Source organism: Phodopus roborovskii, unplaced genomic scaffold (assembly GCF_943737965.1).
Source record: "Phodopus roborovskii unplaced genomic scaffold, PHOROB, whole genome shotgun sequence".
In the NCBI taxonomy this organism is placed as follows: domain Eukaryota; kingdom Metazoa; phylum Chordata; class Mammalia; order Rodentia; family Cricetidae; genus Phodopus; species Phodopus roborovskii.
The window spans coordinates 2,470,855-2,542,943 of NW_026126619.1; the positions used below are offsets into that span (position 1 = coordinate 2,470,855).

At 38.0% G+C, this 72,089-nt stretch overlaps 1 pseudogene; it reads left to right on the plus strand.

Annotated features, from left to right (window-relative positions):
• The first annotated feature begins 37,346 nt into the window (after positions 1 to 37,346).
• LOC127237981 (nexilin-like) lies at positions 37,347 to 38,753 on the plus strand (annotated as a pseudogene).
• The last annotated feature ends 33,336 nt before the right edge of the window (positions 38,754 to 72,089 follow it).

The following is a 72,089-nucleotide window of genomic DNA, read 5'->3' on the forward strand; positions in this document are numbered from 1 at the left end:
TCCTGTGTCTTTGCTGTTCTACTCCTCCGGACAATGACAACTAATCGAGGTGGCCTCCCTACCTCAAGGATCTCTGTGAGGCTCTGAAAGCTGGTGATGATGTTCTGATGTTCTAGAAACTTCTATCTGGTCAGTTACATTAACACTGACAAACGTGGGTTAGAATCTTACCTGGGGTCATTGTCATGCATAAGTTTTAGAATTTTGGGATTTTTGTTTGTTTGTTTTACTTTAACAGCTATCTTAAACCTCTTCCCTCTCCTAACTTGGAAATCTGTTACAAATAAAAGCAGTTGAGAAGAAAGAGGCAATCATATTCATTATGCTTAGATAGAAAAAAAAAATCACTTGGGAAAGCTTGAGGTTGAAACTCATTCAAATGTGTTTGAATTTGTTTCTAGATTCTATAGATTTTCATGTTATAATAGTTTCTTTCTCTACAATTCTGATAAATTACAAGTTGGAACAGCAATGTCCTTGGCCTTTTGCTCAATACAGACACCACTTAAGAACATGACCAGCATCATTGGCTTGTTTCCATATGCTTAGCTTGCCCCAGGATCTGTAAGTATGTTGATTTCTGACTCTGATACTGTACAGAATCAACTCAGACAACAGGCTCATAGCTTAGAAGGTCCACAACCTGATATTTCAGTCAGATTCTCCACTGACAATCACTGATTCTATCTACAATTTCTTCCAGAAAAGAAGAACTCAGTTCTTCAGATACGTATACAGAAGTTGTTTGGGATATATGTTCTGATATCTCCAGGTTGCTTTCAATAGCATTTCCCTCTAGGAAGAAATCATTTATTTTATTTTATTTTATTTTAATTGAGCCAAGTTTTACAATGTAGCATTGGCTGACCAAGTACTACTTGTTATGCAGACTAGGATGTCCTTGAATTAATTCATAAAAAACTGCCCAGCTCTGTTTTCACAAGTGCTGAGAATAAAGGTATATGCCATCATGCCAGGCTGAAATATTAATATTAAAAGGAAATCTTGTCTCCCACATGCTGTTTTTTTCCCCCAATCAATTCCCCCCCCCCCAGGTACTGCACTCCTAAGACATTCCCCTAGCCCTTGAGATTGAAGTTGCTAATGGGAGTTTATGACTGCTCCTTCTGGATTTTTTCCCCTGATATTTAGCTTTTGGTTTTACATAGTGATTTGTATCTACTGTGTAAGCTGAGAATTAAGGGATGACAAAGCTTCTGAGATACCACTGAGGCCAATAGAGAGTCTATACAGCACACAAATATAACCGTTTCATGTGTTCCCATCATTTCTGCTGTGTGCTATCTCCTTATTCTAGTAACTTGCTAACTGAGCCTTACTTGCTTTTGTAGGACTCCAGGGCTATATTCTACAAAGCTATCACTGTACCTTGGTCAGTGCAAGTAGCAGTAGAACTTGAGAGAAATCTGTTCAGATGGTCCCTGGGAGATTATCTCAACACAGATAATATTGTGATATTTCACTAAGTGAGTATCACTCTGTAATCTGGTGGGGAGAGTACCACGCCTTGCCATTTTTTCAACAAGAGTTTCCTGTCTCGCAGAGTGCGTAAAGAGCCAGCTCCATAGTACTAACATGACACGTCTGAAAACAGAGACCAACTTCAACAAGCATGAGCCAGCTGCAGCACATCTATCCACGTCACTCATGGTTCCTCAGTTCTGTATTTCAGAGCATCATAGCCAAATTCAAACTAAATAGAGGTGACTTGTAGATTGAGATCTTGGAATCAAACCAAATAGAATGTCTGTGCAAGTAAGCTTCCTTTTTCAAACAGACCATGTTAATCGCCACCCCTATTTCCACTGAATGTCTAACTTGAACCCTATAGCAACAGTTTCAATCACAGATCCCAATAATGTCATCTGGCCAATAACAAGGAATCCTGTACTAACCCATACTGAAAGATACCAAGTCTGAGCAGTTTTATAAAGAACATGGGATATTCACTACAGTTATGGAGGTTGAATGGCTCTCATGTGGTTATGGTTATGGCTTCCTTGCTGATAATGCCCCATGCTGGAGTAAAATGCACCCGAGGGGATACAGAGAACATACCTTTGTGCCTCTGAGCTCCCTATTCCTATAAAGTCACTGTATTCTATTATAGGAGGTAAACTAACCTCTCCTACATCACCCACCCCCCCAAAGGCCCTATCTGCAATCACTATAATTGAGTTACATGTCACCCTCTTAACATCTTACAGAAAATATTAAAATTGGACAATGTGAACTGAGATACAGACTGAGATACACTCAGTCTGTATCTAACACAGAGTAGCTTCTGAAAAGTAACAGGACAAAAATAAAGGCTAGAATTTGATCGTATTTTAGAATGAATATCTGAAAAACAAGTTCATTCTATTCTACTTCCTTGTTTCTTACTGATAGCATAAATACAGATCACATCACTGAGCTATCAGAAGTTCTGATAGAAAGAAGGGTATAGAATGTCAATGTTTTGGCTACCATTTGTAATGAAATAATCTAGCATGTGCTCACACATCTGAGCTTCATAATCAGTAGCCTAATTGAGGTATACTGACCCTCTCCCGAACACAGTTGAGTACTGAGTTTCTCTTGGATGTTATCTGAATTAAAAGCAAATCAACAAGAAGAGACCTTGTGAGCTGGCAATTTAATAGGTTTAGTGGAACTTTAAGTCAACTAATTATACAAATGCAAGCCATCTGGTAAAACAAAAAATGTAGTATGGAAAAAAAAAATGTTTAAGATCTTAACTTCCCAGAGTCACAGATCTGTGTTTCAATCCCCACCTCTGTTCAAATCAGCTGTCTTACATTGAGCAAATTAGGGAACATCTGTTGGCAGAGGCTGCTAGCTAGCTAATCATCTCAATTACTTTGACTTCTTCAAGGGTCCTGACTAGACTATGTCTCTCAGGCCTTCTTGCAGTTAATTGTAGTCATCTGACCTGCTCTTGCCAAAACACGAACAGAAAAGGAGTAAGCGCCACTTGAGGACTGAGGCTTTGTAGGCAGGCATTCCTTCTCAACTCAGCCTGCAGTTAAAGCAAGTAAAGTGGCGAGGAAAAATAGATGAGCAACTAATTGGGAGACAGCAACTTCAGAATGCCCTTTGAGAACAGCGCTGGTGAACTGTAGGGTCCTCTTTGTTAACCATACTTTAGTCCACCTTACTGGACACACTTCTATTTCCTTAAATGCAAGTGCAGAAATGCTACCCACATTGTATAGGGTATTTTTGTTGTTGTTTTTGGATGAATGGAAGAAATAAAACCTCTCCAAGAGTAGTTTAAGTTAACTGGAGGAATTTTCCCGAATGAAGATCAGTTCACGATGATCATTTGAGAACAGAAACAGGAAAGCCATCTGAAATATTAGCAACATGGTTTTTAAATCTCTATAACAATATCTGGCAACTTTCACTTTTATAGATTTCCATTCTTCTCTTCCCTTTCTATGTTCACGATACTTCACCATTCTGTGTTTGCTGTGTCCCAGTGTTCCAGAAATTAAGATCTCATTGTAATTTCAAATTGAAAATAAAAATCATTGAGTTACTCCCTTTCCCTTCAGCCACAAGTTCATTATTGTTCTGCTTAAGCCAGAGCAATGACATCACATAGCATTGGGAGTTATTGCCCAAGGTTGATAGGGAGGGAGGGAGGCTCTGAGAGCAAGTGACTTGGGTTGAAAAGATTTCTCAAAACAAGCTAAGCAAACTAAGGCTGTATGGTTTACTTTAAGGTAAAAAGAAAAGGCAGTTGGGATTGGAGCAGGGATGGGAGATGGTAACTGAGGAGGACAATTACTAATAATCATTTATAAACACATATGAGACTGCATACAATAATATTCAATTTAAATTAAATGCTCAGATCTTTTGCAAAGTGAATTCCACACTTATACTAGAATCGCATGCCACCTTTGCACTATATTGTCACTAGTCATCATTTTTCTAGCATCATCACAGGTCACCAGAAATCTTAACAGATTAAAAGCAGTTTCTTAGCTCCCCATTTTGTCTGGGACAATATGGTTTAGCTGATTGCCTCTGTCCCAGGTCACCAGGAAGGTTGATCAAGTTTGCAGACAGGATCATTCTCTAAAATCAAATTCAGTCCTAAGAGAGCCAATCAGTCCCTTGTATTCGTCTCTTTTTCTTCACAGCTTTCACCTCCTAGAAACATCTCATTGGCCCCTGCTGGGTTGTACTGAGGGGTCTCGAAAGGGGCAGCAAGTTCCCCTCATACTCAGAATCAGCCTTAGCAGCACCTTTCCTTTACCACATCTATTCTACTTGGGATTTCTATTGCTGGGAGAAAACACAAGCTGGGGATGAGTTTATTTTGATCTCATCCTGCTGAGTAACAGTCCATCATATGAAGGGATGTCAGAGCAGGACCTCCAGACAGTCACCCAGATGTAGAAATTCATTGCTATTTACTGGCTTGCTCCAGGGTGATTGCTTAGACTACTTTCTTACATTACCCAATACTACCACCACCTCCAGCAGACTGAGCTCCCCCAGGCAGAGCAGGTTCTACGCAGTATTATATATATATATATATATATATATATATATATATATATATATATATATAGTGTGTGTGTGTGTGTGTGTGTGTGTGTGTATTTCATGTTTTTTTAAAGTCATTAGTTTGAAAGAAAGCCAAGGAGGGGTTCATGGAAGCTGTAGCAGGGGATAAAGGAAGAAATGATGTACTTATAATCTCAAAAAAATGAAAATTTTAATTTTATTTTCTAAAATGACCTGCTTTCATGGCTCCTGTGATCAGGTGGGCTCACCATTGTAATCCAGGAATGTCTACCTGCTTAGAGCTTTCGAACTTTGACCTCATCCTTATCTCTGGTTCACAGGAAGGCATCAAATTACTCTCATTTCACCCTGTTTCAGCTACCCATCCTCCAAAACAACTATGATACTGGAGGCTTTCCTTTTGGTTCATGTTGAGGTATTTTCTTGAATATTATTTTTGTCCTTAATGGGCATTCTTCTCCCATGAGACAAACATTTTAGATTGCACCTCCAAATGAAATTAAGTATTTCTATCCATGCCTTATTGCACACTGTATAACATCTTCCAAGAATGAATAACAATTAAATCAGAGATATCAATTAGACAATTGTCATATTTACTAAGTAGAGAAAAGTAATCAAATAATATTTCTTGTTAGTGAGGAGGGTATATCAAACCTGGCAGGTCACGCTAAGCTTTCACTAATGCACTGGCTGGATTAAACAAGCAAAGTATGAGTAGTTATGGGTTAAAAATTACAAAAGCTGACAATAGTTAGCATGTTTTCCTCATTTTATAATGGCCTCTGCTGAAGAAATGTAACTAACTTCCAATCAGTTGACACTCTTCGTAATATATGATGAGTTCATGATGAGTTGCTCATCTTCTTTCCAATACCTGAGTCTGCTTATGCTTGTCCCCTTATTTATTTATCTCTAAAATAAAGAGGAGGATTCTACAAAAGGTCAAATCAAAATGTATTAGCAAGACACTCATGCCTTTCACAGTTTTAGGACACTGGAAGCCCTTTCTCCTGCAGCAATATTCCATTACTTCTTCAAGTAGAGTAGCTCATTATCTACTCCCAAACAACTTCACCTTTCTTTTGAAATTGTTTAAAAGGCAGCTCTGCTTTATATATTATTCTGAATGTAACTCGATGGTTGATTTCTTTAAGAAACACATTTAAGTTTGGAAGTTATATTGCACCCCCCTTTCTATCTTTTATTGACTCTGATTATCAGAGGACACTTGTAAAGATTCAACTTTTGTGAGGACAGAAGCCGTAAGACCCCTTCACTGCTATGTGACTTTGAAGACTGGGTGTCATGGTTGCACGCAGCAAGCATGCTCTCCTCCCCAGTGCCTGCACCAGTGTAACACAGGAGAGGAAATAATGGAATGTCACGAAAGGGCAAGGGCTTTGATCCCCTCCAACGGTTTCTGTAGTGGCAAGGGTCACCTAATTCTAAAGAAAGAAAGAAAGGTGAACAGCTCAAGTGTGTATGTAAAACCCAGACTTTGTACACCATCTGGCAATCGCTTTGCAGAAAAGATGATTTTCTTTTGCTATTCTCTTTCTACGTAAGAAAAAATTCTGTGGAAACTTTAAAACCTTTAAACACCCTGGGAGCATCATGTTCTCATTTTCTTCTATCTTCTCGTACATGTCCCTTTTATTTTTCGCATATTTGCACATGCCTTACATAGACTATAGAGAAACCGAGGTTCTATCATCACATTATGATTTAATAAAAAAAATAATTGCATTACTTCTAAACGCCATGCTCTCGTTCCCTGTGTTTGTGCTTGGCGCACTCTTAAACTACCATCTGCAGTCACCTAGTTCCTTTCACGTGTTAATGCATGCGTAGTTCTCATGCCCTATCACACGATCCCTCTGCCCTCAAGCAGACTCTCAGTATGAATCCTTTTGTGGGTTACCTTGTTGAAATAACTGTGGATGTCATGAACACCAAATAGATGCATTTAAAGGTAGGTAAAACTCAGAAAAACCCATCTCATCACTTCGCTAATGGGTGATCTTCAATCACCTGTGCATTATATTCCAGGCAAATCTCTTCACTAAAGCTTACAAATGCCTTCTTCAATTATGGTATTCTCTGCTTCGCTGGGAAATTACCCACTCTTACGAACAAGGGTTTCCTCTGCTTCTTTCAGTAATACTCTCGTCTAATTGCTTATCACTCTCATATTTAATAAGTCACAACAAAAAAAGACATTTTGGTTTCTATTGCAAGTCTTTTTGGTTTCATCTAAAAGTTATAAAATTAATGACGATTTTATAAATTAAAAATGTTTCTCGATATACATGATTCACACTTATGTTTGCATGCATATACATATGTAGCTAATGAAGACCACCACTCAGAAAACATAGCATAAGTCAGTACTAACAGATATATAAAGGGAGGTCTTTTTAACCAAACATACACATACAAACCATAATAAACCTTTAATAACAATACATTTGATAGTAGTTTATACTATAGCATTAAATTTCCATGTCTGCAACATTAAGTCAAAAAGAACAAAGTTAAAACTATAAGCCTGTATTTTTTAAAACATTATTTTAAAAAACAGTACTTCATAATACTCAGCATTCATAGTTTTTTTTTCCATTTCAGGCATACATTAACTGGTTCTCCATTTAGGATTTTGGATAGGCATGTCCTCTTTCTCATGACTAGGGTACAGCAGAAAGTGACATGTTTAGAGACAGAGCTTTTTATTTGAAGATAAAATCATGAGGTCCCTCTGTTTCAATGCAGGCTTATGTGATCTATATATCTTTATGCATGCATTATTTGACATTGTTGAATTTATGTAATTTTGAGGCAAGCCTAGGGAAATCAGCTTTTTTAAAAAATGTCATGTAAGATGCAAGATGTGTGGAGAAAAGTAATCAATTATGAGGATAGAAAAAGACCTAATAAAAATACCAAAATTTTAAATTTTGGCATAAGGTTAAGAAATGAAATATATTCTCGAAGCCTATTACCTATAAGCTCTGGGGTCACGGTAAAACATTCATATGAGAAGAAAGTACCCATTGGTGCTTAAAATAAGTTTGGATGCATAATCTTTCCAAGTGACAACCTTGGATTTTCTAAGACAATAAGATTATAAACTCATTTCACATATAAGCTAGAATAACTATCCTTTGGTCTTGACTGACATCGATTATCTTCATAATTAAATGACTTTATCAACTGCTATCAAAAATTAGTAGTCCAAGACTGTTCAGGATGAAAGTATGAGAAGTGCCTAGAATTCCAAATTTTAGTTGATAAAAGAGCTGAGTTAAGATGATTTCCATAGCCAACCCCAGGACATCAAACTCCAACAGCATATGATGAGGAAATGTTTTTTAAGCAGTAGCAGAAGTCAAAATAGACTATACTATTTTCAGAGAAAAAAATTAATTTCTGGCCAAGCTAATTCAACAAGTCTTCTAATGCAATTACCATGTGGTACAAAACTAGGTTTATTTGTGAAGAAACCTAAAACACATTTATTATCAATATATAATTAAAAACAGTATGTTCATAAATGGTTCCTTACCTCAGCTAAGGGTGTACACATCTAAACAAAATGGAAGCGAACTGATGGAGAGAGGTATAATGAGAAGAGTAAAAGAAATTTTAGAGAAATAGCCTAAATGACATTGATCCATAGAGCATGGATTCACCTTCTGTAGCTGGGCCTGAGATTAAGACATGAATGTGGCTGTCCTTGGAGACACGAGTGACACTTTGGGAAATGGCACAGGGAAACTCATGATCTCCAAATGAGGAAAACTCTACTAAAATAGGAGGTAGAGGCAGAAACTATTCTAGCTCCTTCTCTCGCAAACAATGGAGCACAGAAAAATAAAGGTGTTAATTTCTCCTCTAACATTTGACATTGCATTTCGATTCATTTCTGTAGGGCGCAGTGAGGACAGCAAGTCTGATTCAATCCTTCCTCTCACCTCACTCCAGTCCCTACTAAAGAGCTAACGCTTCACATCACAATCATTTCTTCTCAAACATCTCTTTAAAGTATAGTGGTTATTAAAAAAAAGTCATTTCAAATATGTTCTGTGGAAATGTTGCTTAGAATATGAATCTCAATACTTTTGACACTGTATGACTAAAAAGAGTCATTCAGAATCCAAGAAAGTCGCTTTGGGTCTGAAAGTCCTAGCAACTCCATTCAAAGTCACCCAAAAACTTCCCACAGTTCTTCAGAAGGTGACAATTGTTACTACACAATGGCACACTTTGCTTCCTCAATCACATTCTCTCTCTCATTTAAGATTATATTGTCTCTCCCAATTTGAGTGACATTGTCTTCCAACTATAAAAAGCCCACGTTAAAAAATAAGTAAAAACCCTATTACTAATTTGCTACTTTTGTTACTATAGTTGGACAATAAATTCAAAAACATATTCTGAACATGTTTCTTCTGATGGTAAAACATTTATTTACATATTCCCTATTTATGATCTTATTTTTTAATTATTTTACAAATATCACTCTTAGTTATGAGATTCTAGTATCACACATGGTCCCCTGGAGAAGGGGAAAGGGACAAGATCGGGAGAGGAAATTGGGAGCATGGAGGGAGGGGAGAAGGAGTTAGTAGGAAGAGGAGGGGAGAGGTAGCCATGAGGGAGCAGAAAGATTGAGTCAGGGGAAGAATAGAAGAAGGCAAGAAAAGAGATAGCATAATAGAGCCATTATAGGCTTTAAGGAAATCTGGCACTAGGGAAATGCCCAGAGATCTACATGGATGACCCCAACTAACAATGTAAGCAATGGTGGAGAGGCTACCTTAAAATGCCCTTACCTGAATAAGATCGATGACTACATTATATGCCATCCTAGAACGTTTATTCAGTAGCTGATGGAAGCAAAAGCAGACACTCACAGCTAGACACTGAGCCGAACTCTTGGAATCCAGTTGCAGACAGGGAGGAGTGATGAGCAAAGGAGTCAAGACCAGGCTAAAGAAACCCATAGAAACGGCTGACCTGAACAAGGGGGAGCTCATGGGGCCCAGTCGGAGAGCTGAGAAACCAGCATAGGACCAACACATATTCCCTGAATGTGGTGTTAGTTGGGAGGACTGGGTAGTCTATGGGGCCTTTGGTAGTAGATCAGTATTTATCCTTAGTATACGAATGGATTTTTGGGGGCACATTCCACATAGAGGGATACTCCCTCAGCTTAGACACATGGGGGAGGGCCTACACCCTGCTACAAATGATATGACAGTTCCCCCATGGAAGGCCTCACCCTCCCTGGGGAGGAGAAAGGTAATGGGTTGGGGGTTGATGGGGGGAACAGGGGAAGACAGGAGGGTCGGGAATTGGGATTGATATGTAAAACAAGCTTTTTCAAATTTAAATAACTCTGTGTGTGTGTGTGTGTATTATTTCAAGTATCAAATCATATTACCTTGATGCTGTTGCCACAGACCAACTACAAAAATTTAATAACAACGCTGGCTGTCGATTATTAAGTTTTAGCTATGCAACATTTTAAAGCCAGAATTTCATAATTAAGAATCTTATGTAAATGCAATCCAGCAGCCCTAGAAGCAATTTCAGAACACAAATTAATAACTGTGAGTAATTTGCATGTTTCTTCTGTTTCATTGCCATACATAGTGTTGGGTAAAGAGACAATTTTGGAGTTATGGTGGTCTCATCATTTCCAGTATAACAACTGACAGACCAACGCCTCTGGAAACTTCCATGGTTCGTGAAGTTTTAAATTACAAATTACAAATTTTCACATCATCCATCTTCCACTTTATAGCTGTTGGAACAAAAATCTATTTCTAAACAATTAGCTCAGAGCGTGCTCTTCCCTTGCTGTTTGATTCTGTCAGTATCGTTCTTGAACATAATCCGAAGACTCTAAACCAATTCCTTGGCCACTTCTCAAATGAGTTCTAAATATTTGCTCTTTCTTCCTGAACCAATTATGCAATGGCAAATACTCCAATTGCCCATTAATCACAAAAGCTGCATAGTTTGTTGCTTGTTTGTTTTTCTCTGCCTGGTGGTATTTTTTTTTGGTGAATGCTAGAGGAAAGAAATGCCATCAAATAGCCAACTAGCTCTTGTAATTGTCAACATAGTCAAAGTCAAAGCCTGTGAACTAAAAGGCATTCCTCAATATACGGCTCAATGGTTTATAATCTATGGCCTGAAAGGGTCTGTATAAAATATAGACTTATACTCAGATATAGGGATGTATAGATTATTGTTCTCAGATTATGTTCTCACACGTCCTTTGTACCTACAATGCCTATTGCCATGACTCAGTTCTATTTTCTCAAACATATTTCTTTTCTGGTTCTCTTTTGACCAGTTATTTCTCCACACCATCTTTCCCTGCTATGTCTATCTTGTGCGGTAATGAGTGTGAGTGAGTGTGTTTATGTGAGTGTGTGTGTGTGTGTGTGTGTGTGTGTGTGTGTGTTAGAAATCAAACCTAAGGCCTCAAGCATACTAGGTATTACAGCTACAGTTTGTGTTGCCTATGTTGACAATTACAAGAATGCTTCTCATGCTTTACCTTGGATTCTGGACCCTTACACAATTTTCCATATATTTAATGCATTATCTTACACACATCTTTACAAAGTGCCCAACTGAAGTTTGTGAACTGTTTAATCCCAATCTTTCTGGAACAACAACTTGAATGCCATGCATTCAAAATGCTTAAATTACCACATCATGTGTGTAATCATACATTTTCTGTCCTGCTCACCATTACATTCATGCACTTAGCAAATGAATTTGCCTCAAAACTATATATTTACAGCCTCTACTCTGTCAAGACTTTTTGCAGGGTTAGTAGAACACCACACTGATATTTTTCCTATTATGCCTTCTTGCATCAAAATGTTATTACAGCACAGGAAACTAAGTACACATCAGGCCAGGTTAGAGCTCTTTGTAAAATCTTTTAATATGCTCCCATTCTTCGGTTCCAATATCCAAAAGCATCTACAGTAAGTCTTTGCAAAGAGTGACTCTTGGTTCTGTCTCAAGTCTTCTGATTCTCTTATTTACTATCGGTAGCCTCTTTCTATTCTGTAATTACCTAGTTTTTCTACTGATTTAGAGTTACAAAACATTTTCTTTCTACCTGACATGCTGACCTCCAGGTTCTGTCACATTTCTTAAGTTTTATTTCAAATGTCATGTCCTCATGTAGCTTCATTTAACCACCTTGTCAATATTCCTGATTCAATAGTGAGCCTCTTCCTAAAAAATATCAATCACAGGTGGCAAGATGGTCTAACCAGTTGTCACCTGACAAACCTGAAGTTAGTTCCTGGAATCTGCTTAGAAGATCCAGGGAACTTACTCTGCAATTGTCCTCTGGCCTCCTCATGGCTGTCATGCCATGCATGTTTACACACACACACACACACACACACACACACACACAAATACCTAAGTGATAAATATTTTAAAAATAACATTCAGGCATACCTTTCAGATTTGTATCTTCTTTCTATTTGGTAAAGGAAAGCCCATGTAAACCTTCATGCAACTAAGGATGTTATATACCTCACAGATTTGAGAAAAGTATACATTAAAATGAGTGACTAATTGACCTGATTCTGTAACTAGTTTATAAATCTTCAATAGGTATTAACTTTTCATTTCTTTGCTAAGCAGGTATATCTGTGTGGTTTTAATATGCCATTGCAAAATCAGCAATAAAATAACCTGATGCCTAGCAAACATTAGATGTGTACTGTGTAATTTAGTGAGAAATTATCTTAGAATGGACTTAATAGCTCTTTCTAAAACTGGTTTTCTTTTCCTGTTGACTAAGGAAAATAATTCATTGCCCTAACCTTCAATTGCAATCATTCATCAGTTGTACATCAGTTATGTATAATAAAACATAACTTCTAATACAACTATATTCTTTTAAGACTTCACTCTTAACAAATATAAAGCACTTCAACTGTGAATCATCAACTCTATTTGTCAATTTTTTTCTTGACTCTACTTCATTCTTCACTCTCTACTTCATTCCTTTCATAGTTATATATTCTATTAAGTCTTCAGTTATTTTCCATTTCATCAGAATCTCTCTCTATTAGACCATGTTTGATCTTTGAGAAACACCATTACCAGTTCCAAAATTCCTCTGAAAAACTCATCAGTTTCATGTTACTGTTAGTGGTGCTGTTGAAATTGTGACACTTTCTCTTGACCCCTGAATGCTTGGGCTTTGCCAAGCAATGTTTCAGGCTTGGGATCACAGGACTTTTTACTCTTTGTTTTCCTCCATGTTTACTTTGAAGGATGTCATTGAGCATCTCATATTCCAAGACAGGTCTCAGGGTTCCCAGCCTTCAAAAGGGACTGAATTCTTAGTGTTATTTCTATTGGATGACCCTTCCCCTTCTGGGCTGCTTGGAGACATTGTCTGCACTGACCCCATGTCATATCCTAAAATGCCTACAGGAAGCCTCCCAATGACTCATTGGCTCTCAGAATACATCAGCACAAAAGTCAATTCCAATAGTTAGTGTCCGTATTTAATAATGTGTTGTAGGAGTAGATGGTGCCTGCCATGTGATGGTGATGATGATGTATACACCTCTCTAAAGTTACATTAAACTAAATCCAAAATTTCATCTCTGAATAGGAACACTGAAGACAAAGAGCTATAGATGCAGACAAAGATCTGCAGATGGATATCCAAAATATAAGGATGTGCTAGAAATAAAAAGGTATTATGTACCACTTAAAAAATGAAAGTTCTACTTACACAGCAGTGTGTATACATAAACTGAATTCTAAACTGTGCTAATTTCATAGATTTTGTTTTTTACATGAAGAGGTATTCGTATTGTATGTCCAGCTGTACTGTTTGAATATTTTAACATGAGCTTATATTTGCATTTTTAATAAAAATCTATGCGAAAACATGAAACAGAAGCAGCAGAGGTGGTTAACATTCTTTCCTGTAAAATCCTTCAAAGTGAAATAGATTTTCTATAGAAGAGGGTGTGAGTTTTAAAATCATTAATAATCATATCTGTTATCCCTGAACACAGGAGTCTGAGTTAAGAGTTAAGAGGCTCGAGGCTCACAGACTTTTAGCAGCCCTAACCTATATAGTTTCTATCTCAAAATTAGATGAACAAATGCAAGAATAACTATTTACTATTCTCTGCTTGCAAATTAATGGATGTATCATATAATTTGTAAATGTTTATGACAGAAATTGAAATGAGGAATAAAAAACATAATTGCATTATTTTTTATTTTTACTAACATGTATTAATTACAAAAAATAGCTTGAGATCCATGCCACAAGCCACGAGTTGGAGCCCACCCCTAACACAGCCTGGAGGGCTAGGAACCAGAGGCTGGATAGTCTAGAGACTGAGGATAGAAACAAAGAAAAAAAAAAAAAAGCAAAGACATGATTACTAATGATACTCTGCTATACTCATAGACCAGGGCCCAGCGTCAGAGAGGCTTCATCCCGCAACTGATAGGAGTAGCACAGAAACCCACAGTCCAACATGAGGTGGATCTCTGTGAATCCTGCTGAAGATGGAGATGAAAGAATTTAGGACCCTGAGAGAGGGGTCAAGGACACCACAAGAAAACACACTGACTCAACTAACCTGGGCTCATAGGGGCTCACAGAAACTGAACTGATAATCAGGGAGCACACAAGGAGCTGATTTAGGTCCTCTACATACATGTTATGGCTCTGTAGTTTGTTCATCTTGTGGGACTCCTAACAGTGGGAGTGAGGGCTGACTCTGACTTTGTTGCCTGCTTTTGGGACCCTTTCCCCACTACTGGGTGGCACCATCCAGCCTTAATATGAAGTGATGCCTTGTCCTTTTGCAACTTGATAGGCCATGTTTGGTTGATATCCCTGGGAGGCCTGCCCTTTTCTGGAAGGAAATGGAGGAGTGAATTTGGGATAGAGGGGAGGTAGGGGCAGGGAATAAGAAGAGAGGAAAGAGGGATGTAATACATGAAAATGACAGATATGAAATCTACAAAAGAAACATAGCTTTCATTCATCTTCATATATGTATTTAATATATTTTGACAATATTCTATCCCTACAAGTCTCTATTATTTCTGTTTCCTCTCCCAATGATCTTCTTTCTAATAGTACCTAGACTTTCATGGGTAATCTTTCCACCCCACACAAGAGTCCACAAATAAAAGCAAGCATTTGGTGTTTTGTCTTTATCTATATTCCTCTAGGTGACATAAGTTATTTTTTCCTTTATGACTGAATGAAACTCCACTGGGCATAACTGACATTCTGTTTATCCATTCATCCATGATGAGCTGCTACGATGGTTCTATAATCTAGTTAGCTATTGCTAAGAATTCCCCAATAAACTTAAATACGTAAGTATCCCTCTTATATGCAGACCTATGAACATACACTCAGAACATTGTAGCTAAATCAAATGGAAGGGCTTTACTGATTTCCAAGCACCCAGAATAATTTACGTTCCCCTTAACAGTAACACCTTATTCTCATTAGCATTTATTAATAATTTTCTTTAATTTTCTTGATTCTAGCCATTCTGGGATAAAATAACATCTTAACTTAGTTTTTGATTTATATTTCCCTGCTGGCTTTATGGTTGGATTCTATTTTCATGTATCAGTTGGAATTCTTCATTTGAAATACATATGCTGATGCCTATTAATGATAATTTATTCTTTTATTGCTTGATTTTTTTTTTTTTATTTCTTCCTACATGCAGGATATAAGGCCTCTATTACATGATTGGCTAGTAAAGACTTTGCCATCTTGAGGTCTTTTGACTCTATTGTTTAATTTTGCAGAAAAATTTAAATTAATAAATTCTCACTTTTCAACCATTGCCAATACCCTGCCTGAGCTATTCAGGAGTCCTGCTCAGAAAGTTATTAACTATACCTACAAATATTTCCATATATTTACTCTATTAATTTTATCTTGTCCTATCTTATATTGTCTTTGATTTATTATGTGTTGGTTTTGATACAGGGTGAGAGCTATCCTTTACTTGGATGCTAAGATAAAAGCCATCTCACCATATGCTCCTGCCAGTACAGTTTTCTGAATAGTGACACACAGCCAAATAGCTATGCATACATCGAACACTTGGTAACCAAGATCCAAAATAAATATTTCCTCCCCAAATCATTTATGTCAGCTCTTTCGGTTAACAGGCAACAAAGGTAACTAATTCAAGCAACCACTTTTCGGTAACAGCTTTCATCTTATACAGAACAAATACGGATGAACTACAATTCATTTCTAAATCCAGACTATTTTGTGACTCTCTTTACTAAAGTAAATAATATCTATTACATTCACTTCGGCAAACACATTAATCTAAGAAATTGAAGCCAAGCATGCGGTCACTAGCCTGTAAACCCCTCAGTTTCTAGCCATACTCAGGAGAATCGGGTTACAAGCCAGCCTGGGTTACCTAGGGAGTTCAAAGTTAGCTGCACATATGTAGAAAGAATGAATATGTGTCTATAAGAAATCAAAACATGTCTTGAAATCTTAACGTAATAACTAAAAAAAAAGACTTCTAAAAAAAAGAAAAATAGAAATCACCACGAAGAAGATGTTCCTCATTTCTTAATAGTAAAGTCCTACCTGCCTGGTTATTAGACCCTGAAAGGAAATTAGATTGAACACATTTTTTTTCAGTGATTTTAAACTATCACTCAGAATATTTTAGTGCTTTGCCATATGTACACATACATTATAGTCAGTACATATGTATATACAAAAACAAATACATATATTTAAGACAAAAATAGAGACACCTAAGAGGATGAGATAAATGTGTACCACACCAAAAGAGAATGCAAGAATAGTATAGTTTACATAAAAATTACTTAATATAATTTCAATCCTTGGCTTAAAAATAAAGAAAATATGATGAGATATTCCCCAGAAGTATGTAAGTGGAGCTCTCATTCCTTTGAAAGGTATAACTCTGAATGCCTAAAGTCATTTTTCAATTAAAAAAAAAAAATCAGTAACAAAATCAGTTATGTATTTCAAATACATTTTACAAAGTATTTCAATAACTAATATTTGCCAAACTCTATCCATTCTAAGCTACTGATTTTAAAATGTGCTGTCCTTTACAATTTTGAAAGGATTTTATCACATCAGCAAATACTACCAAGTCTAACAAAGATATTTTATGTGAAATAAAATAGTGTTCACATAAATACCACTTGGGCTTCTACTATAACTGTGGCACAAGCATTGAGTGTGAATTTATTTTTCTTATAGATTATGTATGTTTTCTTTTTCTTGAACTGTCTGCTCTGGTATATGGGGGATTTGAACAATTCCTGCTACAATGGTAATAGAGTCAGGGCAAAAATTTCTAAGCCTGAACTGAATCTAAAAGCAAGAAAAATATCAAAATGTATGCAAAAATATACAGAAAGGTTATTGATCTTGTTAAAGCAAAATAGAAAACATACCAGAAAATTGCCTTAAGAAAGGAAGCCTGTGTTTGTCTAACATACCCATAGAGTATGTAACAATCGTATCAGCTGCCTTCAAATCTTAACGTAAATCTTGAATTTATAGAGGAGAGTCAGGCCAAGAAAAAAGTATTGTCCTGTTTCCAATGACAGCAACACAGAACAGTGCCCTCATCTAACCCAGAGAACAGGAACAAGTACAAAATTGACAACTGCAATTTTTTAAGAAAGGAAAGACAGAAAATCAAGCCAGTTCTGCGCACAAGTTTCCACATGGGGAAATGGAGAATTGAAGCAATTATCTGGATAATTAAAGCTCAAAAATGTAAACCTTTCTGCTCCATTATTTATGTACTTCAGGCTAAAATTTACTTGGAATTTTCACTTTGTGTGACTGCGTTGCCTTATTTCATAAACTAGCATTTATCCACGGGGGTGGGGGGGAAGAGAGTCGTATGGTTTTACCAGATTTCCCCGAGGTTGAGAGCAATTAAGAAAAACAACCACATAGCAACAGATCCATCTTAAACTGTAAACTTTCCTGACGTTCCATAGGCAGCGAGGCTTTATCCTATGCCTAAGGGAAAGCCATCAACAAAATCATATTTCATTTAGAAAACTGTTCTCTTTCCATTGGATGGGAAACTTGCTGCCGAAATGAAAGATGGGATGGCCACAATATAGATGTCAGAGTGAGAGAACATGGATGTCTCATGAGCTTTCGTTCTTTCTGCCACCTAACTGGATTATTCCCACTGAAGTTCTCTTCCCTCATGGTTTCAGTTCATGGGGCATTTTCTCTGTATAGAATAAATGACATTCCAGACTCTTCTGTGAAGATGCCATTTCTACTGGGTCTTGTGTATACTTTGACAATGGTATGCAAACCAGTGTGTGTGTGTGTGTGTGTGTGTGTGTGTGTGTGTGTGTGTGTGTGTGTGTGTGTTTGTGATAGTAAGAAATAATTCTCCAAATATGCATTATTTGGTTTATATGACAGCTCACATCAGTAAGAAGTATGTTTTGATTATTTAGAACAATTCTTCAGAGAAACTATCACATTCCCAACCCCCAACCGTGTCTCATATACAAGCACATATATGACTATCAGCTCCATAAAACTCACAAATAAAGCAATGGTTTTCATTGTTTTCAAAAACTAAGCAGCTAAGAAGAGTATTGTTCAAAACACATAAAAACAAAGACAGCTGAACATGGGCGGCAACAATTATCACCACCTTGTTAATACAGGGAAGACATGCTCTACAGCCATGTGCCATATTAGCATCCTGCTGCTAGCATCCTGCTGCTGTCATAATAAAGTGTTACAATATTATTGTTTCCTGGAAGTTCTAGAGATTACAGGTTTCAAATTAAAAATCCAGCCAGAATATTACTAGAACCTTTTATAACAATCACCAGAGCATTATTTTTTTAAATCAGAAATCAAACTATTGCATTTATTTCATCTCCTGTTTATATTTAGATAGTAAGATATACAGACCATACAGATCTTTCAATATAGAAGTTATTACAAAAGCTTTTGCCTTTATCTCTAACAGCTGTCACAAAATTCACAGGAACTGGGTCCCTTATAAATTAAAGCAGAGTTTTTATCAATGGTTCTGAAGATCCGTGGTGGTAATATGGTCAGGTGTTTGGTAAGGGGCTTTCAAATTTTTAATGCATAACTATCTTCTTATCATGACGCTATATGGATGAAGGGGATATGATACCTCTCCAGGCTATTTAAGGCTTCTGATATGATACCTCTCCAGGCTATTTAAGGCTTCTGTCCTCACGACTTCATCTTCCAAACATAGCCCCAAAATCTCACCAAAACTTTGAGGGTTAAGAGCTTCACTAGGATGTGTGAAATAGATATAAACCATCCTTCCATTGCACCCAGGTTCCACATCCACTGGTGTTTTGAATGAAACCATTTTTTAGTGTATTTTCCTCCCTGTGCAATGAATAGCCATGAGTTTCATAAACTTCCCACCATCACTAGTTCTTTTCATTATTTTTCTGTTTTCATTTTTATTGAAAAGAGATTCTTCCCTCATACAGTACTCGTGACCACAGTTTCCCCTCCCTCCACTTCGGTCCCTCCCCCCTCCTCGCCCCTAGATCTACTCCCCTTCCAAGAGATGACAGCCAAGCAGGACAAAACAAGACACAAGAAGACAAGCAAAAGTCCTCATATCTAGGCTTGACAAGGGAACTCATTAGAAGGAATAGAATCCTGAAACCAGGCAAAAGAGTTCGAAATACACTGCTCCTCTGTTAGGAGACCCACAAAAGCACCAAGATAACAGTCATAACATTCACACAGACGTGGTGCAGACCGTACATCCCAGCCCTAAAAAAATTCAAGAAACCTGTTGATAAAATTGTGACTTAATATTGTGAACACCAGAAATCTTTCATTTTTGTGCATTATTTTTCGCATCAATATATTGTTTATACTGATTATGTAAATGATTATTCCTAAACTCGTATTTGTGAGGAAAGAAAATTTATGGTAGATGCACCGCTCTTTTTCTCATTGCATGGAGAACTGTGACTTTATCTACAAATATTACAAATCCCAAACTTAGTCATGAATCTTATTTGTAAATATATTAAGAATTTAGATGATGATTTTTTTTCCCCATAACCTCTCTCTTACATGTGATTGCAGCTTCTCAGCATACTCCCTACCTCTGGGGATTTTCAGCAGCTGTCCACCCACTGAAGTGGCATTTCATTTTGTTATGCAAAAGGTCTCCAGGACATATGGACAGTGGGAGGTTTCCTGGGTTTGCTCTTTTCCCAGATTAGGTTAAATACACAGGTCACCCTGTAGCAATCTATAGAGGATTTTAATATTCATCTTTACTCATCTAGAAAAAGCCTGCACACACCTGTTTTCTGATACTAAGCAAAATGCCCATCCATCACTAAACAACTCTTCATTTCTACCTCAATTTTACAGTTATTTCACATACTTAACAGCCTTTGATGAAGAATTTTTCTTCTATCTAAAAAATTCCATGTAACATACATATTCCTTTGTCCTCCCTAATCCATTATTTTAGTTACCCACACAAAGGCCTGCAAGAGTCCAGCATGATTTCATCTTATAAAAACAAGGTTCACTTCCCACCAGGTTTTATTTTATTTTATTTTTTTTTTATGCTTTCAGCATTCTTGTACATTAGCACAGCTTCCATCCTCTTACGGGTTCCAGGGTTTTACACTGGAAAAAAAAACATCTGTATCTAGAGAATCATTTAGATTTAAAATATCAGCAGTGACAAAAATTTGTATTTATGTCATCACTCCACATGCTATTCATACAATTCTTGTCAAAAAGATACATAAAGAAAATGTCGTCTATAATTTCTTCAGTGAATACTAAGGAATTAAAAAAATCTAAAATTTTGATGTCTTTGAGGACTTTGCAAACAATGAATTCAACTACCAACTATAATTATAAAGAATAAAGTCTCCTAGAAGGTGCCTATGCAAACATACAACACAGGAAAACTCAAAGGCATCCAAGATGATGGAGGACTAGAAAAGAGAGAGAGAGAGAGAGAGAGAGAGAGAGAGAGAGAGAGAGAGAGAGAGAGAGAGAGAGAGAAAGAGAAGGAGGGTAACTGGATACATCAGATCACCTTTAGAAATCTGGGTTAAGATGCTATCTATTGACCTCTATCATCTTCTCAACTGTCTCCTGATTCCACAATCATGTGACACTCTGCTTGAATATGAGAGCAAGGAGAAAAAATAATATCTGTATCTCTTATTTCATTGTGTTTTATGTTGTGGGCAGCACATGCTTAACTCTCTTGTCTAAGATTATACGGTACTGGGTGTGTTTTCCTATATACTGATGTTGAACATGGCATGACTGTCTTCAGTTGTATTTAAGAGTATCATATTAAAAACATTGAATTGGAGATGTTTACAAGGAAGAACTGGAGTCATCTTATGATTTACAGCAATTTTTCCTAGGTTAAACCCAGACAGATAATGGAATGTTTGTTTTTCCTTTCATAATTAAATCTTCTGTTTGTGTGACTTTTTTTTTTTCATTTATATGTGCCAGAACAAAAGGTCATTTTTAGTTTTCAGAGTTAGCATGAACACTCTAAAATACTCTTCTTTCCAAACCACCATGACAACCAACTGATCTAGCCAATTACTCTCCAATTAAAATTCACAAATTCACATTTGTGTTTGCCAAAAATTTGCCATTTCTTTCCTGCCAAGTCTTTCTAATATTTGTAATTTGCTTTAATTTTAAATCTTGATTCTATGACTGTCCTTTTTGCATGACATCTTTTAATAATCCTCATACAAAATGACCATAAAATATGCCTGATTAATGACTAGAATAATTAATTTTATAATCCATTCTCTTTATTCTAAAGCCCACATAACTTTAAAATTACTTCTCTTATTGTCTTAATTATCATGTTCGTTCTAGATATTTTTCTTTGCTCAAGTAATACATACATTAAAAAAAAAAAACAAAATAGTACATTGGGCCAGAAAGATGGTTGAGAATATAGTCATATAGTCTTCCATGAAACATGATGACCTCAGTGTGATTTTTTTTTTTTTTTTCGTCATTTCATTTCTCTCAGCATGTACTTTTTTTTAGTGGAAAGATTTTTTTTTTTTTAATTTTACATATCGATCCCAGGTCCCTCTCCCTCCCTCCTTTCCTTTTTCCTTCTCCCCCCCCCCCACATGCACCCAGACCACCCTCTCCCTCCTATCCCTCCCCCCCCACATTCCCAATGTAGCCACATGTAAGGTGATGCCATCCAGGAGGGGTCATCTAAATCTGTCAAGTCATTTGAAGTAGGGAATAGAACTTCTCTCCTGTCTCTAGGCTAAGGGAGTATCGCTCCATGGGGGATGTGCCCGCATGGTCCTTTTGTGCACCAGGGATACATCCTGGTTCTACTGTTCGAGGTCCCTTAGACTGCTCAGTCCTTCTGATTGAGACCCATATTTAGGGGGCCTGAGTCAGTCCAATGCTGGATTCCCAGCTATCAGTCTGGGGGCCAGTTAGCTCCTCCTTGTTCAGGACAGCTGTCTGTGTTTCTGCAGCGTGGTCTTGTTCTCCCTCTCTGCATCTGGATTCAAGTTTGGCTCAGTGTTTAGTTGTGGGTGTCTGCTTCTGTTTCCAACAGGTATTAGATGAAGGCTCCATGATGGTGGATTAGTTAGTCGTCCATCTTATTATCAGGGAAGGGCATTTATGGTAGCCTTCCCATTGTTGCTCTAATTGTTAGTTGGAGTCAGTCTGGATATTTCTCTAGGTTCAGTTTTCTCTCCAATCCTATAATGGCTCCCTCTTTTATGTTCTCTCTCTCACACACACACATACACACACACACACACACACACACACACACACACACACACACACACACTTTTCTGTCTATTCCTCCCCTGACTCAATCTTCCTAGTCCCTCTCTCCTTCCCTTCTCTTTCTCCTTGTTTCCTCTCTACTCACTGCCCCCCCTCACCTCCCCATGTGCTATGTGCTTCCCCCCTTCTGTGAGGGACTTTATATGAACCTCTTAGAATCCACCTTGTATCCTAGTTCCTCTGGCGGTGTGAATTATAGGCTGGTGATCCTTTGCTCTAGGTCTAAAATCCACAGATGAATGAGTACTTAGTGTGATCTTTAGGACCAAAGTGTTGAAAGAAAAAAAACTAACTCTTACAAGTTATTTACTGACCTCCGCATATATACCCTAGAATGTACACACACACACACACACACACACACACGTATGAAAAAGATAATGTCATGATACATACATCAAAACTCTACTTGTCTTTCTTTCACCATCAGGAAATGCCCATAAATACTCATTTACTTATAAAAATTAATAATCATGACAAATTGCTGAACAGAAAAGAAGTCACTAGTTCTAACAAATATTCTAAGGAAGAAGCCTTCAGCAGCGCCTGCATTATATTGACTACTTGTTACGTATTACAGGTTTTTTTGTGGGGAAAAATACACCTGCTGAAGACAGGCAGCTTAAGAAGAGATCATTTACTCATTAAAATTTAAACTAGCCATGACTAAGCTAGAGAGAGTGCAAAAAGCAACTGGTAGTGAGGACAGTTATGTCGTGTATATTTTTGGATCTTATATTACATAGAAAATCTATAAAAATAAGAATTTGCATCACAAAATCACTCTATTTAAGAACATATAAGTTAGTTAAGATATGGGCAGTACCCATAAACGTCACTTGATTCCATGCCTGCTCTAATCAGCAGTAATAATATCAAAAAATTAAGGAAATAATTATCATTAAATTTTTAGTTGTTTTGAAGTAGAGGTTAATTGATACATGATATTATGAACTACTGACAAATTCTTAGAAGTAGAAGTTTAGAATTATGGTTAGAGAAAAATAGGAATTGTCAACAGGCATTATTAAGGAAATCACAAAGAACTACATGAATATGACTCTTTAAAACTACCTGAGACCCATGTTCAGGGGGTCTGGGTTGGTCCTATACTAGTTTCCCAGCTATCACTTTGGGGTCCATGAGCTCCCCCTTGCTCAGGTCAGCTGTTTCTGTGGGTTTCTCCAGCCTGGTCTTGATCCCTTTGCTCAACAGGAGGATGGAAGGAGAGGGAACTGGAATTGATATGTAAAATAAGAAAAATTATTAAAATAGGAAATGAGAGAGAGAGAGAGAGAGAGAGAGAGAGAGAGAGAGAGAGAGAGAGAGAAAAAAAAAGAAGAAATCTACCTAACATCTAGAGGACATGTTCCGGAAGTTCTACAAATCTGTGCATATGCTCAAGTAAGGCAAAACAGAAGCCACCAATGGCTCACCCATGATAGACCTCAAATAACACACAGTTGGGAAGTAAAATACAGCAGTAAACTTGTAAGATTTTAGGTGAGCCTTCCCACACATATCCTCTGGCCAAGGGTTCATAAAGAAGGCATAGTCAAGGGATTTACAGAAATCGCACTAACCCTTGGCACAAAACTAAATTATCCTGAATGAAGTGTAACTCCTAAAAGTAAAAAGAAGAACTGGAAACACAAACAAAGTATAATTTAAAAAAAATATATATACATCAGGGGCCTTATGTACTACAGGGAATAGCAAAGCTGCAGAATTAAGTCATGGAGATTCACAAGCAATAAGCAACACAAAGTCAGAAGAATAGGAATAATAGCAAATGCTATAGAGTTGCTAAATCTGACAGTGAATTGATGTATTGTCCAAGATGACTGGTTTCATGGAGAAACAAAACACAGTGCATGAGAACCTCAAACAGACTAGAAATGAGTAGGAAAAACACAGTAGGAAGAACGTCCCGTGATATGATGAGCGATATAAAACCATGCCCACAGTATTGATCAGAGTATCACAAGGCCATCTCATCAGAATATTAAAAAACTAATAGCAATGAACAGTGTCATACATTAGAAAAATATCCATCAGAAAGTCTGTGGTGAAAATAAAGTAACTTAGCTGAAAATTCAGAGGTTAAATTTTAGAAAATTAATCTAGTTATCTCTTTTCAAGTTGAGAGAAGTCAGGAATTTTCTGGATAGAATCAAATGAAATGATAAGTTTACTTCCTCTAGGGAACCCAAGATCAATTCTCAGAACCCACATGGCAGCCATAGCCATTTGTAATGCCACTGACATCTTCTACCTTCTGTAGACGCCAGAAATGAGCATGGTGCACAGATACATGTGGGCAAATATCCAAGACAGAAGATAAAATATTTTCTAAAAACAAGATAAGTTGTGGATAAAAATTCCTTGACAAAAAAGCAACATAGGGGAGAAAGCTAGGTATTTAAGCTTGTAATTCCACCTTAAACCTCATTATGAGAAAAATCAAGTCAGGAACTTCAATTGGATGCTCATGTCATATGCATAGTGAAGAGTAGAAACACACAAAAATGAACACTTACATCCTCACATGGTTGTTTGTGGTGGGCTCAGTTTCTATACTTGTAAACAGTTGAAGACATCCTGCCTAGTAAACAGTGTTGTCCTCAGTGTGATGGGTCTTCGCAAACTATTTCATTAAGCCAATTCCCCCACATACATGCCCACAGGCATGCAAACTCCCTCAGTGAGATTCTCTTCTTGGCGACCCTAGGCTGTGTTACATTCACAAGGTATCTAAAGGGGATCTTAAAATAGAAGTGTTTTATAAATAGGAGTGTTTGAGAGGGGACTTGGGACAACTCAAGTAGAGGAATTTTAGGGAAAAGAACAAAAGGAAAATGCACATCTAGAAAGTGCTTGTGTATGTCTTGGAAATTCTCAGTTTGATGACCACAAAGTTTAAACATGGATTTGGAGAATGGAAGAAAGCTTAGACATTCCAAGGAAGTTGTTTAATTTGGCATAAGATGGGAGGGCAAACAAAGCTGAGATGAGAGTAAGGACCAGTGAGCCACCATGCCAGGCTTCTGAGGTGGCTCCAAGTGGCCCATGCTTCCTGGTATTCACCCTCATGAGTTGAGAATCACGAGCCTTAGGGTTCCCCTGCTGTGATAAATCAGCATGGTCAAAAGCAACTTGGGCAAGAAAGGGTTTATTTTATCTGTTTAAATTTATTTTATTTTGAGATAATATACTCACAGTATTTATTCCTTCCCCTTCCTCTCCAAACCCTTGCCTATACCATTCTCCAACATTCTTCAAACTCACGGCTTCTTCTTTTACTGACTGTTATTACATTCATATATATATGGATGTAAACATAACCCTTCAGTTTTTCAGGGTTGACCATTTGGCACTGGATAACAATTAGTGTGCTTTTTCCTGAGGAAGACCAACTTTCACTCTCACAGCTTTAAGATGCCTATAGTTCCTCATGTAGGGGTTACTAAATAGTAAACTTATCACACAAAGTGGCAGTCAAAGAAGTCAGGTCAAGAACTCTTAGGCAAGAACTTGGAGACAGGACCTAAATAAGATGTCATGAAGAATGCTGTCTATTGGCTTGTTCATCCTGCTTTCTTATACCATCCAGGACCATCTTCCTATGGGATAGACAATTCACATCACTCACACATTAAGAAAATGCAACAGAGGTTTGCCCATAAGCCAGTCTGATGGAGGTAGTTTTTTGAATTCCGATTCCTTTTCCTCAAATTATTTTAGCTTGTGTCTAGCTAGCCAGGATATATGTTCTGATCAGATTTGAAAATTTTGTGCTAACCATGTTTGCCTAGTTTTAATTCCTTCAGTTCCTTTCCTGAAGATACTGGCTGAACATGTGCATGAATTCACAAGCATGCATGCATGTTTACACACAATTTCTTTCAATAGTCAATAGGTTTACTGTTGCTTCAGAATCCAGGCTGAGTCACCTAATATTATTCACATTCTTACTCAAGCTCATAGACTGACCACATATTGTGTCAGTTTTGTTTCCATGATTCCTTTCACACATGGAAGTTAATGCATTGTTGCCTTAGTTTTGCCTACTTTATGTCTTCGAAACAATCTTACACATGTTCAGTCTTATGTTAAATTGAGTACAAACTAATAAGGCTGGTAAAAACTTTTCTTTGAAGTTATTTGGACATCTGACTTCTCATTTCCCATTGAAGATCACTTCAGGTCCACAGCAGGAATCCTAATCATACAAAGTTTCATCAAAATGCTATCACTTCCTCTGCAGAAAGATGTCAGCCTTGTATCCTGGGTAGGAACGCTAAAATGAATGAGTTATTAACTTTTAATTTTCAAAATATTGTAAGGGTACATTCACATAACCCACACACACACACACAAATATTTTGCAAGCAAAATTTTACTCATGTCATATATTTAAATATGTTTATATGTTTCCATTTGCTGCTTTTTATCTTGTGCCTTTGATATTTTGACAGTCACTGCTGATGGCACAACACAATTTTTTTTTTAATTACCAACTATACTTCCATTTCAACAAGATCCACTTCTATTGTGGAAGATTTCTTCTCTTGTAGAAGTGTATGCTATGCACAAAACAAACCACATTACTCACAGTGAGTGTATTTATCCATTTGGAAGAAGCTCATGTAGAAGAATTTTTCCAACAAATAAAGAAGAGCCACAGCTTTTGGTCTGAGCTAAGGAATCTGTTATACTTTGTATAAATCTTACTGTGTTTAGATGGTCCCAGTGCTCTGTGAAAATTAAACTTGGCTAATCACTTGTTTTCTAGGGTGATCGTTAAGGACAAAGCAGAATGTTTGAGCTGCAGTGTCGCTGGCAAGCTTTGCATGTTTGCTTCTCTCTGTAAAAGAGCAGCCAGTAGAACGTCTGTGCTGATGACCATATTCCAAGCAGCCCCATTGCTCAACACACCATGTCTGTCTGGCCGTTCAGATTTATCCATCCTCATCCTATCCTGTTCTATTCAATCTCACTGCAGTGTCTTCTTTCAGACCTTCACAAATAAATTACACACACACACACACACACACACAAAAACACAAAAAAAAAAAAAAAAAAACAAAACAAACTTTTTATACAGTATGTTTCGATCAAATTTTTCCCATCCCCCAACTCCTCCCAGATACTGTTCTGATCTCTGCCACTCATCTTCTGTCTCTTAAAAAGAAAAGAAACCATGTAGTCTGTTTTGTATTGGTCAATTACTCCTAAACCTGCCCTGGAATATCGTTGATAAACTCATGGTCACTCCAATGAAGAAAACTTGCCTTCCTTTTCCCAGCAGTTAGCAATTGCAAATAGATTACTCATCACAAGTATGACTGTGTGCCCAATTTTCCTTTATCATAGTGGTATTTTTTTTTGTCAGGCATGAACGTAAGCAGATCTTGCATGTGCTGTCATAACATCTGTAAGTTCATATGTGTACCAGCCCTGATTTTTTTCTTTCTGAAAACAGTTTCTCTAGAATAGTCTTGAAATGTTATAGCCCAGTTTCAGAAGGACAAACATGGTGTATTTTCTCTTATACGTGTGTTAGATTTTATGCTTTAGATGTGTGTCTCATTTGGAATATTGACAAAGGTTACATAGCTAGAAAGGGCCCAGAATGGGAGGAAATATCTTCCATGGTATGGGAAATAAAATGAGGTATTATAAAGGAATAATGGGGAAATTAGGAAATTAGGTAAGAGGATTGTATAAGGAAGGGAGGAGGAAGAGAGCACAAAGAAGGGAGATGGGCAAAGATAATTAAAACTAAAGGCCTTTTGCAAAGCCATACTACCATTGTAAAGGCTTTCATATGTATGTATTTCTGTAGTTAACATGTAATGGGGAAATCAATGACCCATCTCTCTCTCTGTCGCTCTCTCTCTCTGTTATTACTAAATAAACCCCAATACCAGTAACAGGTTACATTTTTTTGAGTCCTTGGTCAAAGGGGTTCCATAGACATTCCCCATAAACATTATAAGCTATTGCCAAAGGTTGTTGGTAACCCTCCACAACATTAGGGTAAGACTTTTCCTATTGCTGAAAACAGCATCACACACGTATGCCATAGGACATGGAAAACCAGACTGAGGCTCAGTTAAAATCATCATCTCTAGTGACTTGCATTCATAGAGCTGTAAGACACTACACACTGAAGGAGAAGATTAATCATCAGTCTCAACAGGCTATATGAACCATGTTAACTGCAATAGTTACTTGCCAGGCGAAATAGCTGCACAGATATTGTAGAAGAAAGCAACCACCTCATTATTGACGTTAAGGCCTGTTACACTAAATAGAAACCATGAATGGCATTGCTAATGGAGCCAGGCAGGTGAGATTTGTTAAATCATGGCCCATGGAGGAAGAGAGACTTATTACTAGGGTTCTAACGCATGAACATAGTGATAAAATAACTCTTTGTGATTTACTCCTGTGCCTATTGATAGCTGCCATCATTCAACTCTCAGAAGTTTCTCATTGCAGTGAAATGCTAATTAACATAGAGATCCCCTCAATGCACACTATGCACAGTGTGAGAGTCCTTGGAGGACTCACCCCTAAATGGGCTGTCTTTCTCATATTCATCCACTCAAGGCTGATGGACCTGTGAAGAGGAGGCAAGAAAGTTTGTAAGAGCCTGAACCTGTGGGTGGCCCAAGAAATAAGCTTTTCATTCCATTTAAAATAATGTAAAATGCCAGAGAGATTAACTTTGTGCATAAAGTCTATGCTGAGAAAAGGGAGGGCCAGAATTCTGATTACAAGAAGCCAGGTAAAAGCCAGGACGGTGTGGCAAGACCCAGAATTCCAGAAGGAAGCATAAGAAGCAGGTTGGCTAACTTCATTAGTTGGAAATAGCTATCCCCAGGTTCAGCAATAGACCCCACCTCTATATACAATAAAATAAAGAGCAATAGAGGAAATTCCTTAACACCAACTTTGGAGCAGCTTTTCATGCTGAGCCTATGCAAATGTGAACACATACATACATGCATACCAGACACCCCCCCCCCCAAAAAAAAACCTAAATATACAATTTTGCAATTTTGAAATAATTTAAACTTACACATATAAGCCAGATCATGAATATTCCCTTCAATCATGATGATAAATGGGTAACACATTGTTACCCAGTTGTTTTCTCTATCCCTAAGTCTCTCCATAGACATATACAATTCACTGAATATGTGAACGTGTTGTTTCAGAATCCTGACAAGCTACACATAAGATAGTTGTCTTATTGTCTGTGAATAATGAAAACACTCCAGTGTGTTTCCAAGTAGAACATATTCTTTGATATTCACCAGAAATCTCACAAGCAAGGTATATAACACTGAAACACCACTGCCATACACTATTAAGGTTCTATTCAATATCTACTCACTGTTATGACAGAAGTAAATCAAAGAGAGCTATAATAACTTAGACACATAATCTACTTCTTTGGAACCTGGAATTTGGACTGACAATATGGTTTCCACCAACAGAAGGCCTGAGGCGATGAACTTCTAACAATAATCTGATTTTCTGCAACTATTCGATTATCAGTGTCTAATATAAGAACTCTTTCAATAAAAGCAATTGAGCAGAGCCTTCTATTACAGGCATGCAAGCAGAGGGATCAGATTAGCAACCTGGGATTCCACTTGGTTTTGGCAGATCCTGCTACCTCTGAACAAAACCCAACTGAATCAAACTCCTCTAGTGGCTGCCAAATACTAAATTTCTACTTCTAACATGTATCAGTTGGCTCTCTATTCTGAAATCACTCTGTTTCTCTACCAGTTACACATTCCTTTATGTTAGCATATATGCAAATTTTTATTAAAGGGGTGGTAACTCATTGCTATCATCATTGAGACACTTGGGTCACCTTCATTTGGCCAATAGAAATACCTTCAAACTGATTCTTTTGTCTTTTTGTCTTTTACTGACTTTTTGTATAGGGTATTTAAGCTATTTATTGGCAGTTTCCTATCCTACATTACAAAGTCACTTCTTTTCCCTTATTATGGCATCAATCTAAAATGAACCTATGGGTTTACTTAAACAGTGGGATCTCAGCTTGTGGGCCTCTTCTGGAAGGTTTTGGAACCTATAGTAGAGGAAATGTGGCTAACAGTAGCAGATTACTAGGGATGTGAAGCTGCACTAGCCTGTGCATGCTTCTGTCTCTGTTCTTTGATTCCTAGTCTACCTTATATCTCATATTGCCTCATCTTCTGTGCAATGATGGACTGAACCTCTGAAAGAATAAGTAACCCTGAAACTTCCCAAAGTCTCTTTCCAGTAAGTAAGTAACTGCATGCATGAGAACACACATGAACATATCCTTCATGTTTTGGGTTAATGTCATGAAAATCCCTTTATACTTACAGATTTCTGCACTGATAGCAACACAGTGGTGAAAGGTAGTACATGCATGATAATTCCAGTTGTCTTCCAAAGCAACTTTATTTTTACAAGGTTGGTATGAGTCAATGTTTAGCACGTTTAACGGCTTAGGTTCAATTCCCAGCAAAAAAATAATAAAGTAATTAAATTCATTTAGAAAAAATAGGTAGGATGATGCTCTCCAAACTATGTTATCGATCAGAAAATAACTCAGATTCATAATACCTCAAGGCTTATAACTCAAGGCAGAAGTAAAATTAAAAAAATAAATAAAAAGGGATATTTAAAAGAAAGTATATGTGAACCCTCTTGGAAAATGTGAAAATTCTTAGCTTTTGAGGATTCTTTTTATAAAAAACAATCTTATTTTACACATCAATCCCATTTCCCTCTCCCTCCCATCCTCCTATGCCCTCCACTGACACCCCCCCCATTTCCAATCCTCATCCTCTCTCCAGGGAGGGTGAGACCTTGCATGGGGATCAAAGTCTGTCTCACATCATTTGCCATTTGTGGCAGGGCCTAGGCTTCTGGAGATTCTTAAAGGAGAACTTTGGCCACTACACAATTTGTGGGATATTGTGTAAAGAACAAAGCTAAATAAAAAACCAGTTTGTCAGAATCCTATGCTCAGTAGGCTACAGTAACCATGAAGCCAGAAGACATTCTTATTTGGGGGTTGTAACTGTTTATCCACCACACAGCTCTTTTCATTAACATACACTATCTCATCACCTAAGAAGCCTGGGAAAACTGTTTCCTTCCATAGCCCCTAAGGTGGAGTAAATGATTTCAAATGTCACTGTGCCTTACATGACCATAAAACACACATTAAGTGTGTTCACACCATAAAACTCAAGTTATCCTCATGAGATTAGTCCCAGAGACATACATGAGAAAGCACTTCCCCAAAATAATAAAACATCATATGCTGTGTGTTCTTTGAAATGGCAATGACCTTCAATTCAGAAGAGCATGGACTCTGACCATCAAGCAAACAAGCAGAAAAATTCATCAGACAGGCTTATTATGAGATGTTACTCAAAAAGATGTGCTCAGTAATCAGAGATGCAATTTTTCACATACTTGCCAATAGCAAGCCAGAGACTTGATTCTTTGGCAGCCATACCTACTTGTTCATTAGTTCATTAGATCTCCGCTGAGTTAATTTTGATATTTACTACAGAAGGTTGCTCAAAATTTAATAGATTCCAACTTAAAAACAAAGTATCTCACAAACAAAGTGAGTCTCACAAAAATTATCAGGCCATGTTTTGTTTTCCTATTTTCATTTTCAGTTTTGTGGTGGAGGATTTCTTGGGCAGGCATGAGGAAGGATGTCCACCATTCTGCCTATCACAGCCACAGAGAAATTTCTCTGCCAGTAAGAGATGATGAATCAGGAAAAGAGCATGTCAGAAAGTGACACAGAACTATGAGAACATCAAGACAGCGGAAGACCCCATCCTCAGGGACCTCAGTGCAAGTGAAACGGAAGACACCATCCATCCTCAGGGACCTCAGTGCAAGTGAAACGGAAGACCCCATCCATCCTCAGGGACCTCAGTGCAAGTGAAACGGAAGACCCCATCCATCCTCAGGGACCTCAGTGCAAGTGAAACGGAAGACCCCATCTTCAGGGACCTCAGTGCAAGTGAAACGGAAGACCCCATCCTCAGGGACCTCAGTGCAAGTGAAACGGAAGACCCCATCCTCAGGGACCTCAGTGCAAGTGAAACAGAAGACCCCATCCTCAGGGACCTCAGTGCAAGTGAAACGGAAGACCCCATCCTCGGAAACATCAGTCTAAGTGAAATGTCAGCTGCAGCCTGGAGAAAACCCATAGTGGAAACAGAAAAGAGAAGAAACAAATCACACCATCTTTTAATCAGTTTCATTAAACACTGAGCAAGGGAAGAAGATCTGTTATTAGAACAAAGGAAAATAAGAGTTTAATCTTCCCTAAAACTTCAAGACATAAACCTCATATTTGCAGGATTGCCCTCAAGGTCAGTAAGTAAGGTTAAAGGATATATAAAGAATAGTAGTCTTTCTGTAATCTTAGTGCTGTCCTTAAAATACTAAGCAGAGACCTCTCCTGTGGAGACATATTTTGTCTTCACATACGTCACTTCACTGACGGGCTGAAGACATCATCTACACACCAGAAAGGAAGGCTCAATCCAAGATGAATAAAGAACATTGATTTGATCGTGGACTTCTAGCTTAAAGAGCAGTGAGAAAATTACTTGCAATATCCCAAGTCTGTCGTATTGTGTCATAGCACCCTTCCTTAGGGAAAGGGGAAGCTGCAAGGCAGAAGGTAAATGACTACGGTTCGAAGGTTGAAATCAGATTCACTAGGAAACAATCAGAAATGTGACATATGTATCCTCATGCTTAAGCTACTCAAGGGCCAATGCCTGATGAGTGAATTATGTGTGGCAAGCAAGCTGTAGATGAGAGGGCATGGAAAAGAAATTACTGAAATGGCCACTCCAGTAAGTCAATGGTTTTTTGTTTTTTGTTTTTTGTTTTTTTTTTTTTTTTGTTTTGTTTTTTTTTTTTTAATTGGGAATAAGAGAAAGAAAATATCCAGCGGCAAAGGGAAAGAGTCCAGAGCAAGGAAAGGAAGAAACAGACTGGACATGGCTGTCTGCAAGAAAAGTGAGAGAACAGGAGATGGAAAAATCCGTGTGGATTATAGCGGGTGAGTAGTTGTGGGGGGCAGGGGAGTCCTGAAATGGATGTGGGAGTTTGGGGTAGAAGGGGAGGTGGAGAGAGAGGGAAGGATGCTACTGAGGGGGTTGAAGTATACATTAAGTACTCGAGAGTAGGGACTTAGGGAGCCTAGTGGCCAAGTCGGGCTTTGATATCAAACTGCAGGTGTGTGTCAACGAAGTCTATGTCCCTTCTACCAGAGGCAAGGAACATGACTCATTTGGGATCAGGAGAGGGGAACTTGCTTCACAGTGAGCGATACTTGCTTTTATCTAACCACTAGACATCCTTCTACAGTCGAGCTTGAGCGCTGTGCACTGTCTGAGTTGTAGCAAGAGTCAACGTACTCTTATTTGCAAATAATTTAGGTAGAACCCAAAAGTATTATTGATATCAACTAGTATAAGAATCCCATCCACTGTAATAATACTCAGAAAATAAAATAAGTACTTTGTAAATATTTATTGAATGGTTATCTTTCAAAATGTGTACTATATTATATAAAAATGTAAATATATCACATTAACTAATTCCCAGATATTCAGTTGTTTATGTGGAATGTGATAATTCAGTTTTCAAACCAAGAGTTGAAGCTCTCTTGGAAACTTCTGTACACACAGCTTGGTCTATTTTTATTCATGAATCAGTTTTGTTTGATGAATTTGTTTTGAAATTAAGTTTTGAATTCTTAAATTCCTATCACAATATACAAAGCCACTGGAATTAGATATATTTTTAGGTTTCATTTGAAACAAGAAACAAATAGGAACTGTCATAAAAATCTCAGTTTTTTTTCTTTTTAACCTCTTGTCACTTTTTTTTTTTTTTTTTTTTTTTTTTTAACCTACGAAGTCCAGTATCCATTTAGAAAAGCCATGAGCTAGCTTAGAAAGGGATAAATAGTGAGGGACTTTGTTTGAGGTTAACTAGAACATTATTTGAACTTGACCCAATACAACTTTGGATGTATTAGAAAGCCCAGTAAGTTGACTTTGGTCCTGTCACAAATACATGACAAGTAATTCATAATAGCTCAATCTATGAATCGTAGCCCATATTGCACATTCCTTTCGCATAGCACTTAGTCACTCTTGGAGAGTACCTCACAGTACCAGTATCAGACACAAGAGATTTCATGGGAAGAATGGCATTCATGCATAATGCTCCCAACATTAAAATGTATCTAAATCAGCGGTTGGAGAAAGGATGCCTATGTATATTGTGTCCCCCTGTTTAGAAAATGCAGTACCATTGGGGATCTATAAACATTTAAATGTTTCAGTTGACTTTAGCAGATAGGAGATTCTAAAATAATGGTGCTGTTTTTGTCCTATTTCCTTGTCCCTGTATGGGACATATGGTTCCCCAGAACGCCTAAAAGTCAAGGAAAATGACAACTAGACCAGAAATGCAAGCTGATAATGCCATGTCCGCTACTGCTGCAGGTTTTGCACATACAATACCTGGATACTTGTAAGACATAGAAGCAGAAAATTTTGACCTTATTTTTCTTGACATACAGTTTGATAGCCCTGGGGGCATGATGCTCCCATTGTCATTACAGAGTCCCAGACTCACCACCATGGGAATAGCTGGGTTCCATACTTCACAAGTTGGTTCTTGGTTACCAAAACGAAAAAGAAAAAAAAAAAGTAGAAAGAAAAAAATCCTGAATTAAACCAATGTCATGTATAATTTCTTCAGGCTAACTGAACTAATCAGGTCAGTCAGGCTAGGCCAACTATTTGCCAGTGTGGATACTTCCCAGTGAACTCTGCATTGGCCAGTTGTCCCAACATTTACTTCTCCTCTGATTCTTTATTATGTTAATAAACCAAACACTGTTAAAATAATAATTCACACTTCTGTAACCACCTCCCTCCTACCACACAGAAGCATTTTATAGTGGAAATACCAAGGTCCAACCCTAAAATTATTAATAACAGGGAATAATACAAAATTGAAAAGGAAAGTAGAACTTACTATAGTCTTAGACCTCATCACCCCCCTGGGTTTAAATTAAATATCTATTAATATAATGGTTTAATTATCTATAAATATTTAAGAATGTTTATACCCAAAGGGCTCTGGAACCATTTAATACATTATAATAAGCCATTCCCTAATCAGAAATGATGATCTAAAATAAGTAAAAGAAACCTTAGGAGCAATCAAGTAAAACTGTTTATGCTATGAGAAATTTCATAGGATATAGTCACTAGCTAGTACTGCATTACTGTCAGTCTGAGAGTGCTGTCAGCCATGTTTGACTTCATGGTAAGACAGCTTACTTTTGTCAAATGTCACCATGGCATCTGTGCTCAGGCAGGTCAGATAATATCAGAGATAACTCACTGGCCTGAGACATTATAGAATATTAGCACATGCTCTTCTATTACAAAAGGAAACAACAAACTCTAAATAGAAAAACCTGAAATTAGTGGTTCTAATTCTGTTTTGACAGGATGTTGAGCCTTTGTTTACTTAGAATGTTAAGCAAACAAAAAATCATTGCCAATTCTCTTCTCAGTATACAATTGCAATAGAAACCACAGAAGCTCTACTTTGGGGAGGTCAGCGACCCGGAAATGCTAAGAAGGACTAGAGATAGCAAAGCACAGTGGCACATGCCTTTATTCCCAGCACTCGGGAGGCAGAGGCTAGTGGATCTCTATTGAATTCCAATCCAGCCTGGTGTACAGATCAAGTTCCAGAACAGGCAGTATTCTTTAAAAGCTTTAAAAACCAGAGGAATATAATAAGACCCTGTGTCTGAAAAAAAATATAAATAAACCCACTAACCTAGAACAGAGCAAAACCATGAAGGGAGGCAATTTTATTCAAAGTTAATTGTTTTACATCTAGTTAAAGAAAGCGTAGACATTAGGCCATTCCAGGAATGGTATTCAAGAATCAGTTTCATGCCAAAAGGTGGTATATAAATATTCAGAAATCTGCTGGGTAGAATGCAAATCCATCCTGAATAAAACAGAGAACTTGAGAGTTAAAAGGTGAGAGTCTTAAATAGCACACCCAGGACTTAGCAGTTTATCACTGAGCTCCCGTGTTAAGTCTTTCCATGAGCCAGTAAATAAACTTACTTCCATTTGTTCATACAGGGAACTAAAGAGAATTCGAGAAACTACAAGATCGAAGAGATAAAGGAGAAACACACTAAACCAAATAATGTTTGTAAAATAATATTCTAGGCAAGGAGAGTAATTCAAGCATTAAAAACTATAAAACTATAAAAATAGATATATAACAGTTCTGTCAGGAAGAAGTGATCTAGGCAAAGTAGTATTCTAATCTCATCTCAATAATACACATAAAAATCAGAATAGGTAGCAATGAAGCAGTAGATGTATTAGTGGCAATGACTTAAAATACATAAAAGACCGTAGATGAAAAGTTAGGACATGCACAGGCTGACTACATCTGGACAAACCCTCCTTGAGGCTCTTCTCAGGTACAAGAATATACAAAGCATCAGCCCCAAACAGCATAAAGCAAACATGAATAATGTTTCGCAAAAAAGCAGAGATTCTGCTGTCTTTATCGAAACCTGTTCCCAAATCCGATGTGCCAAAACTTGGCAAGAGTGATGTAAAGGATAAGTTTGAAGCGATGCAGAAGGCCAGGGAAGAGAGAAATCAAAGGTGATGTAGAGACGAAAAGCAAAGAAGAAAACAACAATATGTTAGAGAGAGAATGGAACAGGAGGAAGCAGGAGATTAAAGAAATGCTTGCTTCAGATCATGAGGAAGAGATTTCTGCTAAAATAGAAAAGGCAAATGTCCCAAAGCTAACAGGGTTGGTTAAAGGTAAATTTGATGAAATGGAGAAACACAGACAGGAAGAAAAAAGGAGGAGAACATTAGAAGAGAGAAAACACAGACTTGAGCGGGATCTGTTGGAAAAGAGGAAAATACAGCATGAATTAGCAAAAAAGACCTGAGCAGATCAAGGACATAAGCAGTACGGGAACCGAATTTGCAGCAGAGGAAGGCGATGACTCACTGCTTAGAACAGTGGTGCCTGCCAAGTCATACAAAACATCTGGAAGGGCAAAGGATATGGAGGACCTGGAGAAAGAACAAGGGAATAAGAGGCTTAATCATGAAGATGATAAAACAGGAAGACATGAGGAAGAGTGCCGATCTCTCAAGGAAGCAAAGTGTCTTTCATTAGTCATGGATGATGAAACTGAAGCCACAAAAGAATCACATTTTCCTGGAAAAATGAAATTAACCTTTGAAGAACTGGAGCAACAAAGACAAGAAAATCGCAAGAAGCAAGCTGGGGAGGAATTGAGAAGGCGCTTAGAGGAAGACAGGCAAGCCTTTGAGGAAGCAAGGAGGCACATGGTGAATGAGGATGCAAACCAAGATGTGGGGAAAGCTTTTAAAGAATACTGCCCTGGAAAACTCAAACTCGGTTTTCGAGAACTAGGACGGCAAAGGAGAGAGAATGAGAAGAGGAAAGCAGAGGAGGGGGGCCCAGAGGAGAATGGAGGAAGCGAAGGAGGCATTTGCTGAAGCAAGGAGAAACATGGTACTAGATGGTGACTCCCCAGAGATATATAAAACAGTTTCTCAAGAATCTCATATGCCTGGAAAACTGGAATTTTGAAGAATTATTAAGACAAAAAAAAATGGAAGAAAAAAGATGGCAGACAGAGGAGGAACAAAGGCATAAGCTAGAAATGGAGAAACAGGGTTTTGAGCAATGGAGACAAGAAACGGGAAAGGAAGAAGAAAATGAAACTTTTGGATTGAGTAGAGAATATGAAGAACTAATCAACTTAAAAAGAAGTGGTTCTATTCAGGCTCAAAATCTACAAAGTAACTTTGAAAAAAATGGACAGTTGTGTGAAAAAGAAACACAGAAGATAGAAGAAGCGCGAGCAAAGAGGAGAGCAATTGATCTTGAAATTAAAGAGGGAGAAGCAGAAAGCGTCCATGAGACACAAATAGAATCCATCTTACAACTGCAAGAAAACCTGAGTCCCTTCCAAAACAAAGCGCTGCACGAAAAGATTTCACTTTATCTCGGTGCTCAGTTAAAATGTCTATTTTCTGCTCAAGAATAGCTTCAAGTTGGGTAGCATATGAGTCCACATCGTAGTCTCCTTCAGTCATCTCTAGAAGAGCCTTTGCATCCTCTATCCAGTGAATGAATCCCTGGAACAATGCTCTGTGGACCTCTACAACCCGCACTCCCACATCTACCATCGGGGAGACAGCTTCGTGGAAAGTAGTTGTGGAAAAGCAACTTCCTCATTTTATTCACAAAGAAGTTTTAGATCATCTCCCTGAGGGGAACTCCCCACACCCCACTCTATGTCTCCATGTCTCTATGTCATCAATCTGGCTTGGTGGATGGTGCATTATTGGGCGGACATCACCAGCAGCAGTAGGATCTACAGTCAATCCTTTCCCCTTATTTGCATATCTTAATGTATTTCACAAGATTCCACTCCTGGAGAGATTGTGGCAATCGTGCAAATACAAGAATTTTCACCTATGAATGGGGAAAAAGATAAAATAAAAGAAAATTGAAAACAATTAAGACATACATATATATATATATATATATATATATATATATATATATATATATAAGCTGTGTATACAGAAGTTCTACACTGAAAAATAAATTGTCACAATTAAAGAAATACAATAACAAAGTCCTATAGAGAACAAGATGAGCAAAACTTAGATGAACCATAGATTTGACTTGACCGCACGAGCAAAAGCTCAGTTCAGGCCTCTTGATAGGCTTTCTGCTGGTCTTGACTGCTAGGTCCCAGATAGTCCGTCTCTCCAGCAAGGGGCTCAAGCTGGACTACAGAAAGATTTCTGGCAGATAATAGCCACCAATCCTTGTGACAGGTTTTTATTTTGTTTTGTTTTGTTTTTCCTAAAAGGGTTCATTTTCCTTGGCTCTGGGAGAAGGAATATATGGTTCTCTGTTGACTTGCACCTATGGTCACATATCAAAGTCCATGCTGACCTCCAGGCCCCTTAGTCCTTACTCACAAGTTCTTGTTATACACAGCAAAACCTCCATCTTGGGCCTTCTGGTCTCCTCTACCCTAAACTGCCTCCATCTCACAGGCACCTCTCCCTGTCGCTACACATCCTCCTGAAGCCTGCCACGTTTACCATGTGCTCTGTTGCAAGCCTCTTGTCCTCCTTCAAGCTCACTCTTCCCTATCTCTTGCTATCATCATGATTCTTTCCCACTCACCCACTTCTGTAGCCACAGTCAGTCCACTTCTTTTCCTCTTAGCCCTTGACCCTACCAGATGCTTCTGGATAATTTCTCTTTCTTATTCCCTATGAAACTGTGCCCACGATACAGAGAGACCCTTTCAGCATCATCTTTACTGGATCGCTCACTACATTAAGCAGGAAGAAAATCCCATCAGTTTGAGAAGAAGGTATCATCACTTTTAAAGAGATAAAGAATGAGGTAGCAAACACTAGGAACACCATGTAAAACAACACCATGTAGTCAATACCAACCAAGACCTTTAGAACATCAAGATGTTGGACATTACCCAATATCTACTAAATTAGTGTGAGGGTAGACAGGCGTGTGTGCTTTAACAAGCCCACCACGGCATTCTGTTGCATGCCCAACACCGTGTCATGTATGTAACCTGTCTTAGAGCAAGAACAGAAACAATTCATTTCAGGTGAATAATTATGACACTTTGTGAAAGATTAACAACCATAATGTGATTAGCCACATGTGATTAAGTACTTCAGTTTGCACATGCCTACACAATGGAAACTGGCTGGAAATTATTCCTTGAAAGTCATACATGGAAATCATATTTCAAATATATATATGTATATATATTTGAGTTGGCTTTGTGAGAATATATATGTATATGTGTATATATATGTGTGTATATATATGTGTATATATGTATATATTATATATAATTCTTATTATATATAATTATATATAATATGTATTATATATATAATTCTTATTATATATAATTCTTATATATATACATATATATGTATATATATATATAATACTTTTTGTTTTGTTTTTTTGACTGCCATTCAGAAAACTTGCACTCTGGAACTTTTAAGTAAAATTTTATAGTCAAGAGGAAGAAAGGCAGTCAATAAAACTTCTCTCACTTATATGTATCAATTGCTTCTTCCAGAACCAATGCATTCAACTAAACAAAGTACTTTCCTGGCATTAGATTATGTTACACTATTTTATCATGCTATTCCAAATGATTTCTGCCTCTATTTTTAAGGTTTTTTTTTTTTCTAAAAGACCTTGATGAATACAATGAAAATGAAAGTGAATTCTTTTTCATAATACCTATCCATTATCACTAAAAGATGACCAATATCACACACTTGTTTCAATGTGCTTGTTTTTAAAGTGTTGCTTATTCTAATCTCTCCATAGAACAAACCTTTCAAATTCTAGGCATAGAAGTAAGAGGAGGAAGAAGACAAGGAGGAATGAAAACTGGTATTCCACTAAAATTTAAAATCAGACTAGCTACAAAAATGCAGACGGGATAGGTCATGTATTAAATATGCTCTGTGATTTATTTACAGAGACCTTAGGAATCATATCAAAGGAAATTCTTTAAAACTATTTTAGACTCTTCATTTTTATGACCCAAGAACTGATGTGTGTGGTGTTGTTATATTGTTTCCCTATTACTATCCCAGCTTTACTAAAGGTAACAATAATAAAGAAGCTACACTCAACTTCTAAAGGCATGTGCAGGAGAGGAGGTGTTCTGCCCTGAACAAAATATAGGGAAACAAACACACATGCAAATACATACACGTGCCCTCCTTAGACAAACAGCACTGAGGGTCATCAAAACCTCCCATGGGTGTGACATTTTAGTGGGTGGAACATTCTTGTTGGTGATTCAAAGTCACCTGTGCTATTATTTCTTGAGTTTAGATTCCACACCTATCATGGAAAAAAGTAAATTGCCATCAAAAAACATAACCCTAATCATAATTAAAGTAGAAAAAAATTCAAATTATACAAATGCCACTGAAATATTAGTATTTTTCTACAGGCGAATAGGATTAGTAGAAATAATTTTATGGACAGTACTTTTTAATTTTTGTGAAACTTATTCACAAATCTGTTTAACATCTACAGGAAAAAAGTAATTGATATTTTAAACATTTTTCTTTGTCACACAATCATGCCTTTACTAATTTTTGCTACTTACAAACTATAGGACAGACGTATTTAAAATATACTCAGTGTTAATTAATGTTAAAGTTGTACCAATTACATTTTTTGTGCTCATATTTATCTAATTTATTTTATCTTACCTTCTATTTTGGAGAGGAAAACACCAGACATTAAAAATGGATTTTTAACATTTAAAGATTAACATTTTTTTTATTGTCCTTCTCCCTCAACAAAACCAAAAAAATGGTCCTGTTGAGATCAAGCTATTTCTTCCTCGAAGTTAATCTATATTGTATAAAATAGTGAGTTTCAAGGCTGTACGTTGCCCTAGAAAACTCTATTTCACAAGAGTTTAACTGTCTTCTGAGGAACAGGGTTGACTGCAAGCCCTGGGTAGACATGGAAACCTCATATAAGGCTCCACCCATCCAGCACAAACTGACAGATGACTTATTCCTAGGAATAGGAAGGGAACCGCCCTATGCCTTTACCACAGTTCTATCAAGGACACCAGACACTGGAAGCTATCAGACACACTAGAGGAAGATAAGGTGTAACTCCCTATACCAGCCTCTGTTCCTTTTCGCAAAGGCTAATGCCCCCCTCCCCCAAATGCTTTTGATTTAGACAACTTTAAGCAGATCTGTTATCCTGAGGTTCACATAATTCCTCTTGAAGGATACTTGCATCATCTGCCGGCCAACGTAGTATCATATTTAGCTTTAACTAACCCTAACATATTAAGTATCCCCAAAGCTCACTAGTTCCCATCACTCTATCATGCTTGCTTTTGCCCTTGGGTTTTCAGGGTACTGGTTGTTGGGCCCTTCGTTTGACACAGAAACATTTTTCAGTCTTTTTAAAAAGGGCACTCTAGTCTTAGGTGAGAACATACACATCTTCCTGGAGGACCGGAGCTCATTAGCCTGGTAGCAATGCACTCAAGAGATTTTATACTCCAATTGTGGTTATTTCCATGACAACATTGATATGGTCAAAGTAAATGATGAACTTAGTATTACAAATCTAATTTCACATCACTTGTTCTTTATAAAACCATCTTAGATCTAGAAACTGTATGTCCTAATTTACTGTCTATTGATAAATGTATCTGAATGAAAAATCTGTAGCTAACCATAAATAAACAAAATGCTCATTAATATAATGTAAAATGTATACACCCTTATTCAGAGATTCCAAAACAGAAAGCTAGTGTTTCAGTCTTTCTAAAGTACACCTGACTCTACGTGTTGTGGACCTAGTTCTCCAGCAATGCAAATGTACACTATGATCTTCTCTCCGAACCTGTGCACATTTTTGCACTGGGAAGGTGAATCCTGCCCAATGTACACCATGCATAATTATCAACTCTAGTAAAAAATCTAAATATATTTTATTATCAAATCTCTTTCCTGCCCCACAATAAGCAAATGACTAATTTTCATCCTGGACCATGTCTACTTTGAATCCTATCCCTATACATTTGTTTCTTCTGTTCTAGAACTTTTTTCTTTAAGAGGAGCATACAGCAGAGGTTGGCACCATACTTGGGACTAAAGCCGACTTTGGCATCTAATTTCACAGATACACTTTATTGGAACACAGTGAAACTCACTGGTGTTTTATCTGTGTGATTACATGCTAAAATGGCAGTTAACAAATTATGGCCAAGACCACATGGCTCATAAAACTGAAAATATTTACATTACAGAAGAAGTTTGCCAACCCTTACATATGATATGCACTCCTTGTATCTAGATGCCCCCCCCCCTCCCTGCAGCATAGTTTAGGGCTTTATTCATTTCTTTACAAGGTATTGGCTCTTCATGGCCGAGTTGATGCTGAATGTGATTCTTCTGTCTGAGTACAAGACAATTTTATCAACTACTTTGTTAATTAAAATCTGTACTCTTTCAAAGTTTGGTTATTGAAAATATACAATATAGCCAAAATAATGGGAGTAAAATCCTATGATGATTTTAGCATTCTCTCTGCATTTGTGTTACACAATATCTTAAGGTGGAAGTGTAATAATGCTTGCTTCATCAGAACCTTGCACATTGCTCCCAACTGTGGTCCTATTGGACCCCACTACCAGATAAAGCAGCTCCCATAACTCAAACTTCTCACCAGCTCTTGAGCTTCTTCTTGTCATTTAGATACCTGTTGTATGTGTAACGGTGTAGCCTTTTGGCTCAAGTTTAAAACTCGCTGATCACTCATCATCCTGTGCTGTCAGTTGCATACCTCTAATCCACACACATGCTGTCTCCCAGGAGGCCCACACTCCTTACTGTGTGCTGCTCTACAATCAGACACGGCAGCAATTTTTCTTTACTTCTCGGTTCTTCGGGTATAATTCATTTTCTTCCTAAAAATAGTTGTAGCAGCTCCAGGGGCGTGGCATTTTCATGGGGATTTTTCTTTTACATTTCTGCCAAAGGAACACACATCCTGACAGAATCTTCATCGGTACTGCTTGAACCATCAGCTGTTTTTAGTGTTGGACATATTGCGCTGTTTACCCAGTTGATACAGCTTTTCATTTAGTTCAATTGGCTGTCATCTCTCTAAGAAATGCTTCAGAGGTTTCTGTTTAGATGTCTAAACATACTGAATTCTATCTCGTCATATTCACATCACTTTTACATGTTTTTTTTTCAACTTAAAACTATTCATATACTACATTTGAATATTTTGGTGGAGGTTATTGTATTAAAATTTCATTTCTTATTGTGATGTATAAGATGCTTTGTCCACATACATACAAGTAATGATCTTCTATTGTGATTTATTAAATTCATTTGTGTAATAATGATGCTGCGATAGCCTACATACATTACCTGCACAGAAAAAGTCTATTTATATAGAATGTGTTGATTCTTCTGTCTCAATTTCAAATGTCTTCATTCTTCATTTCTCAAAACAAGGGCCTTTGCCAAATATCTTGTTTATTGAATTACATTTGTGGATTTTTTTTTTATCAAATACACACAGATTTACTGTATTTGTAAGCTATGTGACTCCTGCCATATAAAGATAACCAACTTTGCAGCATGAACGTAATAGGATTACTATGATCACCTACTTTATATCATTAGTTGCACAGTTTGAATTTAAAGTTAAGCCAAATTTGCATTCACGGTACTATATTAATCATCTATAATTCCTTTTTTTTTTGTTGATTTGACCATAGTTTTGTCAATTTTTTAAGTATTTCCTTGAAAAATTTTGACTGTTTACAAAAAAAGATGTTCTTGTAATATCTTTATCAATTTGTTTCTTTTTTTTAAAAAAAAAATATCCAGCCTCAGTAAAAAATTGAAGACCCCTACTGTTTTCTATTAAGGTTTACTTTTATTTTACGTATATGATTATTTATTCCCATGCATATGCACCACATGTATGCCTATGGAAGTCGGAGAGGCATTGAATATGTTGTACTTGGAACATGGATGGTTGTGAATTGTTGATGCTGACAGGTTAACCTAACACAAGTTGTAAGAGCAGCAATTTCTCCTAACTAATGTGCCATCTCTCTACTCTGCTAAAATAATTGATGTAGGATTGGCATAATTCTTTATTAAGTTCTTAAAATTTACTATCAGAACTCTTGTTTTCATGTAAAAAGGGTTCATTCAGTATTAACGGACTTCTTTCAAACATTTGGAAGTAAACCAATTTATACTTTTAAAAATGACATAATAAATTTAGGTATTCAAAAGGTGTGCATCTATTAATTTCATATGCATACAGACTTATGTGATATATACATACACATATACATGCTTTACTGTGTACATAGATGTGCTTGCAGACAAACACACATGTACATACATGTTTGATATTTTTATCCTTCAAAATCTTGAAATGATATTGTATATTAACATCCTTAGTGATTTATGCTTTTACACACCGATTACTAAAAAGTGTATGGGGATTTTTTCAAGTACCCATAGGTATTCTTAAAGATTAAGGATTTTGGCCTCTAATTTGTCCCAATCTGGGGGAGGGGGGAGATGCTCTGTAGGACCTCAATATGGGTTGAAAATTATCCAACATTAGCTTATTAAATGACACATATTTTTTCTTACCTTGCAGGTTGCTTCCTTCATGCTAAAAAAGTACAGGCTAGTATGTCCTTGTTTACAGCTTTTGTTAATTGCTAAATTGGTCAGCTTTCTTTGAAAGACCTATATAGATCACCACAGAGATTTGTGATATGCTACTCAATCTGGAGAAAAGAGAGGCGATGACAATGTCTGTAAATTTTCATCTGTCTTCACATATTTCTATCTGGATTTTCATGATGCCTTTTGGAGCCCTGCTATGAGGTTACTATACATTTAAAATTGTGTTTTTGCTTCCACATGTATGGTGGAAAACTTGAAAACCCTCATCAGGAACTTGAAAGATTATAAAACACTTTATATGCAGTCAAGTTTTAATTCAGACTAATGTTAATGTTACTTTTATCTAGACACACCCTAAAAGGCTAAGCCCACATCCTGAAGTAGTCCAACTGCTGTAATTTGTGAGCTATAATTTTCTTAAATCAATTATTTTATATAGGCTTCCTTGACAATAGTTTCCACCTTAACAATTTTGTTTTTACTCCACAAATACTTCTGGGAACCAAAATAATCTAATCAAAACATTTGAAAGAGTAGCAATACTATAATATTTGGGGGGGTTCATTTTGCTCAAAAACTGTCTTAATCTTAATGTCAATAAAATTTACTCAACTTATTTGCTTTTAAACATAAGAAAAAAATGTTCCATTCCCTAATATGCAAGTCTGGTTCTTTCTACTTTCTTTTTTTATTGCCCTTCTCCTGTAATCTGATTGATGCCTACCGTAATTATCATAAAACCTTCATCCAGCAACCGATAGAAGCAGATGCAATGATCCACATCCAAGCACTAGGCAGAGCTCCAAGAGTCCAGTCAAAGAGGGAGGAGTGATATTAAGAGCAAAGGGATCACGACAATTTTGGGGATACCCACAGAAATAGCTGACCTGCACTAGTGGGAGCTGTGGACTAACAGGACTGCATAGGACCAAATTAGGCCTTCTGCATGTGGGTGACTATAGTGTGGCTTGGGCAGTGTGAGGACACAAGCAATGAGACTAGGATTTATCCCTAGTGCTTGAACTGGCCCTTTTGGAGCCCATTCTCTTTGTAGGGATACCTTGCTCAGCCTAGATATAGGGGTAAGGTCCTTGGTCCTGCCTCAAAGTGATGCACAAGACTTTTTTGACTCCCCATGGGAAGCCTTACTCTGATGAGTAGATGGGGGTGGTGTGGAAGGATGATGTAGGCAGCAGGAGGGGAGGGAGTGGGAACTGGGATATGTAAAATAAGATTGTTTTAAAGTAAAAAGTGATAGAAAAAAAAAAAGAATTCTTTTATGAGTCCCTGTCTTTCTCTTAAAACTTTATTAAATGCAGCTGATAACAGCTCATGCTAGTGGCATTCTTTTATGAAATGTTTCACCCTAACCTCGATTTACAATGCCATCATCTCTTGTCCAAGTTATCCATTATGGCCTTTTACAGAACGTCTTGAACATGGAAAACACAGGTCACTCTTTCCCTGAATTCCTGTTTTCTCCCTAACCAAAACCAAAACAGTTAACATGTACCGGTGTCTTTTGGGTCAGGCAGCCTTTCACTCCCAGGATCAACGCCACTGTCGCTGTAGTACGCATCAGGCACAACATCAGCATCTCGGGGGCTGCCCACACCAAATATTTACTTCTTGTACATGTCATGTAAGAGATGAGAATTTGCTGAGGCACTGTTCCAGCTGTGGCTCCACACCACGTATTATTCATCTTGCTTCATGGTTAAAGAAATGCTCATGCCAATGGTGACATGCACGGTAGAATAAGTAGACCATGCATTTTGCAACCAGGGAACCCTTTTGTAAAAATGAATTTACCTCTGAAGTTCCACGCTACGGTTAGCTAGTAGAGGACTTGGTAGAGATGACTCGGGAGCTACTACTCTCTACAAGTTGTGACAAAGAGACAATGTGGAAAAAAAAAAAAACAGATTAAGGAATACAGTCTAGTTTCTTGTTCTTATTTGGTCTGTGTTTAATTAGCCTTCCTGAATATTAGCCTGCTGACCAATAGCTGCAGCATGATCACCAGCAGATGTGCAGTATGGGTGCAGATGTGCAGAGGACCACCCTGTAAGCTTCCCCTTCTGAACTTCTCGGGTGGATTAATAGCTTTTCTATACCTTAGAATCAGCTTTGAGGGGTTGAGCAGGTGGCTCCATCAATAAAATGCTCTCCATCCATCAAGAAAGACTGAGTTCACCTTAAAGATCTCCTGAGCATATTGGGAGGTGGGAGGCAGTGAGTGGAGAGGGAGCTAGGAGAAAAAGAAGCGGAGGACAGAAGAACATGAGTGACCAGGAAGATTGAGTCCAGGGACCAGGAGACAAATAGATGAGAGCAAGAAAAGATATATCATAATAGAGGGAGCCATTATAAGTTTAAAGAGAAATCTGGTACTTGGGAAATGTCAAGAGATCTACAAGGATGACCCCAACTAACAATCTAAGCACTAGTACAGAGGCTACCTTAAATGCCCTTCCATGATAAGGAGATTGATGACTACCTTACATGCCATCCTAGTAGCTGATGGCAGCAGAAGCAGACACCCACAGCTAAACACTGAGCCGAACTCCTGGAATCCAGTTGCAGAGAGGGAGGAGTGAGGAGCAAAGGGATCAAGACCAGGCTACCGAAACCCACAGAGACAGCTGACCTGATCAAGGGGGAGTTCATGGATCCCCCAGACTGATAGGTAGGAAACCAGCATTGGACCAACCCAGATCCCCTGAATATGGGTCTCATTTGGAGGGCCTGGGCAGTCTACGGGACCTCGGACAGTGGAACCAGGATGTGTCCCTGGTGCATGAAAGAACTAAGGGAGCACATTCCCCATGGAGGGATGCCCCCTTAACCTAGAGGCAGGAGGGAGGACCTAGGCCCTACTCCAAATGACTTGGCAGATTTTGATGGTCCCTCCTGGAAGCCCAGACCCTCCCTATGTAGTGGGTGGGGAACCAGATGAGAGGGAGGAGATTGGGGGGGGGGGTCTGAGTTCATAGTCTCAGTACCTACACTACCTACACTATAAATTGTGATGTTATGTGCCTATAAGCCCAAGTGCAAAGGAGGTGGATACATGTGAATTCATAGAACTCACTGGCCAGCCAGCCCACCTACTGACCTAATTAAAGGAGAAAGCCCATTTCTAACATTAAAGCAGAGAGCACTTGAGGAAGATACCAGATGTTGGTCTCTGGCTTCCACACCCACAGGAGCATCTAAATGAACACCGTTCACTGAGGAGCTGTGTTGCTCCTTTTGGACAAAACATCTTGCCTTTCTGTAATATTCACATATTTTAAAGAAAATTATTTCATAAAATAAAAAATGAATTTGCTTATTCCTACTACATATAAAATTAAGATTCTGAAAGTTGAGTGTCTGAGTTCACACTTGAAAGTGAAGTTCCCAGGAGTTGTGAGGCAGAAGGATTGCAAGTTTGAAGACAGCTGGGCCATGTACTGTGTTCAGGACAGCTTAAGCAGGAGCTGTATCTTCACCCACAAAAGTGGGTAAACCAGAACAGAAGAATATACTTCTGAGACAAGGAGAGAAAGGGTATTTGGATTTGGTTATGGTCAACGACACAAACTTTGCTAAGCATCTGCAAGAACAAGTCACTACCTAGTCCAGAATTAACCTGGAAGGAAGGGAAGAGAGGAGGGAAAGAGGGAGGGAAGGAGAGGAGAGGGAGGGGGAAGGGAGGGGGAAGGGAGGGGGAAGGGAGGGGGAAGGGAGGGGGAAGGGAGGGGGAAGGGAGGGGGAAGGGAGGGGGAAGGGAGGGGGAAGGGAGGGGGAAGGGAGGGGGAAGGGAGGGGGAAGGGAGGGGGAAGGGATCAGTCTACTGTGGCCTACAAAACAAGAATTCTTATTAGAATGTTGAAGGACGGTGTCAAAAACAAGAATGATACAGAAACATTTACAAAATATCCTTTCATTTATAATTAGCTGAATTTTACGAAAAGGGAGATTTGTGTGTGCACACAGTGCTAGAAATGATCTATCATAAAGAAATTCAATGAGAAAACAATGTCTGGTGACGTCACCTCCTTGAAGCTGGGAGTTCTCTTTCCAGGCCTAGTCATTTAATTTTGTACTGAGCAGCTGGTTTCAGGGAAGACCAGACTTAATGCGGTAGACCACTTCTGGACTGTTCCATCAACTTCCTAGCCTCTCCTTCATTAATTATGTCACTGAGAATCCCTAATAATTATCCTTATTGCACGAAGTTCCATGAAAATCCTTCCTCTGACCTCCAAGCTTCTCCAGAATCTGACTCCCACTAACTTAAAACATGAATATGTTAGATGCCTCTTACATAAATGGTGACTCACCCTGAGCCCTCCCCCTCTTCAGAAAGCTTAAACATTTCTTCTCAGCCGTATTTAACCATTTCTCCTCGAAGGAAAAGTTCTGTCCTGTCACCCCCACAATTTAAGATCCTATCTATTCAATCACACCAAATCCATTTTGAAGCCTTCCTTCACAACCCTTGCTGTTAAAAACCTGCCTGTCTCGTGGCTCCTGAATTCTAACCCTCTCATAAACATAAAATTCTCTAGCCTGAATTGCCTTCATGTCATTCATATTTTTCTCTTCACAGAAAGTTAAAGACAGTATAAACAATTTGAAAAATACAGCCTTGTGAAAAATATATGTTTAATAGTACTGAAAGTAACCCATTATGATGTTGAAATTCTTGTCTACATAAAAATTTAAATATTCTCTATCTGGATAGAACCTACAGTGGGAATAATTTCTTTTAAATATCAGTGCATTGGAAAGGATGGGGCAATAACTCATATTTGACTTAGATGGATGCTGTAAGCTAAGGTAAGCAGGATAGACGCTTTGGCGTCTTTTATAAATGAGAGAAAAGTGCATATACATAAATCCTGCATGGTTTATCTAAGTCACAGTGGAAATCAGAGCTAAAGCTAAGATCAGAGCTGACAGCTTTCAGTGTGGCTGTTTCATCCACTCTAATACGATGTTCACAAGAGTGCTTCTGAACTTTCCCAAGATCCTGGATTCTCTCTTTAATTTGAGTAGCTTAAATACCTGAATGCTTGCGCACACATGCATGTGCGTGCTTACGCGCACGCGCACAAACACCCACCCACGCCACTCACCACACCCCACCCACCCACGCCACCCACCCACGCCACCCACCACCCCCCACCCCCCCCACCACCCCCCACCACCCCCACCACCCCCCACCCCCCCCCACCCCCCCACCACCCCCACCACCCCCACCACCCCCACCACCCCCACCCACACACCCCCCCCACCCACCCCCCACACCCACCCACCACACACCACACCCACACACCACACACCACACCCACACACCACACCCACACACCACACCCACACACCACACACACACACCACACACACACACCACACACACACACCACACACACACACCACACACACACACACCACACACACACACACCACACACACACACACCACACACACACACACCACACACACACACACCACACACACACACACCACACACACCCTCTCACATATACAGCATCAACAAAAGAAGGCAGAGCACATTGAGATTTGGAACGTATTTTCTATTTTTGTGTAGATAAGATTTCGAAAATATTTCCCTTTGATTTGCTCCCGAGATTCACAGGATTCAAATATCTTTCTGCAGCCCTTTAATACTGATATAGGTTTGACACTTCAACTGTTCATAAATACAAACCTTATCTATGTCACCAGAGTCAGCAGGTGACCATTAAATGTCAAGCCTGGCTATTTCACTAGCAAGTCATTTATTCTGCAAAAGAAAATGGATATCCTAAACTGATTAAAAGGAATTACGTTCAACTTTTCTAGATATTTACCTGGAATCAATTTCAAGGCCATTGGGTATTTACAACTTGCAATTTAAAACAACTAAATGAAACCAAATCTGTTTTCTAAGCTTACTGCCTCTAGAACTTTATAGCTCTGCTGCCATTGATACTAGTTTAGGGACTGAGGCTGATAAAAAGGAGAGATATTTTAATCATGTAGCTGATGTTGTAACTTAAAAACAGAAAGTGAATTTATTCTGTGAAGTCAAACCTTCATAACATATTCGTCTTGCACAAAAACAAATGAATGGTTTAGACAGCCGCAGTGAGCTATGGAAGTGAGAGAGACAGCTACTAACGTGGTCCCTGGAGATTCCAGCTCTTTGTATGTGAGCTCGACAGTCCCTTATTTTTCATAACTAGAATATCCAAGAAAGGATGAATGGAGCTTCTATGACCTGGTTATTTTTGAAAATGTGAATTTGCTTTTGCTGGCATTCTTACCTCATTGACTTCTTCATTCCAAATGTTAATAATACAAAGATCCACATTGTAAGGACACATGTGGTAAGAAACTGAAAGAGGGCTTCAGCCAATTGCTAGCAAGCATCAGGGCCCACCATTCCAATACTCTGCAAGTAACGGACTCCTGCCAGCAACCACCAGAAAGAGCTTGGAAAGAGATTCCCAGTTGAGGCTGCAATTACGGCGGTACCAGCCAAAGTCTGTTTGAAGCTTTTGAGGAGGCCCAGGAATAAGGACTCAACAAGGAAATCCCTATAGCTCACTGAAACAGAAATAATAAATGCGCTTGTTTCAAGCTACCAAGTTTTGAGGGATTGCGTTATCCAGTAACATTTAATGGATACAGGTAGTTATAAAGTACTGAAGAAACAGTACCAGAGACTCTAGACTAAGTTAATATATTTAATTTCTACATACATGATGCCTAGTTTTATTTGGGCATTTGACATAAATAGGCCATTATAGTGAATTATAAGAGAATGAATAAAATGGAACAGCGAGATGTGTAAGTATGTTTGCCACTAAACCTGGAAAACTACCAATCCTGACAAATGGAGTTCAATCTCTAGAAAACTATATGGTGGAAAGAGGCTCCCACAAGTTGTCCCCTAACCTACACACACACATATACCATAGACAGACAGACAGGCAGACAGATTAAGACACACAGATAGACAGGCAGATGAATAAATGTATGAAGGCATTCGACAGAATGCTGGGAGTATGCGTTAAGAGCAATATAGCCAAGGAGGCACTTGAAATACAGAGAGCCAATCTTACAATCAATTTGACTCCAAGAGCAACAGATGGTCAAATGTGATTGTGGATGTTGGTAATATTTATTTATTTATTTATTTATCATTTATTTATAGATAGGTGGTCAGATTTTGTTTGAGGCTGGACAGTTCCAGATTTTTTTCAGTTTTGTAAAATATTTAGCACAGGATGAAATGAGTTATTTGGGACATAGTTTCAAACTGCCTTCTAAGTTTGCCTACCTTTTCATCTATGTCTCTTTTAGATTATTGAAGCTGTCAGTCCTTTACAGAGAAATTTCTTTGTGCAGTAGATGATGGATGATATAGAAACTCATGACTGACCACAGTTAGCAGAGAAAGAGCCAGCCAATTAGTCAACCACAAATATGGTATCTGTATCACTCCCCTCAAGGTTCAGGGATAATCATGAAAAAGAAATTGTAAGAATCAGAGGTTCTGAAAGACTGGATCAGTTATCTTCTGGACATAACAGACCACTTCACTCATGAACTTACAGTAGATATGGCTGCCTAAAAATGAATCTGTGCAAAATCGGGCAAGTGCAAATTTAGCATGGAAGTGAGGGACTCAACAAAGCAACACCCCTTACTCTTCATGAGATATTGACCATTGGGGGAGGGGAGGGCATTTTTCTTTAAGGATTGGTGCCTGGTAAATCCACCAAGGTCCAACAAATGGTCTCATGCACACAAGTGTACAAACTAAATTCAGAGAGCTAGTTTTTAAAAAAGAGATCATTAGGTTGAGATGAGTAAATAAAAAGGTAGATCTGGAAGGAATTCGTAGAAGCGTTGGAACTCAATTTTTATCAAAGTGCATTGTTTAACATTCTGGAATCATTAATAAAATGTATTTTACGAAGAAATGAATTATCTATTTAGAGCATTAAGATCCAATTACCTGGCTTAACTCTCACACCCAACATATATTAGAATAACTTAAATTAGGGATTATAAAAGCACACAAAGCTTTTTGCAATTAAGTGGTAAAACATATCTCGCATAATAGAGACAACAATAAAAAAGTCTATATTTTAACTGAATACAAGAAATAGGATAATTGAACCAAATGAAATTAGGAGATAAATAATTCAAGAGAAAACAAAATTTAATTGTATCTTTTCCGTTTTCAATAACTAAACAAAGGCAACACACAGGAAAGGTTACTTCTGAAGCTAGAGTCCAGACTGCTAAGGAAAAGCTTCACAGAATAAAAACGCCCCCTATGAAGGAAGGCTTAGAAATTAAAAGGACATTTTGAACTATATGAATAATGCGTGGTATTTTTCCATCAACTTGAAAAATCTTTTCGAATAATGCAGTTTTATCCTGTTTAATTCCACAAGTTATTATAAAATATATTTAATAAAAGTACGTCATCTTTGCTGGGTGTGGTGGTGTGTGCATCCATCACTCAAATGACAGATTAGTTTTAGGCCAGCCTAGTCTACAAATTCCAGCCCAGTCAGAACTGAATAGTGAGACCACTTTTACAGAAGAGGAGGTGGTATTATATCTAGGGGAATTAACATAATCAGAAAGATCAAATTCTGAAAGTACATGAAATAAAAGGTGTATATTTCTTCATTAATAAAAAAAAATAGGTCATGGTTTTAGTGTAACAGTAGAATGAAATGTCTTATAACCACCTTAAGAAAAAAATCAAGAGCTATTTCTACAGAATGGCCAGAAGACCTCAGAAATCATTTCACTAGAATTTTCTATCCAGCTGATATAAATTTGAGTATTATTTAACATATGAGGACATTCTAATATTTCCATATGAATTTGCACATGTCAGTTCACTTAATATCCATGTAAGATATGTACTGAGTAATATAATCAGACAAATTTCTTTCATGCTCAATCCATTTAATACTTCCATAGCAAGGATGTATGAAAATAAAAATTAATGAGTTTATTTTAACCTAGGTATCATTTTACAAGTCATGTTGATAACTTTGTAGTTGAACTTCCATTACTGTATTTCTGAATTGTTTTATAACTGGTGACATAAATGCATCTGCCTTCCATACCTAACAACCATCCCAAAGGAACGTTTCTATCTCAAGGCAAGTCTCCATATCAACTCATAATAAACAGACATACAAGAATTCACATCAAGAATTCAGAATGAATTCCACATCGGGACACCATATTAACAGTAATACTGACCAAATAAAAATACTCCACTCAAGTCAGTAGTGTAGAACAACCACAAAAGTGTAGATAAAGCAAGTAATGTAAAACCTGCAATGCTGGCTCACACGAGCCTGATTCCCTAGGAGGCTTGGTCTGTTATTATATATTAAAACCATCAGAGACTCAATGCTGTTGACGCATAGATACCACACTACTGATTCTCTTTTTCAACTCATTGTCTTATGTCTAAGACAGTATTTTTACGTAAACTGTTTTGCATACAATATATTCTGGTCATCTTTTCCCATCCCCAAAATCCTCCCAGATCTTCCTCATCTCCCCATCTCTACAACTTTATGTTCTTTCTCTTTAAAAATATAAAAGCCAGAAATCAAACAAACAAAATGCAATGATTCAAAATGTGCCAAAGCAATAAAAAAAGCCAACATTAAAAAAAATAAACAAGGAGTCCATTTTTTTGTTGTTTTTTTGTTTTTGGAGCCAACTATTCTTATGAGTGGGGCATACCCTGGAGTGTGGTTGATATATTACCTAGTGACAACCCATTGGAGAAAATAGATTTTCCCTTTACAAGACCACTATACAAAAAAACAATAAAGTTTCCCAGAACAACCAGTTTGATTCTGTGTTGTGATCACCAAAGTTGTCTGCCTTTGAAGGGATGACCACAGGGTATTCAGAGAAGAGACAGAAATAATGTTTGCAAAATCAATGTAACTAAATCACCATCAGCATCACATTTTCTTAAACTCAAATCAATACCGTTTTAATTTGCATTGACTTAAAACTTGGGCGAGTCAATGAGAATAAATCCTGTACATTACAACTTATATATAATGAGAGGAAATTATGAATTTAACAGAAGTAAAAGCACTGAAAGTGTTGCCTTTTCCTTTTCCTGCCTCCACGGTGGCTAGCTGTTGTAGAATAGCCCTTTTGTGCATATGTGTCACTTTGATTGCTCTAATAGGAAGCTGAATGGCCAGTAGCTAGGCAACATTTCCAGGCACAGAGGACCCTGGGAAGAAAAAGAACAGAGATGCCATGAGACTCAGAGCAAACAGGATGGGCACTATGGAGAGGAGTTAAAACAAAAACAAAAAAGCCACCAGGTAGACAGTAAATCAATAGGAATGAGTTAATTTAACTTAGAAGATCTAGTTAGAAACAAACCTATTAGCTGAGATGTCATAATTAAAAGTCTGTGTGTCATTATTGGGAAGTTGATGGCCCTGAAGAAACAGTCCAGTTAGTGCTAGACATAACAGGTGGAAGACAAATTTGTCATCATAATCTTCATGTTACAGAAGCCCTGGGGATGCAGAGGTGGGGAAAGTTGATGTGGATGTGATGCCTTATTTTCCTCAGTCCATAATTTGGTACTACTTAATACTGAAGAAGAAAGAAAGCCATATACTAGTGAGGAAAAAGAGTGGAAAATAGTTTTAGTACCAAATAAATAGGCACTTAGTAAGTACCAAAACATTTTCTTTTTGTATTTACAGCCATGCCCATTCTCATGTTGGAATCATTCCCTACTGTGGTATTATACATTCACTCTACGAGATCTGGTAATATGATTAAGGACAGGATTTCTCCATGTTCTTCATGAGATGAATACAGATTGTTCTTTTCTTGACACTATAGTCCAGTCACTCTTTGGGTTCAACTACATCAAGCAAGTAAGGCAAAGTCAAAACTTAAATGTGCATTGCCACCACCTACCTGGTCCTTGATTCTGGGCTCCATCACTAGCCTAGGAGGTTCTCATGAAGTACTCTTAATTCAGTTCAGGAAATAAAACCACACCAAACCAAAACAAAAGCCCCGAGCCATAGTAAAAAGAAGGAAATATAACTGTCGACAATGGAAATCTAAGCACTATTCTCATTCAAGCCTATGAGGAAGCAGACAGGGTCACAAGACACTAACTGCTAGCCCAGCACTGCTCTATGTATTTTGCAGGCAGTAAATCATCCATTCTCTCAAGGAAATAGAAGAAAAGTACCATTTTTTTTCTGTATATTCCAGAAAGCAAACAACCTTCCTAATGCCAGAGCTCAGAAAAAGTTGAAGGCATGGGCAGTAGGCCAGATGGTGTAGGTTGGAATACAGGTTCTGCTCTCATGAGGACCACGTGATTTAATATTTGTAAGTATACCTAGGATATTGCATGGCAAATAATAATAATAACTGCTCCATAAACGTACAATAAGTGTAAAAAAAATGTAACTAAACATATAAAAATGTGAAGACAGGCAGTCTGCCTCCACATGTATGCTTTAATCATTACAGCTCTGTTGTAATATAAGAAGAGAAAAAAGCAGCTGCTACCTTGAAAAGACAGAGCACCCTGTGTTTAGATCTGTATATTATGCAGGGGCTACTACTTTGCAGGACTCAGAGGTTGAGGGTGATATTCTGAATACAAAGCATCCCATGGGGTACAGCAGTGTAAACAGTGGTCCCTGGATCTATGCAACACCCCAGTCTGGATATAAAACAAAGTTTCTGTCTTGTTTCCTGTCTGGTTTTGTAATCAGATTCCCATCAAAGTTGTTTTCTGTGGAGTATACCCTGGACCCCGTTGAGCGCAGATGTGTCCCCATGACAAGTCACTGCTAAACCGGGTCACATTTAGGTAAAGTGAGAAAAGACTATTTTGTTACAATATCAGAGTCCCATTAAACTCAGGCACATTATGAGACTACCAAGATAATTCTATTATGAAGTTAATCGATCTAAACTCAAGGGATAAAACAATGTTTTCATTTTAGATGCTGCTAATGTGTTCTGTGTACATATGCCAGTGAGAAGCTATGTACCAGAAGTCAGATGAACATTCACACTGACCTAACTGTTAATCAAGGGTTGCATGAAGACTTCCATTGAATTGTCATCTGCGATGTTTCTGGGAGGCAATGGAAAAGACAGCTTGTAACTTCCTATAGCTTAATCATTTCAACTGTTTCCCTAAGACACAAATCTGCCTTTTACTTAGTCAGCATCAACCTGTCATTAATATGAAAGTTTTCTAGAACTTATTTCTAAAAATATATTCCTCTTTTACTCTGGAAGTGTGAATGTTTCACTTTGTGATAAGATCAGTGTTGATAATAAAGTTTTCATGTTGAACATCTTAAAAATTATCAAGAACTTCATACACATCATATAACAAAGACTTGATATGTGAAAATAGGTCTAAGATACATCTTTTTAAATCAAAATATAACCTATAGTAATATTTTAAGTGAATAAATGTCTTTTAATTCAATGTACACTTTCTTGGAAAAAGTAAATGTACTTGTGCATTCTATCTCTGAGTAACTAAACAGTGGAAATATTCAAGTAGAGAATTTGTAAACACTAGTTCCTCAAATTAGGATATTGATAAAGCATTACCTAAAAAGTTTCATAACCACTCATTTTAGCACATGGTAGTAGGAGCAGATAATTTTTTTAAAAGATCTGTTTTATACACCCACAAGGGCAGTAGAAAAGAAAAGAAAAAATTACATTAAAAGTAATTTCTCAAAAGTTAATTCTTTCCAAGTACAAACTATGAAACATTTGGTTAAATACCGAGGCCAGCATAATGAATGGCCTTACCCTTCAGAATCACATAGATAATTAGGTAACAGGCAGGGATGTTCTTGAATTGCCTGGATACTGACTTTAAACTGCCTAATATTAACAGCGTTAGGTCTACAGCAATTGAATACATTTATGAAAGGACAGTCGAACTAATGTTCATCTTCAACAGCACATAGAGGTAGATGCTCGTGCACTTAACTGTAAACACAAATCAGTAGGCTAGATGGGAAAATTCCGCTAAATTTCATATTTTGAGATCCTACTGAGGAAAGATATTTGGTTTCCACAGCCCATTCATTCTAATGTGTTTCTACAAGACAGGAAGAAAAATTAATTATTTTACCTGTTTTACCTAACGCTAAATTAATATGCCTTTTCTCTATACCACCTGGCCTCCCAGGATAAAAATAATTAAATCATTTTTTCATGTAATGTGACACTTATAAAAGGAACTATTACTTCTGTAGTTTGTTTTCTAAACATTGACTTATTTTGAAACAGAGCAATTAAAACCGTACATAAAATTTTAAGGATTTGAGAAGGAAATTGCAAAAGTGTTTCATAGAGCAACAGGAATTCTCTACAGGAAGGAAGTATATGTCCATACTAAGACAAAATTTCTGAATATAAGTTGATGGAAAAGTTTGCAAAAGTGCCAATGTCATTTTGTAAGTTTTTCATTTTACTGTCCAATTTCAATCTGAAAAAGAGTTATATCTATATTAATCCTGAACGACTAACCTCATCTGTATCAGATTGAGAAGAAAACAATTAGCCTTATAATATATATACTTACATACTTATCAAATTTAATGTCGAAGTGTTTAGTTTATCCCTTGAGTCAAAACGAAGGAAGATATTGTAAGAATACAGATATTCTCAGCTTTGGGAGGAAGTATATCCTGATAAAACCACCACTAACTGAAAAATATTGTATGTCCTGTTCTGGGAGCCCATCAGAGATGACTACAATTAAAAGTCTTATTGCAGCCTGCAGAGACTATACTTGGGAATTTGGGAACCACGTATAACACCAAGCGTTTAGACTAAGGCTTTTAACTGAAACACACACACATACACACACCAAAACCAACAACAAACAAACAAACAAAACAAGAAGCACACATCATAATATCTAGCTCAGCAGCTATAGGAGACAGCTTGTGCAAGCAAACAGCAAGCAGTTTACTGGAAGCTAAGATATGTTAGCTGGGATATCTTGAACTCATGTCTAAGAATATAGTTGGCTAACTTCCCATGGGATTTTTCTATCAAGGAAATGAACTTCTAGTTAAACCTGAAATGTCCTCAGCAAGAATACAATATGCAGGAACCCCGGCGCTGTCTTACCCTGTCTCGTGTAAAAAATTCCTTTAAGGTGCGTGCCCTACCGGCACCAGACCTCAGTAACATACCACATACCAGGTGTCAGTTGCACTGCTGGGACTATGTGACTAACTCAGTCAGGACCTGGTTTGAATTTCAGGGTTCCAGTTCTACTCACTATCACCCTCAGATCATCTCAAAGCTAGAGTTCCACAGACACAATAATTCAAGGCTACCTGTAAATTCTCCCATTCCCGTAGCATGGGAGACTGGAACTTTTCCTTAATGTTGCCCAAAAATTCAGTTTCATCCCTCAGAAAGACAAATTGCAAATTTTTAAGTTTTAATTGGCATACAAAGGAAATGTTCCTCATGATTAAACATAGGAATTGTAATGCTTACGTCTATTGTGTATTTCGGGAAAAGGTATAGTTAGCATCGGGTTTCATTCAACATATAGCATATAAGATTGACACTATCATTACCTCTTACTCATGGAACAAACAATATTATCAGTAAAGGAACAAACTGAAATTACATCAGGTTCAAACATATGTCTTACACAATGTTGTGTAAATCTATCCAAAGTGAATGGATAAAACAAGTCAATTATTTGTGATGAATTATTGGTGAGCTGTACTTCATCTCACTAAAGCAATTATGCTTTCTCAATTTTGCAAACAACTTACTAAACAAAGCCAACACCAAAACTTTAATTACATATGCTATCCAATTAATGATAGTTCTATGAAGTACTCAAATCTCATTTCTTGATTTAATATAATTTACAATTATATACATATTTGCAAATAGTTGCTGCTCTTGATTCTATGTAGGAGAGACATCACTGTCTGCTAAAGACCACCTCTTCTCAATTCTCTAATTCTTTGGCAATAGATCAGGACCCTTGAAGGCAGCCATTACAAGAATATGTAGGCCACGGTACTTGATGAACACCATAGTAAAAGTTAAAATAATAAACTTTATTAAGGCAAGAAAGTTGAGAGAAAATAGTAAACAAAGTAAATCATGACTACATGTCCCACACAATTGGCTCAATGTCCCCTTTCAATAAAAGGACTTAGGCTATCATAGGAGGCGCTAATCCAGAAAGCTAAGGAGCCTTCAGGTCCCTCCAGCTTTATGCTCTGTTCAAGTAGTTGAAGCAACTTCAAACTAGGTGAAAATTCCTACTTCCCACAACTCCACTTGCACCGCTGAACCATTCATTTAATATTCAAGAATAGAAGTTTTCATCTTTAAAGGGTGGGTTTATCCACCAATTTTAAAAGCAATGGAGAATAAAAGCTACACATAAATAACATTTGAGGGCTATACAATTTACATTTGTGCTTTAATAGTGATGTATTTTTTTTTAATTTCATACCAAGAGGGAAATCATCACAACCTATACAGCAGAGAAACACTAGAGGAGTGTTTTCAACCAAATGGGTATGCTTTCATTACATAAACGGGAGGCTAGGACTCTCCAATACCTAAAACTCATTACGGGGGGGAAAAAAAAAAAAACGTGTCAGATAGTTTTCCGTTTTAGCAATAAGTTGCTTTCAGTTTCTAGCATCCTAGTCTCTAAGTCAACATGCATTTTTTGCATGGAGCACATTTCAGATTTCTCACCATTTTCTCTGGTTTCTGGGATTCCAGACAGGCCATGACACTAAAAAGGGAAGGGGGGGGGATTTGAAACAGTGTATAAGGTTACAGACAGACAATGTGTAACATATGTACAGAATAAAACAAAGCCCCAAAAATTAATGTGTCAATCTTCTTACAGGAAAAAAAAAAAAAATACATATAACCATTACCTGGGAGATATTGACAGCTGTTTATTTTGGTGATGGCTCATGTCTGCCACCTACTGGAGATGTGCCAAAATTACAGGGCTAGCTGCTTTCTTTCCTTCCCCCCCCCCCCCCCACTTCCCAGCCACAGCCACAACCCCTTGCCTGACAGGCACACATAATACTCATCCTTCTCTCCTAGTCCCTCTCTCTGATTCCTCAGTCCCACCCCTTAATCTCCTCGTCTTCCTTCTCCATCCTATGAGTATCAATACAATATGGCACGTCACGTTTCAGCAACACTAAGCACCGCCCCATGTTTTAAGGCTGGGCAAGGCGACCCAGTATGAGAAGCAACGTTCCAAACTCCAGTGAAAGAGTTGGAGGCACCCCCTGTTCCCACTGTTAGGAGTACCATAAGTGGACCAAGCTACAGGTTATTTGATTGTGTGATTCTTCCTGCAGAGTCCTTGAGCCCTCTGGCTCCCACACCTTTTGATTGGATTTATGACCAACAACTGTGCAATGTGCAAAGCATAATAGACTTCGGAGTCCTCAACATCTTTACCAGAACTTCCCCTCGAGGCTCCGGAATTAGTGCAGAAGTTCTGGCCTCAGACTTTCTGCTTCAGCTACCCAAGTGCTGGGCTCAAGGGCAAATATGACCTCACCCAGCATGACTTTATTCCAGCTGACAGTGCCCTCCTATCTCCTGAACAGTATATCCTGCAGACCTTTAGGAGCAGCTTTCTAAGATAGGCAGAGAAAGCTTCTCTTTTCCATTTTGCTTTCCTACTTTCTCCACATCTTAACTGTAGCCACCATGTACAATGTTATGTTAGTTTCTGAGAACACAAACTATGCTCATTACACTCTCAGCTGTCAAAAGATTATCACCCTAACAAGAGAGGTAGAATATAACCCTTGTGTAATTATCAAATGCTTTGGTAGGCGAATGTGCAACCCAGTCTAGGAACCCAGGGTGGTAGATATATAAGATATATTATACACTGCTGCTGGTAAAAGGTGAAATGCTTTTAAATTTAATACCCGTCTCTGCATTTAAGGAGTACCTATGTCTCCTTCATGTGTTGTCTCTGCTACAATAGAATCACTTAAAAATAAATTAGAAAAACACAATTTTCATCTCATTTTGGGTTTGATACACAGCTCCATTCTCAAAACAATTCAACTGCATAGCTGTTTATAAAAAATAAGAGATTCCCGAGAGATAAGGATTGACAATAACCTAACAATTCTGGTAACCTGTGTCAGTATTTGATTTATCTCACTGTCAAAAATATTTTCTGTGTGTGTGTGTGTGTGTGTGTGTGTGTGTGTGTGTGTGTGTGTATGTGTACTCCTCTTTAACAAATAGAGCCATTGCCGTTTTGCGCCCACATATAGGAAGGTCAAAAGTGGGAAAACAGAATGTCTATATCTAAATAGCTTTTCTTTTTAATTTAAAGAAATTATTAAGGAACCCCTTTTGATTTACCTTTCTGGAACAATGCCACCTCCTTTCAATTCCCTCACTCCTCAGTCACTTTAAAAGCTTTCTAGATTCATGTTACCACTTTAGGTAAATTACTTGAAGAGTTATTCCTAAAAAGCCTTGCAAAACCATGCTATTTTTTTTTTTTTTTTTTTTTTTACAAAGAAAGGCATAATTTCTATTTTCTGGAAATTGTTAAATATAAAAATTTTACATATGAAAGTATTTCGGTTACATACATGAATTTACTTTTGTGACTTTCATACATGCACATGTTTTGATCAAATCTCCCTCCTTTACCCTCCCCCTCCAATTCCTTCACTCTCACAAGTTCATGTGCTTTTTATTTAAACCTATAAAGTCTACTTTATGCTGCATGAACGTGTATGGATATGGAATGATCTATGGAAGCATGGGGAGACTCTCAGTAGTGACATCTCAGGAGAATGAGAGTCAGCTCTTTCCAAAGAGGCACCGGCTTCGTACGCGGTCCCACCCCCAACCATGTTAGCATTTCTAGCTGGTTTGATCTTGTACAGGTCTTGCACAATCATAGCTCTTGTGAGGCCATGAATACAAGAGATCTGCCACCTCTGGGAAATGTTTCTCTACAGAAGTCCACTACCTCTGGCTCTCACAATTTTTCCCTTCTCCACTTCCCCAGGGATTCCCCAAGCCTTGAGGGAAGCTGTGCTATAGACAGCCCATTTAGAGCTGAGCATTCCAAGTCATCCATTCTCTTCATTTTTAGGAGTCACTGGCCTTAAACCAAATCAGCAAGTGGCTGGTTACTCCATGCTCAACTAAGAACCACACACATCCTGGAACCAGATTCCTCCATGTTCCCCCATCCTCCACTCAACCTTCAAGGACTCAGTGCCAATGCCCCAGCATCACTTACAGCCAATGTGACAGGTTTCCTTTAGCAGGATTTTCCCCATGCCCATGCTCAATAGCCCTATAATCCCTCCATCACGGCCCAGCCTGCCTGCATCCCCACTCAGAGGCAGCCATTTTGAGCCCTCCCCCAATAAATCTTTTGTATAAGGTTTGTTGCCTGGTGTGATATGTGTGGTGTTCCTTGGCCCCTGATCACCAAACGAGATACTTTCACTACAAAACATTTTCAATTCCCACAATATCCCTTCTACTACTATGCCAGTGGCTATATCTTGAGAGACTGGCTAATGGTCATTGTGTCTCCTGAGGTTCCCAGATAGCTAAGACTGCTGGCGACATTTCTCCCGACATTTCTCCCAAGTACCACACATAACCCCTTCTAGCACCATGAAAACTAGTCAGTAGGGCTGAAATTTCTAGTCAGTATCATCTTGATTTCTCTACATTCTATGGCACAAGCATGCCTCTTCAGCTTTACCCCACAGGGTAACTGAAGATTAAATCAAAGCCAGCACTCTGCAGCAAGTTGTGAAATAGTTCCTTTCTCACAAAAGAACTCATTTCCCTTGTCTTTGGAAAGGACATATGGCGCTCCACCGACATTTAACTGTGGTTGCATAGCAAACCTCATATTGACCTCCAGGTCCCTCAGCCCCATTCACAACTACCCATTAGACATCTCAAAGCCTCCTGACACTTCTCAACTCCCAAACTTCTCTTGCACTGTGTTAGCCTAGCCTGTTCCTAATCCTGGCTCTGTTTATAATAGCAAGGTCTGTGCCTCTGTCCCTGCTATTCTCCAGAATTTTCTCTTTTCCTTCTTGTCTCCCTTCTCTCTCAGATATCCATGCCCTTCACACTCTGCTTTTTCTCTGTCCTCGGGACTCGTCCAGATGCCTCTAGATGTTTGCGCTCTTGGCCACAATAAAAACCCTATGCCTAATCATAGGACAACCATTTCAATGGGTTCTTTACTGTACCCCTTGCATACAGCTGCACATTCTAGATGCCATCCCTCTGACTGATGCAGTTGATACAGATCTTTGCCATTCAGAAGGCTAAATTTTCACTAAAATGTGGGCCTCCTTTGCTGTCCAAAAGCACCTTAGTTTCATAGCACCACATTTGTAACTTGTTGGTCTCAATGTCCCAGATTATTGAAGTTCTGCTCAGAAAAATCCATTCCTGAGCCTATATATTAAAACATACTTTCTCCATTGCCATCTATGAATCAGATTCTGGCTGCAAGGTCTTGTCTTAGAGTTACTATTGATCTGCAAAACACCATCACCAAAATGCAGGGTGAGGAGGAAAGGGTTTATTAGACTTAAACTTCAGATTTGCTACTCATCACTGAAAGAAGTCAGGACAGGAACTCAAACAAGGCAAGATCTCAGAGGCAGCTGCGGATGCAAAGGCCGAGGAGGGGGGGGGGGCTGCTTACTGACTTGCTTCCCCTGGCTCTCTCAGCGCACTTCCATACAGAACCCAGGACCAGCAGTCCAGGGATGGCCCCACCCACCGCGGGCTCCGCCCTCCCTCAATGACCGCTAAAGGAGAAAATGCCTTACAGCTGGGTCTCAGAGGCCATTTCCTCAGCTGAGGCTCTCTTCTCTCTGATGACTCTAGCTTGCATCAAGCTGACACACAAAACCAGCCAGTACACCTGACCCCTTGCCAATGTGACAAAAAAACAGCAACAAAAAAGAAATCACTAAGCCACAACCCTTACTTTCTTATTCATCTCCAAGATCTCACAATAAGAACATAAATAACTTTAAAGGTGCACAGCCTTTACAAATGCAAAGGCAATAAAATTTTAGTAACCAATCATTTAAAATCCAAGGTCTTTCAAAATTCCAAGTCTCTCAACTATTGACTCCAGTAAAATATATTCCTTCAAGAGGGGAAAATAAGGGCACAGTGACAATGAAAAGCAAAACTCCAACTTCCCAATATCTGGGATCTACTTACGGTCTTCTGGACTTTTCCAAGGACTTGGGTCACTCCTCCGGCTCTGCTCCAACACGCTGAGGTCCCTTGTGACAACCAGGCTTCACTTTCACCAATAGTCTCTCATAGTCTCTTCATGGTGCCAAGCCTCAACTCCTCTGCATGACCCTTTCAGTCCTGGGCCTCCAAGTGCTGAGGCGTCTTGTTCACCAATGGTCTTTCTCAGCCCTTCGTAGCGACAAGACTCAGCTGTTCTTCATGACCCCTTTATGCCTTCAAATCCAGTACCACCTGGGTGACGCTGACACATTACCAAGTAGAGCTGCCAGCACGAGGTACAACCCTCGCCACCTCTCCAATGCAGTTCCTCTCTCAGAAAACACTTAACAGCAGATTTCACCTCAGTGATGCTGATCTCTTAGGAATCATCACTAATTTCTCAGCTCCAGCAGACCAGCCTCAAGAATCCCAACAAAGTCTCGCTTTGGTAGTTCTGGTATCTTGTTATTCACAGGTGACTCTTCTGCCCCAGCTAACCAGAACTGCAGGATTGCTTTAGTAGTTCTGGTATCTTCTAAAACAGCTAAGTCTTCAGCCCCAGGTAATTTGAAACGAAGGATCTTAATTCAAAACAAAAACAAAAACAAAAAAAAAAAAAAAAAATGGCCCTGGTAGAGTCTTTAAACTTCCCTCTGAAATTTTCCAAGCCAAGCCTCCGTTCTCTGCACTTCTCTCGATATTTTTATCTTCCAAGTTCCTAAAGAACATCCCACTGAGCTCTTAACACTCAGTGGTTCTTCTAGCCCAAAGTTCCAAAGTCCTTTTACAATCCTCGCCCAAAACATGGCGAGGTCTGTTACAGTTAGGCCTTCTATCACCGTGACGAAACGTCATGACCGAGAAGCAAGTTGGGGAGGAAAGAGTTTGTTTGGCTTACACTTTAGCTTTGCTGTTCATCACTGAAGGAAGTCAGGACCGGAACTCAAACAAGGCAGGACCCCAGGGCTGGCTCCAGATGCAAAGGCCATGGAGAGGTGCTCTTTACTGACTTGCTTCCCCTGGCCCTCTCAGCCCACCTTCTTATAAAAGCCAGGACCAGCAGCCCAGGGAAGGCACCACCCACCACGGGCTGGGTCCTCCCTCAGTGATCGCTAAAGGAGAAAATGCCTTACAGCTGGGTCTCATGGAGGCTTTTCCTCAGCTGAGGCTCCCTTCTCTCTGATGACTCTAGCTTGTGTCAAGCTGACTCAGCCAGTACAAGTCTCAGATTAAATACATACATACATACATACATACATACATACATACATACATACATACATATATATGAAAGACTTGTACTTTGGAAATTTTAAGACCCTGAGAAAAGAAACTGAAAAAGATACAAGAAGCCAAAATAATCTCTCATTACCCAAAGAAACCCCCAGATTCAATATTCAGTATTATAAAAGAAAAGAGGGACAGAGATTTATTACAGAATGCTGGTCAGAGGAGTGACGGGTAGAAATTGAAGTTTCAGGTGTCAGCCCACCAGGAGGAAACCTCTGATGGGTGAATCTCATTTAGGAAAGGACTACAGACCTCAAAAATGCCTTTTTCTTCTGCTGTGTCTTTACATGCTTGTTACTTGCAATGTTCCTCTTGTATCCAGTATGACGTGAGAGGATGTGGGAAGATCTCTACAACCTGTAATAGAGTGTGCTTATCTCTCGGAAGGATCCCATTCTACTGGGCATTTTTATCTGTATATTGTCAAGAAGATGACCCCTACCTAATCTGTACTATCTACATTGGCAATAATGACGATAGCCTCTACAGAGTTTTGGTGAATAAAAGAAATACCAGGATATGTTTCACAGCCAGGGCCCGTGAGTTTCACAGAGATGCATAGATTGTAGCTCAATAATTAACAAACACAGTGGAATCTCAGTAGCCCAGCTGGTTTAGTTTCAGAGGGCATCACAGGTGAAACAATGCTTTGAAAATAACAAAGCCAGACTCAGGTGTTTTTGTCAAATAGCTTTGAGGTGAAAAACCCAAGAAGAAGACTAAAGTTTTACAAAGGCACATAGTTGAATGTGGAACTTGCTAAAATCAGGGAACAAGAACAAAGCAGCCCGATTATCATTGGCTATGAACCTTCCTTGCTAAGACTGATTAATGACCAAAGGTTATGATTAATTCCTTTCTGCCTTCAATCTCCTGATATTAAAAAAACAAACTATTGTGAGTGGGTATATACCCTAAAGATTTAAGATTTAAAGTAGAGCTGATAGATTCTTTTTCATATATAAAAGTTTAGATTTGTGCTTTCTTTAAGATTCCTAATGAGAGTGCCTTTCAAGATAAGTAATAAAATAATTGGCTCTGTCTTTGTAACTGCAAAATACAGCCTGCCCAAAAAAAAAAAAAAAAAACTCAACTGAGAAGACTGTCTTGGTTGCCCACACAGCTAGCTAATCTATGACAAGTTGCTCAGGTAAGAACGTATGTGGCTTCAAGGGATTCAAGGGATAATTTGATTTTTAACCTATAATACTTAAAATGTTAATTTACATAAGGGAGATGAAAAACATGGTCTTACCTGTATTTACTATAATCATTCACTTGAAAAATAGAATATACCCACACTGTAATTTATATATTGCCTGAAAAACGTTGTTAGGGTATATAAGCTGTAGGAATAAAAAAGTATACAATACAAAGAACATGGAAAGGACAGAGACTAAACAGGGAAGGCATCAAGAGAGTGTGTGAGTATCTTTTCCCTAAACCCTCTCACATAGAAAAGGCATAGTTTATACCAAAGATGTAGATCCCTTTTAAGGTCCCGTGCAGCTGGAAACGGGCCCCTCAGACTACTTTGTCTTTTTACAAACTAGACAAAGAAAAGATAAGCTGGTAAAGTTATGATAAAATATTGTTGAATGTCTTATCATGCTAGTTTTCTACAAAATACAATTCTGAAGAAATTTTTGTTTCTGCTGAAGGTATTAGTGTTTGCTGTGTTTGTGGGGGGTGGGGTGGGCACAGAATGCACCCAAAGTCATTGTCTGAAATCTCTTCTTCCTGAGCATGTATCACATATGGCTACTGGAAAAATTCTTAAACAAATGACTATATCAAGTTATAATTACTTATAAAGTGATTTTTGAAGTATTGGTATACATTGGCTTTGACATGACATAGGCTAATAATTAATTATCACTAGTTATTATTATTAATTATTAGTCTATCTACAGTGAATTTAATTTTTTTGTGTGGTTACTAAGTAAAAGTAACCATTAAAAGTGTCGTAAAGCATTAAAAACTTATATAATAGAGTACTTATTCCCCATCTATTTATACTAGCTATCAACACTAAGAAAACAACAAAGTTTAAAAACTTTACTGTTTGGGACTCAAAGCTAAACACTAGCCGAACTCCTGGAGTCCTGTTACAGAGAGGGAAGAGTGATGACCAAAGGGTCAAGACCATCCTGGAGAAACCCACAGAATCAGCTGACCTGAACAAAGGTCCTCTTGGCCCCCAGACTGATAGCTGGGAAACCAGGATAGGACCGACCCAGATCTCCTGAATGTGGATGTCAGATAGGAGGACTGGGCAGTCTATGGGGCTTCTAGTAATGGATCAATTTTATCCCTAGTATAGAAATGAACTTTGGGAGCCCACCCCACATAGAGGGATCCTTTATCAGCCTAGACACTGGGGGGGGGGGGAGGGCCTAGGCCCTGCCCCAAATGATATGATAGACTTTGAAGATCCCCGTGGAAGGCCTCACTCTCCCTGGGAAGCAGAAACTGGATGGGTTGGGGTTTGGTGGGAGTGATAGGGGAGGATGGGAGGGTGAAGGAACTGGGATTGACATGTAAAACAACCTTGTTTCAAGTTTAAATTAGAAATAGGGAAAAAAAGATCAACAAAACAACAAAAAAAATTTTTTGGGACTCAATTAACAAACACAGTAAAAAGAAGATATAATCAAAGAATCAAAAATTACTGGAAGTGTAAGTCAAGACTTGAAAATATTCTTGCATACAAATCATAACAGTATAGAAAGCTGGGCTTTGCTATGTTTTTTAGGATCCCCTCCAAATTAAAGTAAAAAGGCATAAAATGTAGAAAGTTACATATCTCAGGAAGTATCTCAGAATGTTCCTGTTTATTTGTATACTTTCTAGGACTCAATTGTAAAGGAAACAACACAGTTTTTCAGAGTCTATAATTTCCAATTGGTGATATAGAAAACAAAATCAAATGACTAAAATAAAACAAAAAATGACAACAAAAATTCACAGGGTGCCAACTTTTGTTACATTAAAGCACAGCTCAATGAACGTGTTTGTTTGAACATAAGAACATGGTTTTCCACTTCGGAGCCCATCACCCTGAATTCACAAGAATAAACTTGTCAATGCTTGAAAAGCTTGGATGTATGAATAAGTAAAATTTTACTACATTCTCATGTTTCTGATCATCAAACATTCCTTATCAATATTTTTGCAAGTGAAAAATAACTTATTATTTCTTTACCCTTCCAAGCTCTTTCAAAAAGAAGGCTGTTTATTTCCAGTTTCTTAGCTTTGAGGGTATATCCTCAAGAAACTGCTGGGCCTGCAAATGAGTGTTCTTTGTTACTTGGTATTCGATAAGTTCCAAAGGCTAAAGCTCTTTTGTCTTTTAGGTTATAAGAACTTTCTCACAAGCCTTCCAGATAATCTCAGCAGTCCTTAGCATAGGATGTGCCTCCCTTAGGTGTTTCTCTTACTTCTTTATTGTTCAGTGACTCATTCAGCTCAGCAAAATAAAACCCACATCAAAAGAAGACTCTCAGAAAGTGATAACCAGTGGTCCAGGTAAACTTGAGCTTCAATTACCAGAAAGCTGTCCACAAAGACTGGTTAAGGCGATAGTCTAGATGTGTCTACAGATTTTAATTAATGTCAAAATGTCTATGAATCTGCATGCAGTGTACTCCATGCATTACATGGACACAGAATAAAGCCAAATACCATTCAATGCCTACATGCCTGCACACTGATAAACCCACACGGAACCTTCTTTTTATCTTCACCATTCCTTTCTTACCATCTACAAGAGACAGAAAATTTAGCAAACCTCCATTTTTTTCTTTTCTTTCTTTCAATCACAATTACAACCACTTTTATTTTCTTTTATGTAGTTGGGATGTAATATATGAAAGATTAGTAAAAAAGAAAAAAATTAGTTTAAACTAAAAATAAATGAATAAGTTAATAAGTGAAAGTAAACCTCCATGTTTTCAAAATAGGAAGACTTTTAGTTCCCCCTCCCCCCATCTCTGTCTCTCTCTCTTTCCCTTCTTGTCACACTTTCTCTCTCTCCTATTTATCTTATCAAATGTCAACATAGAGATAGTGCATTCTTGATTAGCTAAGCAGATATTTCAATGTTGAAGACCAGTGGTCCTCTTCATATTTCCATATGTGATAGTATTGATTTATTCTTACATGTGGACACATTTGAAATAGAGCTAACATAATCATTGGGGCTATATCCCTCAAATGACCAGAGATTTAAAGGAATCATGATTATAACTACATTAATTTAATTCTATGTTTAACATAGAAGATGCATTTCTTTGTTTGCTGTTAGTTTGTCTTAGCTATTTTTGCTTTGATTGGGTTCCCCCCTTGGAAGGGTTGGGTTTTTTGTTTTTTGGTTTTTTTTTATAGGTCTAACTATGTAGCCC